At 47.4% G+C, this 63,144-nt stretch overlaps 1 protein-coding gene, 2 long non-coding RNA genes and 1 pseudogene across 3 annotated transcripts; 3 read left to right on the top strand and 1 right to left on the bottom strand.

Annotated features, from left to right (window-relative positions):
* Positions 1 to 9,131: 9,131 nt before the first annotated feature.
* Positions 9,132 to 10,264, top strand: LOC136502688 (uncharacterized). Its single transcript, XR_010770663.1, has 3 exons — positions 9,132 to 9,222; positions 9,874 to 9,956; positions 10,131 to 10,264. It is a non-coding gene; the product is annotated as an uncharacterized lncRNA (long non-coding RNA).
* A 2,663-nt stretch (positions 10,265 to 12,927) lies between these two features.
* On the top strand, positions 12,928 to 15,342 carry LOC136467273 (aspartic proteinase nepenthesin-1-like; annotated as a pseudogene).
* Positions 15,343 to 20,718: 5,376 nt separating this feature from the next.
* LOC136502701 (uncharacterized) lies at positions 20,719 to 21,734 on the bottom strand. The gene has a single exon (XM_066497943.1). It carries the CDS (start codon positions 21,625 to 21,627, stop codon positions 20,992 to 20,994), a length of 636 nt encoding a protein of 211 aa, XP_066354040.1. The 5' UTR covers positions 21,628 to 21,734; the 3' UTR covers positions 20,719 to 20,991.
* Positions 21,735 to 52,109: 30,375 nt separating this feature from the next.
* Positions 52,110 to 53,920, top strand: LOC136502709 (uncharacterized). The gene is made up of 4 exons (XR_010770667.1): positions 52,110 to 52,459; positions 52,549 to 52,578; positions 52,662 to 52,695; positions 52,785 to 53,920. It is a non-coding gene; the product is annotated as an uncharacterized lncRNA (long non-coding RNA).
* The last annotated feature ends 9,224 nt before the right edge of the window (positions 53,921 to 63,144 follow it).

Below are 63,144 nucleotides of genomic sequence, written 5' to 3' on the forward strand. Positions count from 1 at the left end.
ATAAGTTAATAATTATTTTCTTGCCGATGTGGTTTATGGACAGATCTAGGAACTTAGCAAAGTTCTTCATGATAATGTGCTTTGTTGTGAAACTTGTTTATACAAAAGTTGTAGATAATTCATGTATCTATCTGCTGTTAAAATTTGGTGTCATTTGGCTAAGTAGTTTGTGAGTTATGCCTATTTAAAGTTGGGTTTCAGAAATGGCTGCTCTCTGTCATTTGGGGACCAGTTTCTGTAAATGGGTATATTTGACTTAGTTAACTTGAGAATCATGCTAAGATGATTAAAGATGAGTTGTAGAAAATTTCATAAGCTTTCCAAAATGTCTTGTTGCATGGCTATTGGATTTGTATAACTCTAGTTATGATCCAAACATGAACCTGTTGTTTTCCAGTCCAGAAATAGACATATGCTAGTTATGGTTGTTTACTCCATGTGTTGCTAAGTGTGGCTTATGCCCTTATTGATGGTCAAGTTATGATACTTGTGACCTTGTTAAACTTGTGTCATGCTTGATGTGCTTGCTCTCTATAGTTAGTTGTGTGATGTTAGTTAAATAGTAAACCTTGATGACTTAGGTTTTGTTTGAAATTTTGATTGAGTGATGACCTTGGGTCATTAGCATAAGATGATTCTTGGTACTTAAAGTAAGTAGTTGGGTTCATAAAAAAAAGGTTTAGTTAGTTTTGACTTGTAACTGTACCGTGAAGGAAAGTTGTATTCAAGTTAGTTAATCTTTTATGCTTTCACCAATGCACCTCCATGCATCATGTCATACAATCCATCATGCTAAAGCATGCATTATTTATTTACGTGTAGTGCATACGTGAGTGAGAAGGTTCGCGTTGACTAATCTTCGGATGAGTGTCATCATTCTATGGTGCTCGCGTTGATCAAGTGTTGGAGAAGGTTCATCCATCAATGGTGATGCTGTCAAGTCTAACTCCGTAATCTCTCTGTGGAACTAACCTTTTCTGCCGACCAAGGCAAGCCCCGGATGCATTTAAACCCTACCTTGTGTTTTACAAATTGATTTCGCTTTTGCTTTCATATACTGCATTAAGTGATTAGGAGTTAAGTGAAAACCTAATTGATGCATGACCAACCTTGTTTTCCTTATCTACCTTGTTAATCGTTTTAATTCGTATATGGCTAGTTATGCTTAGTCATGCTTAGATAAATAAAGGTCGGGTGATTACCTGTCACCTGCGAGTTTTAAATGGAACTTTGGTTACTTATGTTATCATGTGATATGGGAATTTGGAGTAATAAATCTAGACCGAGCGGACTCGGTGTGTGTGAGCCACAAGACCTAGTAATGTCTTGTGAGCGGGTTCTTTCCGCCTGTGTCGATTAAGGCCTGTACCGTTGTTGAATTGCATGAGGTGAGAATTTGTAGTACTAACCACATACTCCGGTAAGCCTGAACTTGGCGATTCTATTACGAGAATGGCTACTCGCGCACTGGGAGTGGAGAGATGGCGGGGATAGCGTGTACCCACGTGGCCATGGGCTGGAATGGTGGAGTACTGTGTTCTCGGGTGGCGCGGACCCGTTCTTATTTTAGAGGATCTGAGGGTAGGTTGGTATATGTAGGTCGGGGACCTACATATGTCGTGTGGTCTGGAATCCCCAGCTGGGTTTAATCGGTTCGAATCGTCGTTGCTCCTCGGTTATGGAGACTCAACTCACTGTTCATCATCGTAGTAATAAATAACTGGAACTTGAGGATGGTCTGTGAAGGTGTTGGTTATGAAGTTTCATGATCTCATTACGGATCGTGTCAGCTTTGTATATGATCTTATGAAGTTTTAAATGTTGACATAAAGAATTTCGTTAAAGAGCTTTTACGCAAAAGAACTTTGATTATTGCTAAAGCCATACCTTGAATCCCTGAGCCTGCATTCCTAAGTTTTATTAATTTTTATTTCGGTTAAGTCTTGTTGAGTACTTTTGTACTCAGGGTTCGTTGACCCTTGTTGCAGGTGAGCCTCATGAGCAGGTCTGTTTTGGGCCGTGTTGCATGACGGTTGTTTGATCCGATGATGATAAGTAAATTTGTGGCCCTTAGGCAGGGCAGTTTAATTGCGTGTTTTGTATTATGTTATAATGCCACTCCACTACTACGGTTTGGAATATTAATCGAACTTAGTTTATAAGGTTTGAAACTACGGTTTTGTAAATTAAGTTATTGTAAGACTTCCGCTATATTACTCTGATGTATCTATTTGAATAAACTGTTGTAATACTGCAATGACTCTGTAATGGGATCCTGCTCGGAAATCGTGGATGATTCGGGGTTCCCCGAGGACACCCGACAGTCTTCTTAAGTTATCGGGAACATATGCATAGTCGTCAGAGGTCATTGGACAGTGACAAGTGCATGTGGGCCCTATAATTTAGGAGGTTCTGCCACAGTTAGGCAGAATAGTACCGGTACGACTGATGCTGTTCTTGATGTGAATCCTTAGGTATGACCCATCGTGGCTGCGGGTTACATCGGGGCATGCCGGTCTCTTCCTTGGTGTCAGAGTTTTGACCCAGGCCCATACTCTTGGACCTAGAGTGGTTGGCAGTGGTGTGGGACCCCATCGAGCGAGGCGGAGCCTGCACCCGAGAGGTCGAGCGAGACGAAGGCTATAGCCTTGGGGTTGGGTGAGGCGGGGCCTACCCCTAGAGGTTAGGAGAGGCAGAGCCCGTGGCCTTGGGGTCTAACGAGGTGGAGCCCATGGCCTCAAGGTCAGACGAGGTAGAGACCACGGCCCTGGGGTCAGGCGAGACGGAGCCCGCCCCTAGAGGTTGGGCGAGGTAGAGCCTATGACCTTAGGGTCAGACGAGGTGGAACCCTCGGCCTCGGGGTTAGGCGAGGCGGCGCCCTCCTCTAGAGGTTGGGCGAGGCGGAGTTTGCGTGCCTGAGGGTCAGTTGGAGCTGTAGTCATGCTCTTGACTGCTCGGAGGAATCAATGTTGATGGCCATTAGCTCCTTCTCTTCGGGTACCCTTGTATTGGTCCTTGATAGTAGCCCCTGAGCTTACAGAGGAGTAGAAACTCCTTTGGAAGTTTTTCCAAAAGGGAGGACTCTGAGGGCCTTCTTTTGTCACCCACGGCGTGATCCGGGGACGGTGATTCCCTTTCGTCGAGGTTGGACCCTTCGGCAGTATGGCCGTGAGATTTGGTGGGCTTGGAAAGGGTCTTTCCTAATTTCGACCCCTACAGGGGTCTATCGTTCTGCAACCATGTGTTCGGTCTCCGTGCGAGCCTAACTTTCCTCAAGCCCACCGCACATAGCAGGGGTCCAGTCATGGATCGGCTTGTCTTTGCGATTGTCTTCCCTCAAACGTTTTTCTTGATAAAAACAGAGGGGCTGAGCTGTGCCATGATTCTCCTCTATGGACGAATCATGGTGCTTGGTGAGCTGTTAATGGGCTAGTCTGAGTGGGGCCCTGACATCCTGTTCATGGGGATCGGCTTGGGTCAGCTTGGTGACCGACTCTAGATTCTCAACGGCCAATCCATATAGTTCTCGGGTCTGTTCGACCGGCCCCGAGGGCTCTGTGCCTTTCTTCGAGAAAAAAACCATGGATCGTATCTGGTTGAGACTCGAACGTGGGCCAGGATGCCTATGGTGCTCATGTGCCCAGGTTCTGGCCGCTAGCGGGCCCATCCCTTTCTACCCCCTCTTTAAAAGGTGCTCGGAGTGGTTGTCGAACCCATCAGTGGGCCAACCTTCGAACTCCTAGGCCTAGACGGGCTGTAGTAGCGTTTTTAGCTCCATATTTCTCTTACCTTTGATGGGTCATGGCCCGTTCGAAAAGGCAAAATGTCCAGCGAGTTTTCTGAGGGAACGGACAGAGGTTGCATGTGCGTGCGTCACGGCGAGACATGGTGGCAGATCATGGCTAGCGTGGAGATCTAGGCAGGTGGTTGGTTTCCTCACACACGTCGCCCCTATAAAACCAAAAGGATAACCCCCGGGTTCCATACCTTGCATCCTTGCCTCCGCAGCCACAACCTCTGCCGCCAATCGCTTAGGTTTCCTGCCTCCGCATCTCTGCCGCTGTTGAACCCGCATCCATCTGCCCCACCTCCAATGGATTCGTGGTGCCGTTCCGACATCACCTTTCAGCGCATGGAGGGCCTCGTCCATCGTGGTCTTCTCCACTCATGGACCTCGACCGAGGAGTGGCTACTTCCCGACGAGGAGGACTTGCCGTCTCCGCCCGACGGCTTTGTTGTGTCATTCACCCACTTCCACGAGCGTGGGTTCATGACCCCACCCACAGATTTCTTCGAGGGCTGCTGCACTACTATAAGATCAAGCTGTGGTATCTCAATCCCAGCTAGATCTGGCACATGGCGGCGTTTGTCACCCTGTGCGAGGGGTTCCTGGGGATCAGCCCCCACTTCAACTTGTGGAGGTACTTCTTCACCGTCACCCTCTAGAAGAAGAGGGAGAAAAGCGGCAGGCAGGAGCTGCATATGCCAATGGGGTGCACTGGCATCCAACTTTGGAACAACCAGGTCGGCGAGTACCCGTCCATATGGCTCTCGACATCCAATAAGGGGTGGCACTCGCAGTCATTCTACCTCAAGAACGATGTTGCTACCCCTCTGTTGGAGTTCACTGGGTGCCTGATCGAAGAGGCCCCGAAGCCATGGAGGAAGTGGGGTGTCCTAGAGAAGGACAAGATAAAGATCCGAGACCACATCGCCGCCATCCATATCCTGAAGGAGAACAACCTGAAAAGGGTCAGGAGTCATTAGGGCTTACCACACAAGGAGGGTGGCACCGTTGATAATGTGCGTGCTTCCGCTGTATGCGATGGCGCCCGAGGCGTCGTTCGATGGAACAACGCTCGTCAAGGGAACGCTTCCTAACTCTGAGATCGCGCAATGCATCAAGGGGGTGATGGAGCCTTCGCGGGACGACGCAGGTGCCCCCTTGATTTTGTCTACCCGGTGCTGGGGCATCCTCCGTTGCGGCCAGAGCCAGGCTATGTCATCTTCATAAGTTTCCCCTTCACTTACCTTCTCTTCAATTGATTTCCCGACCCCTTGACACTAACTTTGAGAGGGGTGGGACCAGCTGAGGGACCTCATCCTCACAGATCACCTGGCACCATTGAGGATGGCGAATCACGTCGAGGGTGAGTGGCTGAGGAAGGCAAAGGAGGACAAGAGGAGGAAGAAGCAGCAGAAGCTATAGGCACGGGAACGAGGGGTGGATACTAACAGCGATGATGATGACGATGATGGAGACAACGATGAGGTAGCCGATGATATCGAGTGGGATGACCTAGAGAACGAGGATGTGCTGACAGGTGTCGGTTCATCCTTGCAGGTGTCGGGACCCTTCCCGTTTCATGGAGGGGAGGACACGTCAGGGGAGTCAGCGGAGGCGGGCCATACCATCGGCCTACCCCAGGAGCCAACAGAGGCTTTCACAGACTATTGTCGGCTTCTTCTATGGCAGTTGGTGGAAGGGCAATCGCCACTTCACCAGCATCACCGGTCAACGACCCTCCTTGTCCTTCTTACCTTTCCCTCAAAAAAGTCCTAGTCTCAGATTGTTGCAGCAGCCTCATCCTTTGCTGGTGTGTTGGGCCTGATGGATTACGTCGCTATGTTGTCTACAATTCGGTGACTCACAAATGGCATGTACTGTCGCGTAGCATCCATTCTGTTGGTCAGGCTCGCTTAGGTTTTGACCCAACGTCCTTGCACTTCTATGTGATTGAATTTGTTGAGGTGGAGGGTGCGTGCATAGGTGTGGAGATCTACTCATCTAAAACTGTAGTATGGATCTTTAAGGAATCTGAATGGGGCGAGGGTAGCATTGTTCTATGGTCAAAATCGAGAAATGTTTTTCTTAATGGTTTTATGCACATGGTTGAGTACTCTGCGATAGTTGCTGTGGATACGAAGGGAGAGACATGGAGGACAATTCATAAACCATGTGGTGCTGAAATGTCCATCCATCAAGCTCAGGGTCACTTGTGTGTGTGCTGTGCTGATTTTCGTAATAGGTCTTGGCTTTTAGTGTGGAAACTTGAAGTCTATGGTACTGATAACTAGATTTTGAAGCATGTTGTGGACACAGAGGAATTATTTGGACGCATGAATATTAAAGTTGGTTCTGAGCTTTGTGATGAGAAGTACAGAGTGATTACAATTCACCCAGAATGGAATTTTATTTTTCTTATTGAGAAGGGTAGAACATTGATTGCATATGACATGAACCGCAGAAAGGTTCATGTCATCCATGCCCGTGTCATCCGCTTTTGTAGATCAAGAGGGCATTTCCATATGAACATGCCTTACTACCTTCCTTATGTTCCCTTGTTCATGGAGTCTTTAGCAGAGCAGTAAAGGTGCATTTCCTGTATTTCGTCGTCACGATAGTCTTTGTTTAGGTAGGGAGTTGTTTTTATTCTATGTATGTATAGGCCAATTTTGGCTTGTTAACTAAAGAAATGGTGTGTTCAATATTATTAATTCTGCTGCTTTGTTCAGGTTGTGAATCAGAGATGAATAAGAGAGGTTCCATGGTGCATTAGCTACCAATCCGAAGGATGCACTAATTATATTTATTTTGCCTTACAAGCAGGAGTGCCACATATAAGGAGCACAACTATGTCGTTTTGTTATGTAAGTCTGTATAGATCAGTACCTTTAGTATGCTCTATGTACCGCTTGTGTTAGGACATCAGTCGACAAAGATGTTATGGTAGCGTCCATTATTTTTGTAAAAAGTACTCTTATTTGTGAACATGATTTATGTATGTAATGATTATATGTCTGTATGCTTTGTGTTCATCAAGCTATTAAGGGCCTAGCTGAATTAATAACTACTGTGAAACAGGATAAAATTCTATCACCGTCGCTATAGGTATGATGCGGCAGGGGTCAAAAGTATATCACCGCCGAATCCTTTAGTAACCCGACACCGACTTAACGATCATCAAAGGCGGATCGTGGTGCAAGGCGACGGTGACCATGACCTTTGTACTGGCGGATCATACACTGAAGCGACGGTGGTGTTAACCTCTACACAGGCATCTCGGCCGTCGAACAGATAGTGAACCCACACTGCTGACAGTCGGGTCGAAGTACAAGGCGACGGTGCTGGTGACCACTACACAGGCGGTTCATGTGCCCACATGACAGTTTTGATAGCCTCAACATAGTCGGATCATTTGCTAATGCGGCGGTGTTAGTGTACATCCATAGCCGGGTTATGCTCTAATGCGACTGAAGTAAGGACCTAATCACGTACGGATCATAAGTCAATCGACGGTGTTAGTGTACACCACAATCGGTCCCAGATGGCGACGGTGAAGGCTATGACCATCACCGTCGACAGTTTACTACCAAGACCGAAATTGGACTACGATATGGATTATGACACGGCTGTGAAAGGTGCGAGTGTAGTAGTGATAGTCGTATTACTTTAATGAAGTCCAATCACTTGTTTGGATATATATAGATTAGGTTAAGGTTTCAAACGAAGCCCACACGTTTCTATGGAGAAAAATAGAAAGATACAATAGTTTTCTTTAGCATAAGGATACAGAGCCTCCACAAACCTTAGAGCAACTTCAACAATTTGACTAAAATTAGTAGTCAAATTCTATAGTTTAGCCATTTTGTAAAAGTAGAAAACTCCTTAAAAAAGAGGTCTACAAGAGTCGCTATTTGTCATCCTCAGATAGCTAACATCCATAGTTGGCTTTATATAGCCACCGAAAATCAAGGAATAACCATCTTTCTATTTTATAAAGCCATATAGCACATCTATTGAAGCCTATTTTTTTGCTATACAAATTCTAAAATACCAAAATAAGAATAGCCGAGCTGTTGAAGTTGCTTTTAGCTTGGTGCAATTAGCCGATTGGACAGTGGCAAGACTCAGTGCGGGCGTACCACGGGCAACTTTTAGCTTAGTAGGTGACGGTAGTCGGTAGCTACATTGCATTTATGTTGCTAGGATACTAGATCTAGTCTCCCAAAGTTGGAGAGGGCCTCTTTTTTCTCTAGAGATAGAAAAAGGTTGATATTTTACTGTTGAATATGATAACATGCTTATAGAGACTTATAATCTTTACCTTTCGAATCCAAAGTTCAACCTCGAGCACCTGATAACTCCACGCCGCCCATTAACATATAACCGTTGGATATAGTGACAACGCAATACCGTTCGGTGCGGTCGTCGTGGGTCTCGCCCCTTATATACTGCAAGTCCAAATGCTAGTAAATTCTCGCGGTTACATGTTTACCATTATTACGGATGACATCCTGTACTGTGTCATTGACGTGCGAGTAACTAACTGGGGCCATGTTTAGATTGCAACTTTTTGCAACTCGATGAATAGTACCACTTTCGTCTTATTTGGCAAATATTGTCCAATCGTGGACCAACTAGGCTCAAAAGATTCATCTCGTGATTTTCAACTAAACTGTGCAATTAGTTATTTTTTTTACCTACATTTAATGCTCCATGCAAGCGGCTAAAAATTGATGTGATGGAAAGAGAGTGAAAAAACTTGGAATTTGGGGTCATCTAAACAAGGCCTGGTATTTTATATACGACGGATCCTCGTAATAATGCTAAATAGGTAAATATTCCGCCAAGACGGGCGGAAGGAATAAGTACTGCTGCCACCGGCGCACTGCGGTTATCCGGCGATAATACTACCACCAGTTCATCGCTTTCTTCCGGCTAGCCTTCCCGTTGCGCCCTTTGGCAAGTCCCTCCGCCGACGGCGGCCGCACCACCATCGGCCTCATCCCCGACTTCCGTCCATGTCCTGAAAGGGAGCAGCCGCTACCTCCTCCCAGCGCTCACGCTGAAAGGGCCGCCTCCATGCTCTCGTGTGCTGCCGGCCACCATCGACCTCAACGCAGCTATCGATACCTCCATGATGATGCCTTGATTCCTTGAAGGTGTTCGATGAAATGAACACAACGTGTGCGTTTTATTCGCAGTCAAACACACCTGGTAGACATCCTATTCTAGAAGAAGGTAGAGTTGCAGGTGTTTGCTTCAATAGAAATCCTATTCCATTTCGCTTGTTAGATTCACTGGATTGGTGATTAATAATTGCAGAGCATCTCCCCAAACGATCATGTCTTGCCCGTCCATTGGCAACTGGGCGCTTGCAAGATGCGTAGCAGTGAGGGAGGAGGATTTAATCCTGGAGCTGTACGATGAGAACTCAGGTACGTATTGTACATACTAAAATAAATTTTAGCATTTCTTTTATATGTGGTAATGTGTATGCATACCAGTTGTCCGATGAAATGGATAAAGGCGTCAACTCTTCTCTCTCTTATTCACTTTGTCTGATGTCTAATTTTCCATCATAGAGTCTTCGACTACACACTCATCCAAATTATATTTGCAACAATAGATGCTCTGTAATATAAACATTGTCAACTTCTTTCTAAACACTAAACAAAGCTAATAAATAGTTATATCTGTCATTAAAGTAGGCAATTTGATTTCATCCATCACCCATGAATATATCCTTCTACTACCTTCCATTAGTTTTCAGTTCTGTGAGACCTATTGACTATGAAAATTTCTGATATGATGTTTAATGAGCCGTGGCTTCTATGATGCTTACGATGTAGATGGTAGTTAATTCAATTCAACTCCATATACTGTTTTGTGACCCTATGTAAGGCTATCAGATTTCTTGAAATTGCATCCATGTGGGAATATCATGGGTTTACCCTATAGCCGCTCTAAATTTTTTACAAGAACCAACCATCTGTATCAGGCTACTAACTCATCTGCAAGCATTAATATTTAGCATAACTATATTCTGTAAGCACTGATATTACAACAAAATTTGGTTATTTGTGTAGTGTTCTATGCCACCAGGTGATTAATTCACATGTACATCTCAAGAAGATCTGAACAAAGTAAGAAAGCAGATTATCGATCACAGGTACCTACCTGTTCTGGACTCTGAAATATAAAGCATCTTTAGTAATCCACCCATTCATGAATATCGAGCATTCTATCAAAGTTCTATTCTATTAGAAAAAGATATGTCCTTTTGTAGGGTTCAACTAATCCAAAAGTTAGATATGCTAAATATTTCTTCATTGTATCTTTACAGCAGGCCTGTTCGCCCATTCTCATACATCAGGATGTATTCTTTGTTTCCATGCATGCTCTTGAAATCAGGCAGTTATTTGGGAGTGGAACACTGCATTTTGTGAGTGGAAGGATGTTGTTACATTTCATTGATAAATGTCATGCGATTTTTTCCCCTTGGGCGTAGTGTTCTTTCATCTTAGTAGACTGAACCTTTTCACTTTTCAGCTTATATAAAATACCACTGCCATGTTGGGCTATGCTGACAAGGAAACCATAACTATTGTAGAATTGACATACAACATTAACTTGCACAATTTTGTGAGAGCAATGTGTATGAATCCATACTAGTAAACCCGAATCAAATATCATCACACTAATCATCACTTGCTATGATGTGACCATGGTCTCAGTGAGGTTCAAGATGCTATTGTATTCCTCTCTGCTAACGATCACTAAGCTCAACTTCAAAATCATCATAAACCTAATCTTGTAGCTCAACTGCTAAACCTTTTGAAGTAATAACTGATAAGCTGGCTAATTCAAAGGAGGGAGTTTTTCTAGTTACCATACCATTTTTGTTTTATTTTTAGTAAAAAACCAGATAAAACCTCGATAACCGATATCTTCCAGTTTCGCTTTCATCCCTAAAATAGGGAAATCATCTGAGCAGACAATGAACAACCTGACCAGGAAAGATAAATTGGAACCAAATCTGAACAGACGACAATGAACAACCTAAGCTACCTAAAAGAACGGCGGCCTCAAGTTGATACGCAGATCCACCATGCCGCGCACCACAGCCCGTGGGTTCCCGTACTCGTCCCCGGGTGCCGGCAACTCCCAGTCTAGCAGCTTCACCACCTTGCCGAACGGCATCGTCCCTTCCAGCAGCCTTGGGTTGCCCTCCACCACCTCGTTGCGGCGCCTCTTCATCTTCTTCTCCTCCTCCTCCTCGTCATCATCCAGGTCCCCGAGCACCAGCGCGTCGAGCAGCCGAACCCGTGCCCTGCTGATGACGGTGGTGTGGCCCGAGGTGTGCGGTCCCCCACGGGTCACCACCACCATGTTCGTCCTCCTTCGGAAGAGGAAGTCGGCACGCTCCACGAAGATGTCTAGAGATAGGTCCGGCCAGTTCGACGCGACGGGGATCCTGATCCCCAGCTTCCACGTCTTGAAGTCGTCCTTGTCAAACTCGAACGGAAGCGTCTGCCTGGCGACTACCTCGTCGGCGATGGCCACGTAGATGGTGCAGGTCCGTGGCCACGCCGGACCAGCGAAGCCACTCATCTTCGGCCCGGTGAGGCTGACCTCCAGAAAGCCCACGGTTTGAGGGACCTGGTCTTGCTTCACCCCAGCCATGACGTGACTCGTAGCTAGCTAGGTCGGCGCCTCCGCTTCTCGCGTTGATGGCGCCTCTCCTTTGCCTGCTGCTCGGCCTGCGGCGACACTTTGGATCTGTTTTTTATTTTCCCCAGATATGTTTTCCTTTTAAAGGAAGCAGTACCCGGGGACACGGTTAACAAGTTTGTTTTTATTTTCCTCCCATATCTTTTGTTTTTTCAACAAACCTATCTACAAACAAAATCAAATGTCCAGGTCTATCACGAGCAGGGTCGGATCCACGAGGGGGCTCCCGGGGCTGCAGCCCCGGTCGTGGGCCGAATTCCAAGGGGGCAAGTCTTCAGCCCAGCATCCCAAAATCCACATCAACCCTGGTGCCAGCCCCAGCCTTGCCCAGGACGGAGCAGCCGCGGCCGCGGCCGCGCCCGCACCGCACCCGCGAGTCGCGAGTCGCGACCGTGCGTGGCTCGTCCGTGCCCTCCACTCGCGACCACGCCGGCGCGCCGCCCACCTGAACTCGCGTCGTCCGGCCTCCGCCCTTCGCGGCTCCGCGTCCAGCGTCCAGTGCGGCTGTCCCGCCTCCGCCCTCCGCCCTCCGCTCCTCCTCCTCTGGCGCCTGCGCCAGGCCGCCAGGCCATCCCTTGCCGGCTGCCGGCCGTCGCCGTCCAGGAGCCCAGGACTGCTGCCGGGTGCGGGCCTCTGGATCCGCCACTGCATAGCCTCCAACCTGCTTAGCTGCTCCTGCTAGTTGGTGGCCTCCTTGGCTGGTGCTTGCTGGCTTGCTGCACAGTCAGGGCAAAGGCACATAGGCAGAATGCCCTGTTCGCATGAACTTGCAATAAAATAGTGTTTTTCTCTTAAAACAAATCAGTTTCAGCTGATTTATTAGTTGCAGGGTTAGATAGCCATTGTGAGTAAACGAATACCAATTTCTAGGTTTTCATTTCATCATGTGTTTGTTTGATGAATGACTAATAATTGCAATGAAGTTTGCAATACTTAATATCGTTGAAAAATCTTATGAATATCATTCAGTCTGAATGGAGAAATTAAATCAAATAATTAATTTCTGGTTAAAGCCTTCTAGTAAAAAAAATAATAGCCATGCAATTGAGATTTTTAGCAAGATTTCTAGACTTTTAAACGGTATTAAAATTTCTAGCCTGGTATAATTTAACCCCCATCCTGACCCATTTCTGGATCCGTCACTGATCACGAGAAACTCGTCACTGATCACGAGAAACCCTCTCACCCGTGGTCTCCGAAACTGAGGACTCCTCTCCCACAGACCAACAATCTATTCGGCAGCTCGTATTCGGCTTATAAGTCTGGGCTTATCAGCCAACGAACAGGATTTTTCTCTCACAACAAACCAGTCAGCAGTACTTTCAGTCATGGCTTATAAGTCAATCCAGCCAAAACGAAAAGGCTGCTGACGCTCTCGGAAGGTCAGACCCTAACGATGCCGCCGATCGATGCCGCCATCATTGCACGCAGCCCCCTCGCCTGGACTGGCGCTAGCGCACACTCTGTAAAAAAATGAAAAAGATGTTATGCCAAGACCGAAACACAGAGGTTTTAAAATTTTAAGAAGTTGGTTTATGAAGGAACCCTAGTATGGGCTAGCTGAAAATGTTGAAGATGATAGATGTGGTTGTTACTCGAATCTATGCTTCTCCTACTTCCGTTGGCTACAACGACTTAATCATCGTCCGAGTAAAGGATGGATAACGTCAGTAATAAATGGGAGACATGAGTCTGCCATTCTCTCTGTTGTTGACGATGCACGCTTTATCATGTTGTATAAAAAAGGGAAAATTGGTTCTATAACATTCAAACATCACAAGAATCGGAAAATATCATCAAAAGAGCTCTGTCATGTAAAATACCATTCAAAGATGCAAACGTTAACTGAAAGTAGCATTCCATCACGTTCCGTCACCTTCGGAGTTAACAGCGTCTGTCTCAACCTCGTCCCAGGCAGCTCGGAGCTCATTGCAACGACAACGTCTGATTCCAGCTCAAGTTGACCCACGTCGACGCGGGCACGTCCTACACCAAGCTTGAGCTCCTCAGCCGCGCCATTTGACCGGAGCAAGGCCCGCGTGGCCGCGCTGCAGTCCGCCGCCGTGTCGGCGCCACCCGTGGTGGACCCAATCACGGCGGCGCGCGTCCTCGTGACGGCCAGCAGCGGCGAGTACATGGTGGACCTAGCCATCGGCACGCCGCTGCTGTACTACACGGCCATCATGGACACCGGGAGCGACCTCATCTGGACGCAGTGCGCGCCCTGCCTGCTCTGCGCCGACCAGCCCACGCCCTACTTCGACGCGAAGAAGTCCGCCACGTACCAAGCCCTCCCGTGCCGGTCGTCGCGGTGAGCCGCGCTCTCCAGCCCCTCCTGCTTCAAGAAGATGTGCGTGTACCAGTATTACTACGGCGACACCGCGTCCACCGCCGGCGTCCTCGCCAACGAGACGTTCACGTTCGGCGCGGCCAGCTCGACCAAGGTCAGGGCAGCTAACGTCTCCTTCGGGTGTGGCAGTCTCAACGCGGGCGACCTCGCCAACAGCTCCGGCATGGTCGGCTTCGGCCGTGGGCCGCTATCGCTGGTGAGCCAACTCGGGCCGTCCAGGTTCTCCTACTGCCTCACGTCGTACCTCTCGCCGACGCCAAGCAGGCTCTACTTCGGCGTGTTCGCGAACCTCAACAGCACCAACACCAGCTCCGGGTCGCCGGTGCAGTCCACGCCGTTCGTCATCAACCCGGCGCTGCCCATGTACTTCCTGTCGGTCAACGGCATCAGCCTGGGGACCAAGCGCCTGCCCATCGACCCGCTGGTGTTCGCCATCAACGACGACGGCAAGGGCGGGGGACGCAGATTCGGTGACTTTGCTCCTGCAAGTCAAGTCGGTACCGGAGAAAGAGGAGGGCCAGGACACCGTGGAGAAGACGAGGACAACCACTTTAGCAGGGACGTCGGGTTGTTGCCAGAGAAGAAGACGAGCAGCCTTCAGCAACCAAGATGCCGGGCTGCTGCTGATGGAGAGCGAGGCAGGGCGCGCGCCGTGTAGAGGACGCGGACTGCCGCCGGGGGGCGTGCTGAGGTGCATGTCCCGGCAGATCTTGAGGCGGGTCTGCTCTCCATCAGGGACCCCTCCATCAGCCAGTCTATGTGACTGCGTCCACTGTCCGCAACGGCTTCCCCGTCCTGCGTCCTCCGGTCTTCCCTGCCGCCGCTCGCCGCGCCCACCACGGGCGCGCCCCACCGAGCGGGAGGCCAGCCATGGTCGAGCCGGAGAGTCGCGTGCCGCGTGGGATGCCCCGACATGGCCACGCGCGAGAGCCGCCATGGCCCAGGCAGCCGCGCGTCGCCCCCCGTCCTCGCGCGCGGTCGGTGTAGCTTGGGGCTTGCAGACAATGGCGTGCAGCAGCTTGGCGACCTGCGACGTCGCACGGGCGGGACGGCGTCGAGCCGTCGAGGGACGTAGAGCCCGACGAGAGCGCCCAGGTAGGCGTCTAAGAAGGAGACGCCGCTTCCTGCGTCGACGAGTTGGGGCTGCGCGGTGCGCGAGGGAGAGTGCGCGTCGGCGAGCATCACCGGCCTAGGCGGAAAATGCCAAGTCTGGGCTCTCTGCACTGTGTTTTCTCGTTGGAATCACTTAGCGCCATGAGATGTAAAATGGACGGAGGAGATGAACGTGACTTGCTCAAGCAAAGTCACTGAATCTGGATCCACGTGCGGGGTCATCATCGACTCAGGCACGTCCATCACGTGGCTGCAGCAGGACGCCTACGAGGCCGTGCGGCGCGGGCTGGTGTCGGCCATCCCGCTGCCGGCGACGAACGACACGGACATAGGCCTGGACACGTGTTTCCATGGCTCCTGACCGTTTTTGAATTTTGAGTGAAGCACTGAAGCCGAGTCCTCGGACGGACGCAACCAACGGCGTTAACAGCGAAAGTAACAGAGCGCTAGATTGCGGACGGAATGCTCACTTTCGATGGTATTTTACGGCACGATGAACTTTCGGTGGTATTTTCCGATTCTCGTATTCTTTCGGTGCTACGAAACCAATTTTCCCTATAAAAAACGCAATCATGTCCATACTGCATGAGCATATACGAGACTGAGTCCAAGTAAACGCGGTTGGATGGGCCGGACAGCCCTGCCCCTGATACACCCGTTCAAGAAAACAAAGCAATCCCTTGCGTTCTTCCATTCAGATATAGGAGTACCATTTAAAAAAAAAAGTTGACATAGGAGTACCATGGATCGTATAGATGGTACGCATTGCTTGGGAGACGCGTCATTTGTACCAGAAGGTTCGTAGCTGCAGACTGCAGTGCATAGGAGGCACACAACTGCCAGAAAGCAGATACATACTCGGTCCGATTTTTTTTTTTTCTGAATGCAATGTCAGAAGCTCCCTTACTCGGTCGTTTTTTATTAAAACAATAACAGGAGTTTTGCCTTACTTGGTCCAAACTCTCAGTCTCGTTTCCTCACAAGCATATTGAAAAAAGAAAACTCTCATGTCCCGAAAAGCATCTAAAAAAAAAGAAAACTCTCAGTGTCCTCAGGTATCAAGTTATCTATACTGGCGTGAAAATGACATTTATTTCTCAATTTTCAATTGGAAATCTCATGTCGAGCCTAGCTCTGATATTTCTTTGGCAAACATTTTAGTTTAACATTGCGTTAAGTTTCCTGCATATCTGCAAAATTCGGACAGTTAGAGTTTTATTTTAGGGACATTTTAAAAGGACAACTATTATTATTCTTAGTGTCCTACGTGGGTGTGGCATTAGACTATCTCCAACAGCACATACCCAAATTGAAGACTCATTTCATAGTTTGGGTCACGCACGGCAAAAGGGTCACGCACCTAAAACTCGCATTCTCCAAAAGCCGACCCAAAAGCCCATCCCTCTCTCCCCACTCTCTCTCCCCCGCGCCGCCCGTTCCCGTCCCTCTCTACCCCGGCGCTGGCGGCGGCACCCCTCCCTCCCCTCCCTCTCGGATCTGGCGGTCGCGGGCGAGGAGGACCCTGGATCCCCGCTCCCCGCCGACGAGCCATGATCCCCGCGTCGCCATGGTACCTGCCGGCCGCGCCCTGAGGCGGACCTCGCCGCGGCGGAGCCGCCGCACCCCGCTCCTACGGGCCCACCACTACGACGCCAGAGATTTGCATCGGTCTCTCTCGACGACGCAAATTTGCGTTTCGACAAGCCTCGTATACAAAATGGGTGAGGTGTTTGGGTCTTCTGTTGAAGCGTTGTTTTTTTAGGTAAAACACTGTGAATGACATATTTCGTGTTTGGGTCACGGTTTCCTGGTAATACATACTCCCTCCGGTTCTCTAAAGCAAGTCGTTTTGAACATCGACACGGTCTTTAAGAAACGACTTTAACTGCAATTTTTTGCTATAAAATATTTATAAAATATAGTCAATAAATACTTTTATGAAACCACATTTCAAGATGAATCTACTTACATCACTTTCATATTTTCAAACTCAACCCAAAAAAAGTTATTTGTAGTCAAAGTTTAAAATATTTGACTTAAGAAAACTTCAAAACGACTTGTTTTAGAGAACCGGAATCGGCGCCGCCGGAATTACGGTAGATTAATGTAGCGCACTGTAGTATTTCGTTTGTATTTAGTAATAATTGTCTAATCGTTGACTAATTAGGCTCAAAACGTTCGTCTCGCAAAGTACAACCAAACTGTGCAATTAGTTTTTGATTTCGTCAATATTTAGGGCCTGTTTGGCATGGCTCCACTCCAAAACTCCAGCAACTCCAGCAAAAAATTCAGCCAAACACCCCAGCTTCAAAACTTCATAGAGCTGCCAACTCCATGGAGCTATAGTGCAAATGGGGGTGGAGTTTTGGAGCACCTCATTTGCTGCTCCAGAACTCTCTCTTTTGAACTTCCTCGTGGAGTTTGGGTAATTATCCACCAATGCCACTGATTACAGAAAAAAACGGTTCGATTCTATTTTTCCGAGCCCCCGCGCCGTGACTCCCTCCCCGTCCGACTGGATTCGCGAAGGTCTTCGAGCATCTCAGTCGCCCGCTCGCCTAGCTCCGGCCCCCGTTCCCGCCCAACTCCGGCCGCCGTGCCCGCCCAGATCTGGCCGCCGTGCCCGCCGTGCGACTACGCCGGGGCAACCGCATGTTCCAGTCGCGCGACTACACCGGGGCGCTGCGCCAGTATGAGCTGGCGCTCCGCCTCGCCCCACGCGGCCAACCCGACTGCGACGTCTTCCACAACAACCGCGCGGCCGGCCTCCTCCGACGCGCTGGCGCCATGAGCTCGTCCTCGCCGACGCGCTGGCGCTCCTCGCGCTCGACCCTGACCACCGCGACGCCATCGACCTCTCCTACCGACTACGCGCTCGTGTCAACGCGTCCTCGGCTGCCTCCGCTTCCTCGGCAACCGAGCCCACCAGCCGGCCCTCCCCCGCTGCCCTTGGTGCCTCCGCAGTTGTCGCTGGACTTGGCCATTCCCTCCCCGCTCGCCCATTCCCTAAGAAACAACCACCACCACCCCATCCTGCTACTTTGCTGTCCCTTAGGAAGAAAAGAGGAGAATAAGAGAATGACAGGTGGGACCATGAGTTGGGGGCAAGAATGATAATTCACCTTCAAACTCCTCTTTTATGGAGCCGGGGATATCCTCTCAGCCAAACACCTCAGTCAGACAGCTCCAACTCCACCTAGAGCTGGCTTCACCTGGAGTTCTGGAGTGGAGCAGCTCCACCTAGAGTTGGAGCTATGCCAAACAGGGTCTTAGTACTCCATGCATGTACCGCAAGTTTGATGTGACGGAGAATCTTCTTTTTGTATAGTGTCAAAGTTTAGATTTTGATGGGAACGCCTCAGTCTTCACTCCCTCTCATTGTCTCATCCACCATTATTCCAAATTTCCCACACCAAGCTCATCAGCTTCCATCAATCAATTTCATCTGCCGATCAACATATGTCTAATAATCCCTCGCTTCGCTTGTTAGCCCGTGTGTGCGGTTCGTTTCCGCCACGGCCACAGGCCACGGCTGCCTTCTGTGCGAGCTGACCTGAGACAAACGTCGCCGTGGTTGGTTGGCTTGGCACGGGGCATGCCGCAGGTACTTGGTGTTCATGGGCGCGAGCTGGGTGGGGTTCGCGAGCTCCATGGTGATGACGCTGAGCCTGCTGGTGCGGATGCCCGTTGACTCGCGCCACGTGCGGTGGTCCTTCGTGGTGGCCTACTCCAGCCTGGTGCTCACCTTCGTGGTGTCGCAGCCCAGGACGCACCTGTCGCTGGACCTCCTCATCTGGGCCGCCGTCCTCGTCTTCCTCTGGATCATCGTCAGCCTCCACCCGGACCGCCGCGCGCGCGCCATCCAGGTGCTCTGCTGCGGTGCCCGCGACAACTGAAACCTCTTGCTTTGCCTGCTTGTCTACTATCGTCTTCATGTTCGGACAGTGGATTGAAACCAGTATTAGCGCTCCGTAGTTTCGATGTTTATCGGTGATGCGATGTTTCACTGGCTTTTCACAGCAACTAGTGAACTCAATGTGAACTTTATTATAACCATGGCCCTGTTCGCTAATCCATACTTTTCAGTTTGTTTTTTCAGCCGGAACAATGTTTTTCTCTCACAGCAAATTAGTCGGAACAGTGTTTTGGTTTGTTTTTTCAGCGAAGCGAACAGAGCCGATGTGCAGTGAAGTTTGAAATGCAATGTGTGTGAAACCGAAATCTGTACTTGCATGAGTGTAGTACATCCATATATATACAGCTTGGCGTGGTTAGCTTCAAAAATAACATGACAAGAATTCATAGAAATTAAATCAACACAAACATAACCGATGACTAGATTGCTCCATTTAGGTAAAAGTAAACCAGTTCTCAAGCAAATTAGCAAAGGGGCAATTCTTCAATATGGCGACCAGTTGTTTTACAAGCAAGAACAATAAGGATAATACTTTAATTTCACCGGAACTTGCAACTTTTTAGGCAAACTAGCAAATCATAATTACCAACTTAGATATGAAAATGTAGAAGAAAAAATAAAAAAACACGATTAATTATATTTGGCTCTGTTTGGTTCAGCTGTGAATTGGGGAAAATTGTTGTGAATTATGAGCTGTAAAAAAAACTATTATGAGGTATGTGTTGTAGATAAGCTGAAAACTGTTTGGTCGAAACAACTATCAAATAGACCCTCTCTATCTATCTCCCTTGAAACTACTATAAAATATCTCTTTATTTTCACTTATTTGGAGAAGCAAGCCAAAAGTAAGGTCCAAAGTGCCACAAAAATTTTACTATACGAAAGCAGTGGCTTCTGAAAAAGTAACTTTAGTTTCCACTCATTTAGTAAGCATTCTGTTTTTTGGCAGCGCAAACAAACATAGCCTAAGAATAACAATTTATGTTTTGATCCGACCAATAACATGTATTCCCTTCATGCCAGAAAGAATACAGTTTTAGCACAATGTGAAGTTAAGCCATATTAAGGGTCTGATTTGGTTCGCTTCCAAAATTTACTAAGCCAAATATTTGATAAGCCATGATTTTGGCTAGTATTTGGTTTGCTATCAAAACTTGCTGAACTCTCACATTCTATGACATTTTTTTTTGTCCAACTTGTGGCTACCAAATCTTTGGTATGGCAAATTCTGTTGGATAAGATAATGCTGCTGCTATATACTATGTTACTCGCCCCAACCAAAGTGCAGCACGATAATGCGCCAAAATGCAGCCAATAGATGAACCGGCGACTCGTTGACCATATGACTTGTTATGGGGGTATTTGCCAATGATCAATGGATATGCTTGATTGTTGTTTCTCTTTACGCTATGATCTCTTCTTCATTTGTTCAACTTCGATTCATCGAGGGATAACGGTTTTCCGATGTTGCCTAGGACTATAAAGATGTTGGCATAATTGAAACCATTGTTCGTTATATTCCCAAATACTGGCCAGCGGCGGTGTTCCGTCCAGTTGTTGGGCGGGTGCTAAATTGCTAGTGCGGAGTCATCCAGAAAAACCCCAACACATCCGTGCTAATGTGGTATGCAGTTTCTATTATGCAATTAGATATGCACTGTATCAAGTACCTAGTAAAATTAATATATATTTAAAAAAGACGTCTTACAATTTAGAACTTAGAGAGTACCATACAATCGAGCGTCAATTTTGATTCTCCAGCAAATTAAAAAGCACCTTAAGACACGTGGTGCTCGATCAAAGAATAGTAAATCCAGATAATTACTACAAACTCTTCTTTTGTTACATTTACATAGCCACGCCAATTTATGTATATGGAAGCAGTACAACGCTCAAGCAAGGATACAGTTTCGATATATCACAGCAAGGATAGATAGAGTACATCACACCGCTTGCACGTAGAGTTTCTATCACATATCTGAGCTCAGAGGAAAGCCAGTTAATTAAGCAAGCATCGCATCACCAACGAACAAGCAAAAGTTAAGAGAGAGAGGATTGAACGGTGCTGCTGCTGCTGCTGGAAAGAGGTTCCGTTCAGCTGTCCCGGCTGCTGCAGCAGAGCACCTTCATGATGCACGCGCGGTTCTCCTCGCGAACGCTGGTGATGAGCCAGGAGACGAGGAGGACGGCGAGGCAGAGGAGGATGTCCAGCGACAGGTGCGTCCTGGTCTGCGACGCCGCGAAGGTGAGGAGCAGGCTGGCGTAGGCCACCGCGAACGACCACCGCACGTGGCGCGAGGTCACGGCCATCCTCACCAGCAGGCTCAGCGTCAGCACCATGGAGCTCGCGACCCCCAACCAGCTCGCCACTCTGAACACCCAGTACCTTGGCCGGTGCAGGTCGCGCATGATAGGGTCTCCGGCGCGGTACAGCCTGCCGTTGCCGTCCCCCGACGGCGTGTCCTGCGGCCAGTAGCCGCCGGGGACGCTGGAGCCGAGCAGGAAGGCGAGCATCGTGATCAGCGTGGCCCCCACGAGCAGCGCGCTGGGGTCGTGGTCCTCGCAGCTGCTCCTGTCCGGCGCGTGCCCGCCGTGCCGCTGCTGGATCACGGTCACGGGCATGACCTCCGCCGTCGGCGGCGGCGGCGGGTACGCAACAGCGTGGGCGGCGTGGCCCATCTCAAGGCTGCCCGGGGCCGGCAGCGCGTCTGGGTTCACGCGCGGGTACATGGGCACACGGCGATCGACAGAGAGACGGTTTTTGGTCTGTCTGAAGCTAGCGGAGTCTGCTGAGTGGTGAAGGCTTAGATCTCGCTGTTTGGTTTCCAGGGAAGAGAACAGACGATTCAGGGCACATTTATGTGTACACTCTGCCAGTGCTCCCAGCTCCAGGTCAAGTCAATATTTTTTGTCCCCTACCCCATCCACTTTTGCCGCTTGTAGTTTTCTACTCTCTGCTGCACGTCTCGACACGGTGTGAACTGCGAAGGGTGGACGAAATGTTCAACCAACCGCGCACCTCAAGTAATGCTGCAACGTCACGCTACCATTATTGCGGCAAGCTCCCCCACAGCCCGAACTTCTATAATAAGGCCAGGTTTAGTTGGCCCCAAACTCCTGAATTTGACACTATGCAAAAAGAAGATTCCCCGTCACATCAAACTTGCGGTACATGTATGGAGTACTAAATGTTGACGAAATCAAAAACTAATTGCACAGTTTGGTTGTACTTTGCGAGACGAACGTTTTGAGCCTAATTAGTCAACGTTTGGACAATTATTACCAAATAAAAACGAAACAACATTGTAGATACTGTAGCTACAGGAAAAACGCCGGCGCCGATTCGGTGGCCATCTAAACGCGGCCTAAGCTGCTTAATGGGCGTGGCCAGCGACCCGAATGTTCGGACGCTAACCCTCGTTTGGACGGACATCCGGACGCAAACACTTGCCCGTAGGGTTGTTCATCCTGACTGCTGCGCCTCGTCTCCTCCTGTGTGTCCGTCCCAGTGTCGAGCAACCACCTACACGCCTTGCTCCCTCAGTCTCGTATGCGCCAGCGCCGTCCTCACTCTATTGCAAACAGCTACAGAAATGGCAGCAATTTTTCCTCCACATGCACAGTCCCCACGTGAATATGCTCCACTTATGAAAAAATGGAATGGTGTCCGCCCCGCCTGCAACTATTGCGTCTGCATGCAGCTGTGTGCCACATGCCTGTTCATGCGTATGTAGGTGGGGACCGCGCCACATGACTGTTGACGCGCCATACTCTCGTGGGGACCGCTACGCCCGCGTGACCGCATCTGTATGCGCCCGCTTTCTACGCCTGCTAATGTCAATATGAAAGCACTTCTGCAACATACATATGAAACGGGTGAAACGTTTACAAACACACGTTTGCAACATATGTGTATAGCAACTACAACATCCAGATAAACAAACTTGCAACATACGTCTAAAACAGATTAAACATTTTGAACAGATACTTGCGACATATGTTTGAAACATATGCAACATTGTAACATCCAGATGAAACAACAACATAAGTCTGAAACAAGTGAAACATTGGGAACATACACTTGCAACATACATGTATAGCAACTGCAACATATGCAATATCCAGATAAAACACTTGCATCATACGCTTGAAACAGCTGAAACATGTGAAACATACACTTGCAATATACGTGTATATCCATTGCAACATATGCAACACCAGATCTACTTTTGTAACATCCAGATGAAACATATCATATGCAACATATATCTAAAACGCATGAAACATATGTTTGCAACATGCGCTCATCATCCTTGCTGCCTCCCAATGGAGGCTAGTTGACGTGGCGCGAGGCGCGGGCAGGGTGCGCGGCATAAGGCGTGAGGCGGGTCCGGTACGACCATGCGACGCGTGAGGTGCAGGGGCGTGTGACGCGAGGCGGGTCCGTCCAATCCGGACGACGTCCTGGAGCATTAGCGTTGCTTGATGGATGATATCAGTAGGGACCAGCTTATCTCTACTCTATCTAAGAAGGATTTAAAGGTAATCATCAACACTCGTGATTCGGCATTCCTCATCAACCAACAAAAAAAATCCCTACTCCCTGTGACTCTCGAGGGTGAAAATGCTCGTAGGGAAAATTCAGATATATTTGTGCCCGGCCCGGCCAGGCAACAACGCCACTGCCCACGGTGCAGGCTTAGCCCATTGCTTCTCATTTGCTTCTTTTGGTCAGAAACCTAACAGGCCCCTTGTTACGATTTGTGTGGCCCAAGCTGGAAACTCGGCTTGCCAGGAGCTTCTCTATTATCTACTTTCCTAAAGAAAATCATTTTGTGGTTGTATTAAGTTAAACATTTTAAACTTTGACAGTAAAATCTTTTAGGTTGAGTTTCAAAATATGAAAGTGATGTAAGTAGATTTATCTCGCAATATAGTTTTATAAAAGTATATATTGACTCTATTCTATAAATATTTATAGTAAAAAGTAGTGGTTAAAGTTATTTTTTTGAGACTGTGTCCATGTCCGACTTTCTCTGCGGGCACGTAGGAATCATATAGTATACGGTGCGGCTCGATTGGCCATGACCATGAGAATTTGAGATGATGGGACCTTCTGCTGGCCGGAACGCAGCGACGAGGCCTTGTAACGTCTCATCAGTGGGCCTATTGAGATAAATCTTGGGCTGGGCCGACTGTAAAAGCTCGGCCTCGGTCATGTGCGCACAGACTGGCTGCTGACTAGTTGTCTACCACGACGCATGTGACTTGCGCGACTTAGATAAGAGTATGTCCGTAGGTTCCACTGGGTTCACGGATTTTTACTCATGTCTACGACGACGCATGTGACTTACGGCTTAGATGAACGTATTAAGAAATTTACAAATCTTGTTACATAGATAATACAAGGCCCGTTTCATGATCTTTATCATATACTAGCAGGGAACCCCGCGCTTTGCGCGGGTAATAGTAGGGAAAAAAGATTTGTATTTGCGTGCAAAAAAAAGAGGAAAAAAAAACAGGGTGGCACTGTTCCTTAATGGGTAAGGACTGTTCATAGCAACCCGTACTGTTCCAAAAACCGGTTACTGTTTACGAAAACCGTTACTGTTCATCAGGGAAAACGCCGGTAACAGTGTTCTGTGAGAGGAGACGGAGTTTTTGGATTGCACGCTTATTATACTATTGTATAGATATCGTGTAGATGCGTAAGCCACGTGCATCGTGGAGCGTGGGCAATAGTTCATGGCCCTTGTGCAATACACGATTATAGAAAAAAATCTACTTAACCCCTCAACTATTGGTGGCTGGCTACTTCATCCCATCACCTATAAAACTAGACATTCTACTCCTTAAACTATTGAAAACCGTCAAAATAACCCCCTGAGGTGGTTTTGCTAAAGTGGCATATTAAAAAATATATATAATCCCCTAACATATCTATGATTGACTGCATGCCCCCGTCAACTATAAAATATTATATTATAGCCTTTAAAGCATCTAATAATGTTCAAATAATGGTCATGAATCACCACACTGGCATAAGCACGCATGCTTGCACACAGGACCACATCGGCTGCCTCCCTCTTTAAACTCTTTTCAAGCTTGTGCTACTGCCCGATGAGCACCATTGTCGGGTTAATAAACCCGGGGTCTCTAATGGATCCGCTTCCCAGCAAAAGCTCGGCTCAGCATAAGGCATTACAAACGACGCGCAACTCCTGGGTCGATCCAGATATCTAACGATAGGTCGGAAGAGTAATCCAGTCTCCGACCGAAAGGCCTGGCCAAGGAGGGGATGACGCTCGCTTCTGACTCCGACCCGCTTTTTTAACCGGGAATACACCGAACCTCTGCTTACGACGATTCTCCGACCAGCGTGGTCGGAGCCGACTGGGAACGACCAGCTGGGGATGCTCGCTCGGTGAGGACCCAAGAAATCAGGCGGAGCAGATAAGGTAATAAAAGGATCAAGATGCCCAAGAGAGGAGTGAATTGGGCTAATTCTAAATTTCTTTGCAATAATTAAACCATACAGTTAGCCCAACTTCACCCCTTATGCCTAGAAGTGTTTTTAATGTTCTACCGCATAAAAAGTCTTGCAATCTAAGTTTCAATCCTACTCTAGCATGTCAATTCTATAAATGTAAAGACAAGAATTGAATTGCTCAAAGTAAAGAGAGAAGGAGGAATGCGGTGATGTTTTACCGAGGTATCGGAGAGTCGTCACTCCTCACTAATCCTCGTTGAAGCACCCACGCAAGGGTGTAGCTCTCCCTTGATCCGTGCAAAGATCAAGTGCTCTCTATGGGTTGATTCTTTGACACTCCGTCGCGGTGAATCACCCACAATCGCTCACAACTTGAGTTGGGTCATCCACAAGCTCTGCCGGATGATCACTAAGCTCTCAATCACCACTAAGCCGTCTAGGTGATGGCGATCACCAAGAGTAACAAACACGAACTCTCACTTGACCATGACAAGCCTAATGAAAAGAATGGATGCACACTTTGCTACTCTTGCTTTCACTAATGAGGGCTCACTTTTGGATTCTCAAATCTCAATCACCTCACTAGGACCTTGCTCTTCTTGGCACCCTCAAGGGTGTTTCTCAGCTGTTGGAATGAGCAAAAAGTACCCCCTCACATGAATGGAGGAAGTATTTATACACCTATGTTCAAAACAAACCGTTATGTGCCTCTGCGGGGTGACCGGACGCTCCGGTCAAGGTGACCGAACGCTCCGGTCAGTTCTCTCCGAAACCGAGTGTTTAAGTTGTGACCAGACGCTAGACAGCGTTCGGTCAGCACTGACCGGACGCGTCCGGTCATGATTTTCCCCCTCAGAAACCTTACTGGAGTCGACCGGACACTCGCACCCAGCGCCCGGTCACTCACCTCTCAGCGTCCGGTCGCGCCACACAATTTCACCTTGATCAAATGAACTGATCGGACTCAGTGCCAGCGTCCGATCACACCGGAACCAACGTCCGGTCAGTATTTTACCCTCCATTCACTTTCAACTCGCAATCATATGTGAACGTAGTTTGCTCCAATTGATCTAAGGGCTTTTTAGGAGCTACCTAGTGCTAGATTTGATAAATGTGCACCACATCTAACCCACTAGACTCACCTAGGTCAAGCTACCTATCCATACCCCCCTTAATAGTACGGCCAAAGGAAAAACAAAGTCCTAAACTACTCTAAGTGTCTCTTCAACTCCAAACGACACTTAGAACTAGTCCATCCTTAACTTTGTCGTCCATCCTTTGAAAACTGAAACGATTTCCATCGTAGGGGCATGACAACTATGATTGTCCAATCAATCTTTATTACCATGACCTAACTTAATTGTATCTGCAAAACACACATTAGTCATAGTAATAACGTATTGTCATTAATCACTGAAACCCAACTAGAGGCCTAGATGCTTTCAATCTCTTCCTTTTTGGTCATTGATGATAATACCACCTCGAGTATGTGTAAGAGATGAGGTTTTCAACATGCTTGGTTCATATAAGCTTTTGACAATAAGAACAAAAGAGTTAGGCAAGCTTATATGACCTAAGCCAACATGACATACTCAATAGATATGAAGTAAGCATGAGTACAAGTAATAAAGCTCATTTGCATTGGAGTAAAATATGGAAGCAAAGCAAATGAGCACAACACAAGTGATATGATATATAAACAATTCAAAGTAGAGAGCACACATGTCATATATCACATAAATATCACGATCACGTAGACATCACTATCATATAAATATAGTTCAATGCATGAAAGTAAACACATGAATGCATAATAATGTATCACACATAAAAACAAATATAATAGATAAGCTAAACTCTCCCTAGATAAGTCGCTCCCCCTAAGTCTAACATACTCGATCTCTCTCCCCCTTTGGCGTCAAACACCAAAACCTAATGGTCGGTCGGTGGGGCTGCAGTGGATGAGTCGGACGCTGAGGTACGAGGAGCAAGCTAGAACTGTGTGCCATCATCATCTAATCCTAAGCTCTGAGCAATCTAACCCTCTGTAGCTAGAAGCGATGCAAAAGTGGTCTGGGTCGGATCAGGGACTGGTGCGGCCTGAGACTCTGTAGGTATGGTTGTAGCAGGTGGCTCTGATGAAGCAACTGAAGAAGAGAGCGTCTCTGTAGTCCCAATAATAGGTGCAACTGTGGAAGGACCTAGGACATGAAGATATGGCAGAGTAGGTTGCTCTGTCAACTCATTGAAGATAGCACCAAGGCTCCTAGAGACTATAGTATGTGGCACAAGCAGCGAGGAAGTCTGAGCCGATGTGAAGCCCGTCTGAAAAGGTGTGAACTATGAGGCTGGCACTGACGAGGTAAACCACTGGGACACCTGCTCTGTAGGTGAAGCAAACTAAGTAGTAGTCTGTCCCTGACTTTGAAGCCCACTGGACTGTACAACTGGAGTCATAGAAGTGGTGGCAGGCTGACCAAGCTGGGGTGGAGGCTGTGGCAGTGGAGCCCCAATAGCTATCACAACATGCTGCATAAACCTGAGTAACTATTGCTGCATGAGGAGCTACTACTGATGCATGGCCTACTGCTGCTGTTGCTATATAGCCTGCTGCTGCTGCTAGATCACCTACTGATGTCGCTGAAACTCATCCTGCTTGGTTTAAAACCGTGCAAAAGTAGCAACGGTCTCCTGGGCCTGGCGAGCCTAATCCTACCTCATCTGCTCAAGGATAGCAAGTAGAGCAGGGTCTATCTGTGGTGTAGGTGGAGCTAAACTGGAGCTATCAGCCTCATGGTCATGTTGTCGTGGAGGCATCTGAGGAATGTCTTGGTAGTCATCATCAGTACTATCATTAGGGTCACTCTCGACCATCCCCACCCGCTGAGCATCAAGCTACTGCTCCTCTGTAGCTACTATGTCCCTGATGGTATCATCCTGCTGGGCTACAGTCTCTAGCACCTCTGGCGATGGCATGACTGGCTAGGTACACTCGGCCTACTGTGATGGAGCATCTGAGTCATGTTGTAGGCAGGAAACTCTATAGTAACACCACTGTACTCTGCTAGCATCTCAGATGGTCTTATTGTAACTGCTCTATGAATCAAGAATATAATCCAGTGAGCATAGGGCAACTGTCGGTGACCTCTGAACCCTTCTGCAATAGTATCCTCCATCTCTGATGGTAGGATATCCCAAATATTAAATATAGTCTGCTGCATCAAAGAGTTCAGAAGCCACAACTGAATGCGAGTCAATCCCTCACGGTATCCCATCCTCGGAAGCAGTGTCCTCCTCATGATAGCATCAAGCACTCTAGTTATAGGAGTGAGGTCATTAGGTGTCATGCTCGATCCTTCGCCGAATGGCTCTGTGAAGCAATGGCGAACCAAATTTGTCAGAGGCACCATACCACCATGAGGGCGTCTAGGAGGCGTTGTCTGTCCACAGCAAACCTCATGTAGCTGGACTGGCTGCTCCTGAAGCCTGAGAATCTCCCTGACCCTAAAACTCATCAGCCTATAATCTCTGCCTCTGAATGCAAAGTGTATAAATCTGTGCTGCAGGTCAATCCAAAATGTATCATAGAACTCATTGACCCAAGATGGAACATATAAGTCTGTCCGTCCGAGTAAGTCTATCAGCCCTAGCAAGTAAGATAGGTAAGGGCAAATGTGCTCTCTAGCTGCTGCTACAATGGACTCAATGTTGCACACCCTCTGTGATCTGAATGCAGCCCCACTATTAAGATATGTATTATAAAAATCTTCCTATAGAGGTATATAGAAGCCCTCTAATGCACGCTCATCCCGCCTCGGCGGAAACCACTCCTTGAACTGAACAAACATAAGCTACTGCACCTGTTTAGCTATGGCGGCCCTCAAATCTAGATGAGTCACTAGAGGTGGACCCTATGGTCTAGGAGGCGAACGAGAACCCTTCGTTGTGTCTCTGCCCTCGGTGTCACCTGGGTACGGGTACGACTAGAGCGGTGAAGCTATGGTGATGGCTCTGTCTCCTCTGCCTGCTCTCCCTCTTGAGTCTGCTCTGCTGGCTGTGGCTCTTGCTGTGACTCCCACTGAGGCTGACTCTCATCAATAGCGACACGCCATCCTCCAACCATGGTTGTCCTAGCTGGACCACCATGACGATGCTCAACCTCCTGGACAATGGCCCTCTGAGCTAGTGAAAGCTGATCTGCAATGACTACACCACTCCTAGCATCTCCTACCTCTTCACGCTCTATGGCGGCTGCAACTACGGCTGCTCTAGCTGTATCAGCATCTGGATACTTCCACTTCTTTGATGTGAGCTTCTTCATCGCCTTGCCTTTCACGTCAGTAGGCAAGTGAGGCGGACGCCTCGGATCCTCATCACCTAGACCACCACTAGCATTCTTGACACAGGCCATCTAAAATGAACTGCTACCTCTGACAAAGATCAACTGCCAATTGTCCCTTTCGAGGCTTGGCCTCGATCCATACTCGTGAGCTTGGCCCCGAGTTGACTGACAACTGCCAAGATGACCTCAAAACATCGACTCACTACATGTTAGAATAGATCAGATATATGAATAATTACAATATATCTAAAGATACAAAACCCTAAGAAAACAAGTAATAGATACGAAATTGGAATCGAGGGCTTACTACCTGACGAACCAGCGATCCGAAAAGAAGAGGAACAACAATCGAGGAACCACCGGGAGGCACTGTGAAGCTAGGGTTCACAATGCATAGTGGATTGGTAGCACAGTGAGGCAATGGCGCTAGGGCACGGGCACATGCTGGTGAGGTGAGACACGACGGCGCTACGACATGGTGGCAGCGCTGGCATAGGGCATGATGGCAGCGCTGGCGTAGGGCATGACGTGGGTGCGGTAGTACGGCGGTGCGGAAGGCAGTATGGTGGTGTAGGAAATGACGCTGGAGGCACGGGCTCATCGGCTGCTAAGCAGTATGGCTCAAGGAGGATGGCGCGATGACTCGAGATTAGAGCATGGGCAGGAGTGCGGTGGTAATGTTAGTGGCATAGGTCAAAACGCGCACGACGCTGCAGTTATATGTGGCCCCTGACCGAGTTGGATAAGGAAAGAAGAAAAAAGTCCATGATCCAAACGTTTTCTACTGACCGGACGCTCCGGTGGCAACGATCGGACGCTGCCACCTAGAGCCCAGTCGATTCCAGAGAGGTCCAAAACCCCTAGAATCATGACCGGATATGTCCGATCACCACTAACTGGATGCAGCCAGAGTCCGGTCCAACTTGTCTCCTTCGTCTTCGCTCGACTGGACGCTGGAACGCCTTCTAACCGGATGCTGGACAACAGAGTCCGGTCACTCCTTCGTAGCAAGGTTCACCTCCTATGAACTGACTGGACACTGGACTTCAGAGTCTGGTGCAGCGTCCAATTACTCTTTTCTAGCAAATCTTCAAAGTTCCTTCGCGCTGCCTGTTCCCAATCAAGTCCCAACTTCAATAAGATACAAAAAACACCAATTGGGACTGATGTGAGTGACCTCTCTCAAACCCTCAAAATTTTCAAAATATTTTTCCTTAGGCTTTAATTCATTTTAAGAAAATAGACAATAAAAGGGTGATTGAAGAGAAACGACAAAACAACATTCATTCATATGCAGTGTAATACTTGAAAGTAAATCTAGTTGCTTGTCAAGTTTGATCCAAGGTTAAGCTTCTTCACTCGCTTTTCAGCAGTTATCTTAACCATGTTAGACAAGTCCTATATGCATTACCAAATATTAAACACGTTGTATTTTACAATGCAATGCAAGGGACAACACAAGCTCATTTTCTAGTAAAGTTACTAAAATCAAGAACATTGAGCTCATTCCACAATCGATAAAAAGTCGTCTCATCTAGTGGTTTAGTGAAGATATCTGCCAATTGATCATCGGTCTTTACACCTTCTAATGAAATATCATTATTTGCAACATGATCTCTAAGAAAGTGAAAGCGGATATCTATGTGTTTGGTGCGAGAGTGTTGAACCAGATTATTTGCAAGTTTTACCGCACTTTCATTATCGCACAAAAGATGTATTTATTCTAGAACTACACCATAGTCTAGCAAAGTTTGTTTCATATAAAGTATTTGTGCACAACAAGCACCCGTAGCAATGTATTCCGCTTTGGCGGTGGACAAAGCCACACTATTTTATTTCTTGGAGGACCAAGACATAAGTGATCTACCAAGCAAATGGCACCCTCCGGATATGTTTTTTTTATCAACTTTGCAACCGGCATAATCCAAATCAAAATAGCCAACTAATTCAAATATAGCTCCTTTGGGATACCAATGGCCAATGCTTGGTGTGTGCTTAAGATACCTAAGGATTCTTTTAATGGTAATCAAATGAGTTTCCTTAGGATTAGCTTGAAATCTAGCACACATACGCACACTAAATATGATGTCGGTCCTAGATGCGGTTAAATATAACAAGCTATCAATCATAGAGCGGTAGAGAGTTTGATCAATCGTGTTACCTCCCTCATCTAGGTCAAGATGTCTATTAGTTGGCATTGGTGTCTTGATTGGCTTATATTCATCCATCTTGAATCTCTTGAGAAGATCATTTGTATATTTCTCTTGAGAGATGAAAATTCCTTCTCTCATTTGCTTGACTTGAAAACTAAGAAAGAATGTAAGCTCTCTAATCATTGACATCTCGAACTCCTTCGACATCAATTCACCAAACTCTTTGCAAGAATCTTCATTTGATGATCCAAAGATGATATCATCAACATACACTTGATAAATGAAGATATGCCCATCAAGCTTCTTAGTGAATAGTGTGGTGTCGACCTTCCCAATGGTGAAGCCCTTCTCAATGAGGAAGTCCCGAAGGCGCTCATACCAAGTTCTTGGGGCTTGCTTAAGCCCATATAATGCCTTGGACAACCTATAAACATGATTAGGATATCTAGGGTCTTCAAACACAGGAGGTTGATCAACATAGACTAGTTCATTAATAAAGCCATTTAAAATACACTTTTCACATCCATTTGATATAGTTTCATTTTATAATATGATGCATATGCAAGGAGGATACGGATGGCTTCTAGTCTTGCAACCGGTGCAAAGGTCTCTCCAAAATTCAAATCTTCAACTTGAGAGAACCCCTTTGCAACTAGTCTTGCCTTGTTCCTCACAACAACACCTTGATCATCTTGCTTGTTGCGGAACATCCACTTTGTTCTAATGACTCTTGCACCTTATGGCCGCTCTTTAAGAGTCCAAACTTCATTGCGAGTGAAGTTCAACTCTTCAAGCATGGCATTTATCTAATCCAGATCTTGAAGAGCTTCTTCTACCTTAATAGGCTCAAAACAAGAGACAAAAGAGTGATGTTCAATAAACGAAGCAAGCTTTTGAGAGCGAGTCATTACTCCCTTTGATGGACTCCCTATGATGAGATATTATGGATGAGCTTGTAGCAGAGGTGAATTTCTTCTATCAACCACTTGAAGGGGAGGTTGTGGAGTATCAACATCATGTGCTTATGTCACCATTTGCTCATGGGAGACTTGAGTGTCTTCATTTTCTACTCTCCTATCTTTTTCATCATCTTGTGACACACTTGATGAAGAAGGTGAATTTATCACTTGTACATCATCTTCATCATCATTAGGCTTAATGTCTCCAACCAGAATATTCTTCATGGCCTTCCTTAACGGTTTATCACCTACATCATCAAGATTCTCATGTGCTCTTTGGGAGCCATAGATTCATCAAATTCCACATTATATGTTTCTTCAACCAAGCCGGTGGCATGATTAAATACTCTATATGTTTTGGACTTTAATGAATAACCAACAAGAAAACCAATATCACAACGTCTTTGAAACTTCTCTAGGTGTTGCCGCTTTTTATAGATGTAGCATTTGCAACCAAACACCATAAAGAAGGAGACGTCCGGCTTCTTCCCATTGAGCAACTCATAAGGTGTCTTGCCAAGAAATTTTTCAAGGAATAGGCCGTTGGATGCATAGCATGTGGTGTTGATAGCTTTCGCCCATAGAGCTTCGGGAGTGTTGTACTCATCAAGCATTGTTCTTGCTAGTATGATCAATGTCCAGTTCTTTCTCTCAACTACACCATTTTGTTGAGAAATATATGTTGCGTAAACCTCATGCTTGATCCCAACTTCATCACAATAGGCTTCTATATTTGTGTTGTCAAATTCTTTCCCATTATCGCTTCTAATATTCTTGAGCTTCACTTCAAACTCATTTTGTGCTCTCTTGGCAAACTTCTTGAAGCATGATACAACTTTGGATTTGTCATGAAGGAAGAATACCCATGTGTATCTTGAATAGTCATCAACAATTACAAGACAATAAAGATTTTCTCCCAAACTCTTATATGTTGTTGGTCCAAATAAGTCCATATGAAGGAGTTCTAGCACTCTTGTGGTTGATATGAAAGCTTTTGTTGGATGAGTATTTGCAACTTGCTTGCCAACTTGACATGCACTACAAAGCTTGTTCTTCTCAAACTTCACATCCTTCAACCCTCTCACCAAATCATTTTTCATTAGCTTTTTGAGTGAGCTCATCCCAACATGAGCAAGTCTTCTATGCCATAGTCACCCAAGTGTTGTTTTGGTGAATAGGCATGCCTTTAACTTAGCATCTTCAGAGGTGAAATCCACTAAATATAGGTTGTTTTATCTAAATCCTTTGAATATCACTTGATTATCATCCTTCTTAGATACAACAACTTCTTTCTCGGTAAGCATTGGAAGCCAAGATCACACAATTGTCCAACGGATAGCAAGTTAAAGCTCAATGAAGCAACATATAGCACATTTGAGATAGAACGATCATTTGATATTGCCACTTTGCCTAATCCTTTAACCTTGCTCTTTGAATTATCTCCAAATGTGATTCTTTCTTATCCATCTACTTCTTCATCTAGTGAGGTGAACATATGAGAATCATCGGTCATATGTTGTGTGCAACCACTATCAATAACCCAAGGACTTTCACCGGTCTTGTAGTTCACCTACACATGAGAGATCAACCTTTAGGAACCCAAACTTGTTGAGGCCCTTCACCTTCTCAACAAGTGACTTTGCTACCCATATTTTTTTAGACCTATTCTTGTTGGGAGATCCTAAGAACATGACTTTCATCTTTCCACTAGAATCCTTTCTAAGCATGTAGTGAGCATTGAAGGCAAAAGGTCTAGCATGCTTGGGCAAGGGTTGTGGTGGTGGAGTTTGGCACTCATGGACAAAGTGGCCTTCTTGTCCACACTTAAAACACTTCTTTGTCTTTGGCTTTTGTTGTTGTTGTTGAGTTTGAGCCTTCTTCTCTTTATTTGCCATGTACCCAATGCCACTTCTATCCATCTTCATGACGATATTCATTAGTAGCTCACTTTGAAGATGCTTGCCTCTTGTGAACTTGCTCAATCCAATCTTGAGGTGCTCTTTCTCCAACTTGAGCTTTTTGTTCTCTTCCTTGAGTGCATCATTATTTTTCTCTTCCTTGAGCTTCTTATTCTCTTCTTTGAGCTTCTCATTCTCAAGATACAAATCACCATCATGATAAAAAATTTCTAGTACTATAGTGTTGGTGGTTTTGAGCTCTTTAAGATCTTTCTTGAGCTTTTCATTGTCATTCTTGAGCTTGACATACTCATTATAATTATCGATCTCAACCACTTGCTTGCCCTTGCTACTAGAACTTTGCTCAATGCTCTCAATGATCAAATCATCACATGATGTAGCTATATCAATCTTAACAACATCGTTAGTAGTATCATGTGGCTCATTGGATAAAAATTCTTCAGCAATGACAAGATTATCATGATTAATCTTAAGATTGATACATTCATCTTTTAGCATATTATGGCTAGTGATGAGCTCATTGTGTATCCTCTTAAGTTTATCATGTTTATCTTTAAGCTCTTTCTTAGAAAATTTGAGCTCCTTGAGTTTGGATGACATAGCATCATTTGCTTCTCTAAGCTCAACACTAGCCTTTTTGGCTATATCACATTTAGCTAAAAGAGAACCATTCTTAGCTTCTAGCTTGTCATTCTTAGTTCTAGTCTTTCTAATGATCTTGGTATATTGATTTAGCAATTTAACAAGATATCATATGAAGGTGTTTCATATTCATCATCATCACTATCACTATCATCATTATTAGCATGATCATCACCACTACTATCATCATCATTTGATACCTTGCGTTCACCTTTGGCCATAAGGCATAGGTGTGTAGAGGATAATGGAGGTGGTGTCGGTGAAGATGATGAAGAGTCAATCACAATGGCGGTCACCTTCTCATTATCATTATCATCATCGGATGAGCAACTTGATGAATCAATGTCCGTGAGCCAATCACCGACGATGTATGCCTTTCCATTCTTCTTCTTCTTGTGGAAGTCCTTCTTGCCATCTTTCTTCTTGTATGGCTTATTTTTCTTCTTCTCATCTTTATTTTAATTGCTTGAGTCATCTTTCTTGCCCTTGTACTTGTTCTTCTTGGGCTTGGTACATTGATGTGCTAGATGACCAAGTTCTTCATAATTGTAGCAATCCATCTCCGAGATTGGCTTCCTTCTTGTGCTAGTGAAGAACTTCTTTTTCTTGCCATCAAACTTGATGCCACTCTTGTTAAGCTTCTTTAGCATCTTGGTGGTTCTTCTCACCATGAGAGCAAGACTTGCATCATCAATTTCATCATCACTTGAGCTCTCATACTCAAGCCTTGCTTTTCCCTTCTCTTGGCTAGCTTTGAATGCTAAGTCCTTGTCTTTCTTCTTAGTAGAGGATGAACCATCTTGTGGTGTGATGTGCATGTACATCTCATGAGCATTGATCTTTCCCAAGATTTGTGTTGGTGTAGCGGTGGAAAGATTACCTTGACGAAGCACAGTCATAATATGCCCATATTTGTCAATGGAGAGGACACTCAAGATTTTTCTTACAACATCGGATGGTTGCATTTGAGTGAGTCCAAGCCCATTGACTTCCTCTACAAGAACATTCAAGCATGAGTACATTTTATTAGCACTCTCTTTAGAAAGCATTCCAAATGAATTTAGCTTTTTCATGACAAGATGATAGCGTTCTTCACGCTCGCTCTTAGTTCCCTCATGGAGCGCACAAATGTCTGACCATAGTGCATGGGCGTCCTTGTGGTTCCTCACCCGATTAAACACATATTTACAAAGCCCTCTAAATATGGTGTTTCTAGCCTTTGCATTCCATTTTTCGTAATTCATCTCATCGCCTTGTAGGTGTGTGGCATCCCAAGGTTTTGGGAAATCTTGTGAGGCAGCTCTAAGTATTCCAACATCTAGAGGTTCTAAATACGTCTCCATGCAGATTTTCCAATATGGAAAATCATCCCCCTCAAAGATAGGAGGAGGTCCATCCCCGTGAGACATCTTTCTCTAGGGGGTTAAGCTTAAATACGTGAGCACGAGGCTCCAATGCCAATTGAAAGGATTAAGATGCCCAAGAGGGGGGTGAATTGGGCTAATTCTAAATTTCTTTGCAATAATTAAACTCTACGGTTAGCCCAACTTTACCCCTTGTGCCTAGAAAGTGTTTCTAATGTTCTACAACACAAAAAGTCTTGCAACCTAAGTTCCAATCCTACTCTAGTACGACAATTCAATGAATGTAAAGACAAGAATTGAATTGCTCAAAGTAAATGCTCAAAGTAAAGAGAGAAGGAGGAACATGGCGATGTTTTGCTGAGGTATCGGAGAGTCACCGCTCCCCACTAGTCCTTGTTGGAGCACCCACGCAAGGGTATAGCTCCCCCTTGATCTACGCAAGGATCAAATGCTCTCTATGGGTTGATTCTTTGACACTTCGTCGCGGTGAATCACTCACAACCGCTCACAACTTGAGTTAGGTCATCCACAAGCTCCGCCAGATGATCACCAAGCTCCCAATCACCACCAAGCCATCTAGGTGATGGCGATCACCAAGAGTAACAAGCACAATCTCTCACTTGACCACGACAAGCGTAATAAGAAGGATGGATGCACACTTTGCTACTCTTGCTTTCACTAATGAGGGCTCTCTTTTGGATTCTCAAATCTCAATCACCTCACTAGGACCTTGCTCTTCTTGGCACTCTCAAGGGTGTTTCTCAACTATTGGAATGAGCAAAAAGTACCCTAGTTATGGAGGAAGTATTTATACACCCATGTTCAAAATAAACCGTTATGTGCCTCTATAGGGTGACCAGACGCTCTGGTCAAGTTGACCAGATGCTCCGATTAATTCTCCTCGAAACCCAGTGTTTAAGTTATGACCAGACGCTGGACAGCGTCCGGTCAGCACTAACTGGACGCGTTCGGTCATGATTTCCCTCTCTGGAACCTCACTGGAGTCAATCGGACGTGGCACCAAGCATCCGGTCACTTACCTCACAGCATCCGGTCACACCAGACGATTTCACCTTGATCAAATGAACTGACCAGACCCTGTGCCAGCGTTCGGTCACACCGAAACTAGCATTTGGTCAGTATTTGACCCTCCATTCACTTCCAACTCATAATCATATGTGAATGAAGTTTGCTCTAATTGATCTAAGGGCTTTTCAGGAGCTACCTAGTGCTAGATTTGACAAGTGTGCACCATACCTAACCCACTAGACTCACCTAGGTCAAGCTACCCGTCCATACCCCCCTTTATAGTATGACCAAAGAAAAAACAAAGTCCTAAACTACTCTAAGTGTCTCTTCAACTTCAAACAACACTTAGAACTAGTCCATCCTTAACCTTGTCGTCCATCCTTTGAAAACCAAAATGATTTCTATCGTAGGCGCATGATAATCATGATTGCCCAATCAATCTCCATTACCGTGACCTAACTTAATTGCATCTGCAAAACACACGGTAGTCACAGTAATCATGCATTGTCATTAATCACCGAAACCCAACTAGGGATCTAGATGCTTTCAGGTAAGACACTCAAGTCAATCGAAATACCGAGGATTGTACCCTGCACACCTGTAGGACAATACTGTTAGGCCACGCCAGAAGGGTACTTTGTAGACTTCAGGACATGTCATAACATAAACAGTGTTGTAGGCACCAACATTTGTCCTACAGTATAGTAGGCCCTGACATTTGCCATACTAGAAGAACACGATGAAGCATGCCATATGCATCTAGGCGTCAACAGTATTGTGGGCGCCGAGAAACTATCTTGTACCCGATGGCATGGATAATAACATTAGGGAACACTCTCTTTCTCTCTCTCATTCTAAACTTATAAGACCATCCCCTTCACCTATAAAAGGGGATGCGCTCTCTCCCAACAAAGGACGGTCATTCTGACTCTCTCTCTCTCTCTCTCTGCTAGCTTTGGACATTCTGAGCACTCGAATAGCTTCATGGCTCTAGAACTCTAAAGCTACATAGAGCATACGTTCCAATACTTAGCGCACATAGGAGCTCTCGTCACTCTCAACCCTTTAGTCTAGGGTCCGACCGAACCACTAACACCCCCATCTTATTCCCACTAGTTTGTAACCCCACAGCAAACTTCGAGCACCTAGGCTTAGGAATAAAGTCACCGACCGACTCAAACTGGACATAGGGCACATTGCCTAAACCAGTATAAACCCTGTGTCATTGAGTGCTAGGCCACATCCAATCACAATGTATGGTAAAACGACAAATATTTACTTGTTGTTCACTTTTTGCACCGACAGTTGGCACCATCCGTGGGGAAGACGCCGTACGTTCACGCTTTTGGTTATCGGATGGCCCACCTTTCTGCCATCTTCATTGTGACGGGCTCAAGCGATACAACTCGCTTTAGCTCGCTGGAGTTTCTCACACTCCCACCTATTGGGATGTCGGTTCCTCCTGTGTTCGAGCCATCCTAGACCTTCCTCTTCGGAAGCCTAGACTTTGTCGCCGACTAGCTCGGCGTGCTTCACCTTCACGATAAGGCACTTGTCCCAGCACCGGTCGGAGGAGGAGGCACCCTCTGTCAGCTCCAGGACATTCAGCGACCTTAATGGTGAGACACCTGTGCTTCGCTTTGAGCCCACGCTAAGCTCAAACCCCACTGTGAGTAACATACATATTGTTCTTTACTCGCTATTTAATATCTTCTGCTGACTCTCCGAAGGGACCCCATTGTCCCCACCACGACCGCCATGCAACCGGATCCCCTATGGCCTTGCGTCCCCCATGGACGCATACGCGTGGGGCTCCAAAAGATGCTAACACTGCCCCCTCTCACATCCGAATTCATAGGGATGGCGGGCTACGCTACCTCCTCTTTCCATGACCTCATGGATGACGAGGTTGAAAGCAATGGCCCTAGCATCAGCAATGTCATAGCACCTAACCACCCTCTGTCCCAAGAGTACGCTATGGTGGATGCTCCGAGATAGCCACCGGTGGTAGCAGAGTCCCTACAGACTCACACCCCTCTGGACCCTTGTGTGGAGGCCCTCGTGCGTGTGCAGGAGCACAGCGAGGAGCTATGACAAAGGTGATAGAGCCAGGCGCCACCTGTGCTGACACACTCAGTGCAGCATGCTACATCGCGTGCGCGTAACCCGGTGATCGGCGCCTAGGGTCACGCCCGCTAGGTCCAGTGCAACATCATTGACGGGGGGGGGGACAATCCCCCACAGTTCACTCGGACTAGCCAGAACATCACCGCTGCGGTGATGCTTCTACGCGGCCTTCTAGAGCCTGTCGACCCCTAAGAGCAGGCGATCCACTGGAACCTCTAGGCGCTGGGGGAAACTGCCGCCATTCAACGAGTGGAAAGCTATGTGTCGTGACACCGACATGCAGCTTCTCTCCCTACTGAGGGAATGGGGGCTCACCAGTCAAATTGCTCCATCCGATCACCACTATAGTCGCCGACCATGGAACAGGAGGACGCAGCTACACCATGGCCTAACCTGCTGCTCACTCCACACCAATTGCCTATGCATGAACGGCTTGGGCTGAACTAAGATGCTCGTAGCATCATCAACAATCGGTGTCCAGCCTGGCATGATGATGACATCCATCAAGGGGTGGTGATAGCAGGCGGCATGGGACTCGGCTGAACCATCGAGGGGAGCGGGGAAACACACCCTAGCCATGGTTGCCAACCAGACGACTGAGGTCCCAGCCTAGATGGCTTGGGACCATGGGCCTTTGGCCATCGCATCCAGTGAGCGCTGTTCCCACAGTGCTTCTGACCACCTACCAACATCGCCAAATACACCGAGGAAACGAATCCCGGTATATGTCTCAAAGACTTACGGCTTGCCTATCAAGCTAGAGGAGTGGATGATGACCACTTCATCATTCAATACCTCCCCATCTACGTGGGGGAGCATGTTCGAGCATGTCTCGAATTCCTCCCACCTGACAGCATCTGTGACTGGGCGGATCTCAAGAGGATCTTCATCGGGAATTTCTAGGGGACGTATGTCTGCCCTAGGAATTCCTGGGACCTTAAGAGCTGCCAGTAGGAGCCTAATGAGTCCCTGCAGGATTACACCCATAGGTTCTTGAAATGATGCAACTCCCTTCTTGATGTCATTGACGTGGACGTCATCAATGCATTCCTTTCTGAGACAACCTGTGAGTCCTTGATCCATAAACTCGGCTGTTTGAAGCTCCGGACCACCCGTGACCTGCTTGATGTCGCCACGAACCACGTCTCCGATGAGGTGGTGGTTGGAGCGGTCTTTAGTGGATGCTCGGACAAGGGCAAGGCCAAGCGTGAGGACCAAGATGAGGGCCCCTCCATGCAAAGGGGCAAAAAGAATAAGAAGGATTGCCACCGATCGGCCAACTCCGCTTTGGTCGCCGCGGTCGATCATGCAGGCAAGCAGCCTCAGTAGGGCTAGCCTGACCACTTCGACAAGCTCATGGAGAGCCTATGCACCAACCACGCCAACCCCATCAATCACCTCTACAAGAACTACGAACTCCTCAAGCGCTTTTTGTGATAGGCCTACGGACCAAGAGAAGGAAAGGGCAAGGAGGCAGTAGCCAAGAAAGGAGGCACGACGAGCAAGGATGGCAATGGCTTTCCCAATCCTGAGGAATGCTTCATGATCTTTAGAGGATCTGATGCCATCTACTCCAAGCGCCAGCACAAAGTGCGTTATGGAGAGGCATGCGTCGCTAAAACGGTCGTCCCTCCTTCCTTAGCTAGTCAGAATCTCCGATCACTTTTGATCAGAGGGACCATCCTTCCCATATCGCTAGACTGGGTCGCTACCTACTCATCATCGACCCTCCTCACCAAGGTGCTGATGGATGGAGGCAGCGGCCTCAACATCCTCTACGTCGACCACCTCGATGCCATGTGCATCCCCCGGTCGGAGCTCCGCCTAGTGAGCTCTCCCTTCCATGGTGTAATCCTAGGAACACAGGCATACCTGCTCGAGCAGATCGACCTACCCATCACATTTGGTGACCGAGCCAACTTCCGCTCAGAGGTCCTCACCTTCGAGGTGGTGGACTTCCTAGGATCCTACCATGCCATCTTGGAGCGGCCATGCTACGCCAAGTTCTTAGCTATGGCAGAACCTCCTAAGTTATAGGGCCCACATGCACCTGTCACTGTCCGACGACCTTTGACATTTATGCATATGTTTCCATTAACTTAAAAAGACTGTCGGGTGTCCTCGGGGAACCCCGAATCATCCACGATTTCCGAGCAGGATCACGTTACAGAGTCATTGCAGTATTACAACATTTATTCAAATATATGCATCAGAGTAAAAACAGCGGAAGTCTTACAATAACATAATTTACAAAACAGTAGTTTCAAACCTCGCAACTAGGTTCGATGTTTATTACAAAACGAAATAGTGGAGTGGCATTATAATATAATACAAAACACACAAGGAGATTGCCCTGCCCAAGGGCCACACATTTACTTCTCATTGTCATCACAAGGTACAACTGTCATGCAGCATGATCCAAAACAGATCTGCTCATGAGGCTCACCTGCAACAAGGGTCAACGAACCCTGAGTACAAAAGTACTCAACAAGACTTAACCGAAATAAAACTGATAGAACTCAGGAATGCAGGTTCAGGGATTCAAGGTATGGTTTTAGCAATGATCGAAGTTATTTCGCGTAAAAGCTCTTTTAACAAAGTTCTTTATTTCAACAATTTAAACTTCATAAAATCATATACAAAGATGACACGATCCGTAATGAGATCATGAAACTTCATATCCAACACCTTCATCAACCATTCTCAAGTTCTAGTTATTAATACTACGATGATGAACAGTGAGTTGAGTCTCCATAACCGAGGAGCAACGACGATTCGAACCGATTAAACCCAGCTGGGGATTCTAGACTACACGACATATGTAGGTCCCCGACCTACATATACCAACCTACCCTCAGATCCTCTAAAATAAGAACGGGTCCGCGCCACCCGAGAATACAGTACTCCACCATTCCAGCCCATGGCCACGTGGGTACACGCTATTCCCGCCATCTCTCCACTCCCAGTGCGCGAGTAGCCATTCTCGTAATAGAATCGCCAAGTTCAGGCTTACCGGAGTATGTGGTTAGTACTACAAATTCTCATCTCATGCAATTCAACAACGGACGTGCCTTAATCGACATAGGCGGAAAGAACCCGCTCACAAGACCTCCATGTCTTGTGGCTCACACACACCGAGTCCGCCCGGTCTAGATTTATTACTCCACATTCCCATATCACATGCTAACATAATTAACCGATGTTCCATTTAAAACTTGCAGGTGGCAGGTAATCACCCGACTTTCATCGTTCTACGCATAGCTAAGCAAAACTAGGCATATACGAGTTTAAAAACTGGTAATATGGTAAATATGGAATAACAAGGATGGTAATGCACCAATTAGGCTCGTACTTAACTCCTAATCACTTAATGCAGTAACGGAAAGCAAAAGCAAAATTAATTTGTAAAACACAAGGTAGGGTTGTATGCATCCGGGGCTTGCCTTCGTTGACGGAAAAGTCTGGTTCCTGCGATGTCACACAAGTATTCGATCCGACCTCAACAGACGGATTAACCTCCTCAATAGCTTGATTAACTACCACGTGTTCACCTTCGTTCACTACACGTAATAACAATGCCATATTTAACACGATGCGGAATACGAAATATGATGCTCGATGAGGGATGAAAAATTAATAATTTGAATACAACTTTCCTTCGCGGTACAGTTGCAAGTCAAACAAACTAATTCTTTTTCGTAAACACATACATCAACTGCCAAGGATCATTAACAACAAATGACCCAAGGTCATCACTCAATCCAAAATTCCAAACAAAACCTAAATCACTAAAGGTTACTATTTGCTTCTATGAATTAATTATTTAATTCAAAATTATGAAATAAATCAACTTATTCTAATTGAGCCCAAAATTTTAGTACATGTTCATTACATGTTAACTAAGTGGCAAAACAAATTTCATAATTTTTGGATAAATAAATAAGCCTAGAAAAAATCCTGGAAATCCATTTATGAATAAATTGAGCAATTTTTATCACATTTAAAACTTACTGAAAAACACTATTTCATATTTTTATTAAATACTATACATCTCAGAGAAGTCACACAAAAATTTTCATAATTTTTGGAGCTCTAAATAAATCTACACAAAAATAACAAAAACAGACACTATTCATTCAAATCTGAAAATAGAAAAATCTATTTGAACGCTGAGTCACTGACATCGGACCCCACCTGCCATCTTCTACCTCCCGCGTGTTGACTACGACGATGACGGCGCTGACCGGCGCAAACTCACCGACGGTGAGATCACCGGCGACGACCAACGTACCAAAATGATCACCAAGTCTAGGCGCATCAATTTATGGCACTAACGCGACCAATTACGGACTGAACCGAGCACTACGTCGACCATGGCGGCCACGACGGCGCTGCTGCACTACGCCGGCGATGGGAGACCTGTAAAGCTTAAACGGATGGCTCAGGAAGCACCAGCAGCTCACCCCGAACGCGTTGAAGCAAGGAGCGAGGTCGGAGAAGCAACGGAGAGGCGTGACGACGATCACGGTGATCACGGCGGAGCAAAACGTCGTCGGCGATGGTGTACCGGCGACTGCAGTGGTCAAAATAAACAACCAACTATGGAGTAAGCACCACAGTATCAAGACGAAACAGAATCAGCCAAAACCAGGGACGAAGATGCACCGTGGAGCTCTGGCCGCGGCGAATCGCGCTCGGCGGAGGAGTTGCCGGCCGCGAGGAAGAAGACGATGCAACTCGAGTTCCTGACTTAGACTAGCTGAATTGGTGGGTTGGCTGTATGCGCAAGGATACGACAGAGCTGGAGCACGCTTTGCCGAGACGACAACGGCGCTAAGTCGACGGCGAGAGCTCGACGGAGCTGCGGCGGTGGCGACGGGAAAAACAGAGGAAGAAGAAAAACGACGACGACGGCGCCTCGGTTCAAATAACACGACTCAGAAGCTCAAGAAAGCTGCGCTGTGGCCTTCACCGCGCCAGCGCGACGCCAAAGATGGCCACGACCGCGCCTGGAAGCAAACCGAAGATCGCCGGCCATGTAGCTTCGGCGGTGGACACTGTTCATCCAAATTACAGAATTGCCATTCGCCAAAATTCACCAATTACTCTCAAATTTTCATAGCAACTCAAAAATCTCCAAAAACAAAAGTTGTTCAAAATCAAAAGTTCTACAACTTTGCTTTTATATCCATCTTCTAATTCGGTCTAGATTTTGAAATGATCTTTTAAATTCAAATAGGGGATATTTAACGAATTACGCCTTTTTGAATTACTCAAAATTTTTCTAAACAACTTGAAAAACTCCAAAAATAAACTTTGCTTAACTTGCCAAGCTCTACACTTTTGCTTTTGGGATCAACCCCAAAATATGCTTAGATTTTGAAATGGATTTTCAGGGTAGGATTTAAATGCTGAAAATCGGGGTTTTCTCGAAAAATTCAAAAATCCAAACAAACTTTAAATTTAAGTCAAACAATACAATTCAACACATACCACATGAATATAAACTCGTTTTAGTGTATGCATCTCAAAGTTTTCACCAAATGCCAAATGCTTTGCCATGCATATGATGATATGTCAGGTTTTAGTATTTTAAACACCCGAGGTGTTACATTAGCGGTCCCCAACTACACCTACCTCAAGTTGAAGATGCCAGGACCAAACAACATCATCACTGTGGGTAGCACCTTTTTGCATGCCTACATGTGTGACCGCTAGCATTACGAGCTCACCACTACCGTCATCAACTCATCCGAGCTCCCTCAGCTTAGAAATTCATCGACTCTGGCGGTCCTAGACTGCAACAAGCCAACCTCCTCGACTGCCTTCTGCCCAATCAAGGAAACTAAGGCGGTGGGGATCAACCCCACCGACCCAACCAAGACGATATGGATCAGGGCCAAGCTCCCAATCAAATAGGAATGTGAGCTCACTGGCTTTCTATGCGCCAATCATGATGTCTTCGTATGGAAACCTTCTGACATGTTAGGCACGCCGTGGGAGGTCACCGAGCATGCATTACACCTCGTCTTGGGTTCAAAGCTCGCCAAGCAACGACTGCGTCACATTGACGACGAGAGGTGTAGGGCCATAGGCGAGGAGGTCGCCAAACTCCTAGCGGCTGGATTCATCAAGGAGGTATACCACTCTGACTGGCTTGTCAATCATGTTCTTGTTAAAAAGAAGACTGGGAAATAGAGTATGTGCGTTGATTATACTGGCCTCAACAAAGCATATTCGAAGGACCATTTTCCTTTGCCACGCATAGACCAGATAGTCGACTCCACCATAGGATGTGAAATCCTCTCCTTTCTGGATGTCTACTCAGGCTATCACTAGATCATGATGAAAGAGTCCGACCAGCTCGCAATGTCATTCATCACCCTCATATGGTTTGTACTGCTATGTAACCATGCCTTTTGGTCTGAAGAACACTGGCGCCACCTATCAACAGTGCACGCAGCAATGCTTCGCTAACCAAATCGACCCGCTCGACTAGCCTGACCAAGTCGAGTGGCCAAAACCAACAATCGATGTCTATGTTGATGACATAGTGGTCAAAACGGCTCAAGCTTATGACCTGATCATGAACTTGGCCGCAACATTCAAGAACCTCCGAAGGTTAAATATCAAATTGAATCCCGAAAAATATGTTTTTGGGGTTCCAAAGGGGAAGCTACTTGGATACATCGTGTCCAAACATGGTATCAAGGCCAACCCCAAAAATCATGACCATCTCCAACATGGGCCCTATACGTAATGTCAAGGGTGTACAAAGGCTCACCGACTGTTTGGCCACCCTGAGCCAGTTCATCTCCTGGCTAGGCGAGCGGGGGATGCCTCTCTACAAGCTTCTTAAAAAGACAAACATGTTCATCTGGACTGAGGAAGCACAGTAGGCTTTAGAGAGCCTCAAAGCATCACTGACGTTGGTCCCAATCCTTGTCACTCCCGAATGGGGAGAACCTCTCCTTCTCTATGCCATGGCAAGCAACCACATGGTGAGCGCCGCCCTAGTCATCGAAAGGGTGGAGCTGGGACACCACGTTAAGGTCCAACGACCCATATACTTTGTTGGTGAGGTACTCACCAATGGCAAGGTACGGTACCCCTAGGTACAGAAACTTCTATACGCCGTGCTAATGGCGACCTGAAACCTCCAACAGTACTTCACCAAGCACAAAGTCATGGTCGTCACTTCATTCCCGCTGGGAGACATCATCCACAACCGCGACGTCATGGGACAAATCTCCAAGTGGGCACTCGAACTAATGGGCCATGACATCAGGTATATCCCACTCACCACTATTAAGTCTCAGGCTCTCATGGACTTTGTCGCTGAATGGACGGAGGTCCAGCTCCCAACCCTAGACGTCACCCACGAATACTGGACGATGTACTTCGACAGATCGGTGATGGCGCTCGGCTCGGGGGCTGGAGTGGTTCTAATCTCCCTAGATGGGAGCAGGTTCCGCTATGTGATCTGTCTCCACTTTTTGGCCTCAAACAACACCACGGAATACGAGGCCCTCATCAACGGACTACGCATCACCATCAAGCTCGGCGCTACGCGGTTGTACATCTATGGCGACTCAAAGTTGGTCGTTGACCAAGTCATGAAGGAGTCCTCTTGCAAAAGCCCCCTCATGGCAGCATACTGCCAGGAGGTGTGTAAGCTCGAGGACAAATTCTAGGGGATCGAACTACATCATATCCCTCGAAAGCACAACGATGCCACCAATTTTCTCACAAAATTGGCTGCCAAGCGGGTTCCGTCTGTAGATGGGGTCTTCATCAATGACCTTCACATGCTGTCTGCCCGCGTCCTGGAAGGTCCGATCCAGACACACCCCGACACCAACCAAGCACTCGGGGGCTCCGACCTCAGCGCCTCCTTGATGACGTAGCCCGCCGATGTCGCCATGGTAGCACTCGGTCAAGCCGACTAGAGAGCACCCCTACTCACCTATCTCCTCGAGGAGATTCTCCCACTCGAAAGGACTAAAGCATGACGAATCACTCGATGCGCCAAGACATTAGTCGCATTCGGTAACAAACTTTACAAGCGAAGTCCAGTCGCGGCGGCGGGGAAGCTCCAGCGCACCACAAGCCTAGTCGCATTTCGCTCCAGCCGCGGCGGCAACACGCGTCGTGGTGTTAGCGTCAGGACTGGGGTCGGCGGCGGCGAATTTGCGGGTTGTGTTTTTTCGGGTGCGTTGAGCTGGAAGGGTGAGCGCGTAGAAAATAAAGAAAGGTAGAGAGTTTTCTATAAATGTACATTGGATTTAAGGTTAAATAAATGGGTATGGACCTGTCGTGAACAATTTTAAAAGTTTATGGAACCAAAAATACAGTTTCAAAGTTGATGAACCTAAATGACACCCCCACGAAAGTTAATAGACCTTTGGTGTATTTTACTCTTTTTTATTTATTAGAGATTAGTGCCTTGTTCACTTGGCGGATAAGTCATGACTGAAAGTACTGTTAGCTGATTTGTTGTGAGAGAAAAATATTATTCATTGATTGAAAAAGTACGACTTATAAACCAAGCAAACAGGGCGCGGATCAGAAAGTCTCAGACAGGCAGGATGCATTGCAAACTTAATCCGCCACGTAAAATATTGTATTGGGCCTTCTTATCACTCGGGTAAAATTTTAACCCTGTCATATGGAATCTTTGATATTAATTAGAAGTATTAAACATAGGTTAATTATAAAACTAATTACACTGATCAAGGCTAATTTGCAAGATGAATTTATTAAGTCTAATTAGTCCATGATTTAACAATATGGTGCTAAAGTAAAGATTTACTAATTATGGATTAATTAAGCTTAATAAATTTGTCTTGCTAATTTGTCTATTTCTGTACAATTAGTTTTATAATTCTTTCATATTTAATTCTTCTAGCTAGCATCAAATATCCCATGTGACACGACTAAATTTTAGCCCCTCAATCAAACACAAACTCGAAGCGAAATAAGCGTAGCCTGGTGGAGATGGACGTCTCGTGGAGATTGATATTGTATGGGACGCGGAGACCTTGGATTTTGGACGCAGATTTTGGACTTGGTCGTGCACGTGAAAGGAGTTGGACGAAACCCATCCATATTTTTTTTTGTGTAATAACATATATGTACAATGATTATTTAAAAAATATTTTATAATAACTTGTAAATTTTTAATTTATGCACAGAATAAAAGTAAATTTATGAGTTTTTTTACGATTATATAGTAAAACGCATACTCACTCCGATAAATACAATCACGCAAATCCTACCTCTACGAGCATCTTCGAAGACTGAACCGGTAATTCTCAAGATTGATAAAGTCACCAAACACACCGATAAAGTCATGAGTTATTATATAATAACAACTCATGCAATGGTACAATATTTATCTTATAGTCCTAAATTTTAACTCATGAGCTGGTTGTTTTGTGAAACAACGATCTTTTTTTTCTTTCTCTTTTTTATGTTTCCTTTGTATCAGCAAAAAATTATACGGAGTATGATATTGCCAAGACCTAGCAATACACTTGCCCTGACGGCTCCGGAGTCCACAGCCTGTGGACTGAACCAGTGCGTGCGAACAGTGCGCAGGATGCCGTGTGAAACTGTGAGGGCCTGTCGGAGAAAATGAGCAACAGCCAACAGGTGACCTTCCCGATTTTTTTTTATGTTTAACCTTTTTTAAAAAACAAATTTCGAATCCAACACCATTATTTTTTATTTTTAAATCTAACACTTTTTGACCGCATCAAAGTCCGTGGCGTGGCCAAAACACGCTGCCGCGCCACATGCATCGACGCGGCACGATCTGCCACGTCAGACGACGATTTCTATGTGGAAATCCTTGCCGCGCCACGTGGAAATCGCTCTCCGACGTGGCAGATCGTGTCGCGCCGATGCAGGTTGCGCGGCAGCGTGTTTTTGCCGCGCCACATACTTTGCCACGGCCAAAATGTTAGATTTGAAAATAAAAAAAAAGCAACGGTTTTAGATTTGGAATTTGTTTAAAAAAAGGTAAAAAAAATCACCTTCCCCGGGCAACGCCTTTGTTCTGTTTTCCTGCCCAAACAGTGAGGGAAATGATGAAAACGAAGTTGTCAACCGCAACGAAGACAGTTGTGTTATGTAACTTTCGTGTTTGGTGCAGCAGAGAAATTACATTACATTGATTTTATTGACTCTGCTTTTTTCCCCAGCACTAGAAGCCATCTTCTACACGGACTAGTGTTGACAGGCATGGAGTACCTACAGGCTACAGGTCTTCCGTGAACCTATTCCTACCACTTTGCTATCACGTTTCTGTGATTAGGTATCGTTTGATGATACTCAGGCTGTAGTAGTCAGGTGATGGTAAACTACAGACGAAGCATATTATATCGCTTTGGTATCTCGGTGTTGGGTAGTTATGCGGCATCGATCGCCGGGATTTGATGGAATCCAGACAACCATTCCCGGTCCCGGCGGAGTTGAGCAACTGATCAACGTGGACAGCGACAGCGAGCAAACGAAGGCATTTCACCTCCCCCGGTCTGCCTCCGCTCGGGTTCGGTGTGCCGTTTCTTCTATGCGTGGGCAGCGTGGCCACTAACTTTTGGATGTATACTAAACACGATAACAAAGGCAAGCAAAGCAGAGATGCCGTGCTAGCCACTGAGGCTGACGTTTCTACGAAGAACCATACCATGCAACGCGTCGACGGCCAAATCCGGGGAACAACGGGGAGTGGCCTGGTTTGGTAAAAACCTGGAAAAAGATCTCGAGCCGCAGCAGCAGCACATCGATGCTTTATGTGCTTTTGGACCTTAGGTGCCAGGTCGCGCGCCCACTGCCTTCCACTTTTTCCACGAGATCACCAGCCGCCAGCACGCTCCGAGCAGGCGAGCAGCAAGGCTGCACGCACGCCTGAAGTACTGGGCGCTGCACCGCAAAGCCGTTCTCTGATCGCGTGTCGTCGTTTTCTTTTGGTCCGCAAGCCTCACATCGGGCTGGGCGTTTCCTCGGGGCCTCCCTTGGTTACGCCCTCTGCTGCTCTGCCGTCACGCATGTCCCTTTCACCGGGCGGCGGGATCACTCGATGGCAGAGTGACTCCGCCGCTCCAGCGACCCCAAGCAAGGCAGGCAAGTACCACGCGCTTGCGCCCATTGAAAATTGGCTGGATTCGATGCGTGTGAACGAATCGATTCGGTCTGGAAACTCGCGAGAGGCCCCGTCCGGGGGAGGCGCCACCGCGGCAGCCGGCCACCGGGCGGATTGGCCTGCTCTGCCTCTGCTCGAGGACGAGGACCCTGCCGTGTGCTGTTTATTTCTTGCCGTGCCCATCAGCACATTAACACAGGAGAGAAATATGGCGCCTCCTTTTACACTTGAAAAATCTTTATCATTCAGTCAAGTGCGTGTCCCTGTTCGTCTACTTTCTAGCACTACTTGTTTATATCCATTTGTGCAACGAGCCTGTCCCTGCTTTTTTCTCTGGGTGCGGAGTTATTCCGGGTCGCGTTCGCCCCGGGGGCGCCCGTTCCGGTGACCGTGGGCGAGCGAGGGATCAACGTGGGAGATCCAGGAAGGTACGGCTTGTGATTTCGGTAGAGGCTCTGTTCGGCGTGATTTAGTGATTTATTATTGTTGTGCCTGATTTATAGAACTGATTTATTGTAAGAGAAAAACACTGTGAAAAAGTAAGACTGATTCTGTCTTAGAGTCAAAATCACCCATATATCCGTTCAGCGACGAAAATTAGCAGGCCCAGGACAAGGCACTAATACGTTTACTGAAATAGCCAAAAAGCCCCTGCGTCTCTCATGGCCCGCGACACGTACAACCTCCCCAAGAAAAAAATATTGAGACAGCACGTACCGAGAGTTATCGTTTTTGCTGTCGAATCATTTGGCGCAAGCTGCGAACGCAGAGCTTTGCCTTGGTTGGTTGGTAGAGCCCGCCCTAGATGGCGCCTCCCGGACTAAAGGCCAAAACCAATCCTGCAAAACGAAAAGGGCGTGCCGAGCTGACGCCCGTGCTCGCTCGCTTGGTCTGGTAGTGCACCAGTGCTGCACACAGGCCACAGCCGTCCCGTCGCACGGAAGGGATACTTGCCCGGCTCACGGCCTTCACGCACGAAAAAAATAGCCGATATACGTAGCCAGAGTAACGTATCCAAGACGGAGCTTGGAAAGAGCGATACAGGCATCAAACCCAAAGGGCGTGTTTGTTGCCCGCATAAGGGTAAACCAGGCTCCCGAGATGTAGCCTGCTCATGTTTGGTTCCCTGGCCATTCTCTCGAGCCAGGCTCCGCTCGTGTAAAACCTCCCTCCTGGCCTGGCTCGCGAGGAACGCCCAAATCGGTCGTTTTTCTTCAGCCAGGCTCGCTCCGTGCTCCCGCGAGTTTGCGCGCCTGGCGATTCCGTGCGCGGGGAGATGGCGCGAAGATCCTAGGGTTACCTCCCATGTTCCCGCCATTCACCGCCTATATATCTTCCGTCCCGCCGCCTCCCTCTCTTCTTTTTCTTGTCGCTCCCCGTCTGCGCCGCCGGTAAGCTCCACCTCCTCTTCCTCCTCCCCCGGTGTTCTTGATGGATTCGTGGCCTCCTAATGCCTACTCTCTATCTCGATTTGTTGCAGGTGCCGTGGATTTGCGTCCTCTCGAAGCAGGTGAGTTTTTCTCCTTCTCTTTCTCTATTTTTTCTGTGCGATTTGAAACCCTAGGTCACCATTGTTTGTTGATCTCGCTGCAGGCACACCAGATCTGATTTCTTGGCTGTTATTGCGGTATGGATCTTTGTTCTTAGGTCTCAATTTTTTTCTTGTTTTTTTCAAGTAAAAATCCTATTTTGTGTATGCTAATCCTCTTTTCTTAGCTTGTATGCTTGCAGATCTGAACTCCCTCACCTGCTGGGTTGGGCTTTTGCTGGTGTTGCCTGTTGACGTGGGTATTTTGTATATCTACTCCCCCTCTCGCCTCCCCCCTAATCTGTACCGTGCGATAGTGAGTCCTGCGTTCTTGGATTCGGATGCATGTCCTACTTTGTGAGATTATGAGCAAGTATATGAAGTTGCCATTTTGTCTGAGCTATTGTCCAAGTCTGTGATGATTCCTTTTGTCCTGAGCTATTACCTTAGTCTACGATGATGCCTTTTTCTAAGCTATTGCCATAGTTTGTGATGATGAAAGTCTTATTTTTAGCATGTTCTAGTATATGATGAATCTTTGATCTGAGCTTTTGTCCAAGTCCATGATGATGACATTGTCATTCTGAGCATTTGTCCTTAAATTCCATTGCTAATGAGTCCATTGCCAATGATGTGAACCTTGTGGTTCTGAACTTCATATGGGCACCAGCCTGTGTCTGTGATTTACACAATTTCATTCTGAGCACTTGCTTTATTGCCTGTGATGTTTGTTTTCTTATATCTGAGCACATGTCCATTGCCTGTGATGCTTTATGACTGAACTGAGCACTTGTCCATTGCCTGTGATGTTTTTGAATTGATCTGAGCACATGTTCATTGCCTGTGATGTTTTTTGATTGATCTGAGCACATGCCCATTGCCTGTGATGTTATTCTGATTAATCTGAGCACATGTCCATTGTCTGTGATGTTTTTTTGATTGATCTGAGAACATGTTCAGCTATGGCTTGGTATGTTGTTCATGTTGGGAAGGACCCTGGGGTCTACTCCAGCTGGGCCGAAGCACATGCTCAAGTAGATGGTTTCAAGGGAAACTGCTACAAAAAAATACAAAACAAGAAATGAAGCTTTGCTAGCTTTCTATGGTGATTAACCTGAAAATCCACCTCTCCTCCAACCTGTCAGTGCACCTCTACTAGAAAATGATGAAAATGACAACTTTCGTTTGTGCCACAGTTCATTTATACTTGTAATAGCAGTAGTTATTGCCTTGCTAGTAGGTTTTTTCATTTGGAAATTAATGTAATATCTGATGTTAACTAGTGGGTGGTAATGTTACCACTACATGCAAGAGGTGACTAGAACTTATTGTATGCAGCCAACCAAACAATGATCCATGCATGGGCTTTTTAAATCTGTAAACACATGTATGTAACCAAACACTGTCTCAGCCTAGCCTGGTTCCACAGATGCATGCAACCAAACAACCCTTGTTGCATGCATCTGGCCTGGGCAAATGCAGCCTGGCTGCCTGGAGCTGGCCTGGTTGGGCTGGGAAGGGTACCAAACACGTCCAAAATAAGTAGAGGGCATCCAAACCCAAAATAAATAGCAGGAGACCTAAAATTAGTCTCCAACAGATTATCTATACGAAGCCCTATTTTGGGTAGTCTGAGAGGCACAATCCAAATATAAATATCCTTTCATCTGAAAATTCATTTGTAGAAATAATTCTCTTTTTATCTTATTATTGTTAGAGAAGATGTCGAACGAATCCTTTAGCCGTAACGCTATCCAAAAGTTAAATAAGTCTTGTACTCGCCGATCTTTCGATATTTTGTACCGGTACCAGTTCTGGCTAAGACTGAGCTATGCGGCGGGCTGAGGCGCTGGGCAGCTAATGCTAGATCTGCCTACTATGTATTGTGGGACAGCAGTAGCTTGTAGCCCTGTGCTCTTGTTTTTTTTTCTTTCTATAAAGGCTCGTGTGGGGGTATTAACCCCTATACCCTTACGGCTAGGCTTGGGCCGGCCCAGATTAGAGGGTTCGGTCCACCAAAAGACGACGCACGGCCCGGCCAACCTGTTCGGAGTCCCGCGCAAGGAGTCAAGACAGATTTGACGATCAAGCAAGATCCTGGTCGGTTAGAATAGGAACTCTTATCTGGCCATCTATGGCAATTGTAACTGGCTAGGATTAGTTTCCAGATCCATAACCCTGCCCCCCGGACTATATAAGGCGGGTAGGGGACCCCTCTAAAAAACATCTCTCATTGACATACAGCAATTCAATCAGACGCAGGACGTAGGTATTACGCCTTCTTGGCGGCCGAACCTGGATAAAACCTCGTGTCTGTCTTGCGTCACCATCTTGTTTGTGGCTTGCGCATCTGTCAGCCGACAATCTACTACCTTGGACATACCCCTAGGTAGACTACCGACCATATTTCGTCGACAGTGGCGCGCCAGGTAGGGGGTGTGCGTACTGCTCTCCAAGCAAACAAGATGGTCATCATCTCTGGCTCCATAGCAACGCCGAACGGCCTCACGTTCACCATCGGCCAGATCACCTGGACCACCGGCTTCGACGACTTCATCGCCATGACTACGGAGGAGGCGCGGATTCAATATGCGTCGACCACTGCTTCACCTGCATCGGCTACGGCTCCGACCAGCTTGGATACGGCTCCGACCACGGTGGATACAGCTCCGACCACAATGGATCTAGCTCCGACCACGGTACATCTGGCTCCGACCACACCTGCATCATCTTCAGCCACGCCGACAACCTGTCGTCCGCTTCCCCGCTACAAAGGGAAGCAGATCAACAACACCGATCTACTCGACTCCATCGATCGGGTCGGCACCAAACTCGCTGAAACCCTAGCTCTGGTAAGTGCAATTCAAAGTCAACCTAATGAGCAGGTAACCGCTCCCCACAATAGATCTATCCGACCAGCTCGGGCCAGCCGTCCTGCATGACTTGGTACAGATCTCGTGGTCATATCTACTCCTGAAGGGCGCTCCGCTCGTCGTCGACCAGCCTCCACGACGGGCCTCCGGCTCTCCGAGTACGAAGCCTCGATGGAGAACTACCAGGCCCAGCCCTACGGCCTGCGAAACGTTGCCTCCAACTACGCGTATAATATACAACGCTACTCGGATCTATGTTTTGTACATCGACCTCGGCCGAGGCCATGCAACTTCGTCAACATAATCCGGATTGAGGATTATCAAGAAGGATCCATCCACACGGTCCAAGAGGGTGACTCCAGCTCCTCGTCTGGCATCACATCTAATGCCTCCATCCACACCGAGCTCCAGCATCACGACGATGATGGCGTCAAATACGATCTGGATATACCAGACCACGCTCCGGGGTTCCCACAATTCCTGTCTTTCCCACCAAGGCGAGGGGATTTGATCAATGTTGTCAGCAATAACGAACCACTAGCAGTTGGTGAAACAGAACAAGAAAGGACTGCACGCGAAGCACGCAATATTGACCGGTTTAATCGCTGACAAATCGAAGCCGAAGTAGAAGAGGAGGCACGACGCATAAGGGTCCAGCCATGCGACCTCAATAATGCTTTCGATAGGGTGGGGGACAAACAGGTCTTCAGGACCCCAAGCGCCAACATAGCCGTTGCTATGGCGACGATGCAACGGCTACCCAATACCTCGGAAACCCAAGCAGTTCACGATGAAATACAAGCCTATCTGACGGCTGCTATGGCTCAGACCGCAAAGATTGTAAATCAAGCCCGGGCTCCATCCGTCTCAGTCGAGTCCAGCCACAGCCGCTAGTACTCAAGTCGCTCACAGCCACCCAACCAACGTGGCTCGCACAACAACGACCCATCAGACAACCGTCAAGGCAGAAACGGCGGCCACGATGGTGGTCGGGATGACAACCGCCGTCGGGAGGACAACCGCCGCGACATTCGGGACAATAACCGCCGAGACAACCGCGACAATCGCCGTGATAACCACGGTCGCAGGGCTAATCTAGATGGCAACCGAGATCGCCACGATGGCAATAACGATCTCTGCCATTACCTCGGAGGACGTGATCTGCGCGCTCGCATCAACCAGAGAGCCAACGATCATGCATCCCACAAAAGCTATCGCCGTATGGAATATGACACTGCCCATGGCCTGCCGGGTTTGAAGTAGTTTACTCCACACCTTCGCCAAGTCATATGGCCCAAGAACTTCAAGCTCGAGAAACTTTAGAAGTACGACGGCAAGGAGAACCCCGAATTATGGGTCATGCTCTACGAAACTGCGTGCAGATCAGCCATGGCTGACGAGCACATCACGTCTAACTACTTCCCAGTCATTGTTGGCCACGCAGGTCACCAATGGCTGGTCAGCTTGCCGGCGAACTACTTTGATTCTTGGCAAGAGCTCAAGCAAGCCTTCATCGACAACTTCATTGCTACTTGCGAGCAACTCGGCAATAAATCTGATCTGCAACGAATTCAAGATCGAAAAGATGAGCCACTGCGCGAGTATGTCCAGCGTTTCTCGGAGATGTGCATCAAGGTCCCATCAATCTCCGACAACAAGGCAATCGGGGCTTTCATCACTGGCCTCTGCTTCCACGACGCCCTAAGGGACAAGCTCCTACGCAAGAGGCCTGAATCGGTCACAGCGCTCCTAGCCACCGCTAAGAAATATGCGGATGCCGACGATGCTAAAAAGATAATTATCAAAGAAGCAGCAAGGGTTCCACGCTCCGACCACCCCCACACCACGACGACTACCACGGCAACCGTGGTCGGAACGACAATTTTGACCACCGCAACCAGCGCAACGACTCCCGCGACCACCGCGACCAATGTAATCAGCGGTGTAACCGCCATGACAATTACAGGGGCAAGCGTGCTCGGGAAGATGACGGCGAGGTCAACACCGTTAAAAAAGGTGGCAGACGTCGTAACTATGAAGACGACTACGCCAAAGCATTGAAAGGGCCCTGCCAGCTCCATCCCAAGTCAAACCATATCATGGAGAATTGTCGTGTTCTCAAGTCTATCTACACGCGTCAACAGGCTCTGGATACATCCGACAAGCCTAACGACGTAGGGGAACAGCGCAACGAGGACAACGATGATGAAGACGCAGATCCCCATCACAAGTACGTCAAGCCAACCAATCATGTGCACACCATCATCGGAGGCAAAGTGTCCATCGAGACCAAACGAGAATGCAAGTTGCTCGCCCGCGCTTGCTTGAACGTAGCCAACACCGATAACCTCCTCACCGATCCACGGCTCCCTCCGTGGTCTCACCGCGAGATCTCCTTCAGCAGAAAGGACCAATGGGCCACAATACCTAAGCCAGGACGTTTTCCCCTGGTCCTCAATCCTTGTATCAACAAGGTTCAGTTCGACAGAGTGCTGATCGATGGTGGCAGCTCCATCGATATACTGTTCAAGAACAGTCTACCCGCCCCGAAGATAACCCAGGCAGATCTCAAGCCATATGAGGCATAGTTCTGGGGTGTTCTCCCTGGACAGAGCTCTACACCTCTCGGGCAGATCACGCTACCTGTGCAATTTGGGACCCCGGACCACTTCCGCACCGACTACGTCAACTTCATGGTCGCTGACTTCGACGGCACCTACCATGCTATTCTTGGTCGACCGTCGCTCACCAAGTTCATGGCCATACCTCATTACAGGTATCTGGTGCTCAAGATGCCTACCGAGAAAGGAGTTCTAACCCTTAGGGGCAACGTATACGCAGCTTATACTTGTGAGGACGACAGCTTCAAAATAGCAGAAGCTCACGACCTCTCTATTTGCATGGCCGAGACCATGCTCGACGCTAAGAAGACCTCGGCCGACCACCTAGAGATCCCAGAGCTCGAGGCTACACGCAAGAACATCAAGTCCAAGGAGCACAAGGTGATCCAGTTGGTCGACGGCGATCCCAGCAAAACTGCCCTTATCGGGGCCAGCCTGGATCCCAAATAGGAAGACGCGCTCGTTAGGTTCTTGAGGAGCAACATAGATGTGTTCGCATGGAAACCTGCTGACATGCCCGGTGTACCTCAGAACTTGATCGAGCACTCCTTGAATGTCAATGGCAAGGCCAAACCTATTAAGCAGAAGCTACGATGGTTCGTTCGCGACAAAAAGGAGGCGATTAGGGTAGAAGTTACACGGCTTTTGGCAGCCAGATTTATCAAATAAGTGTATCATCCGGAGTGGTTAGCCAACCTGGTTCTTGTATGCAAAAAGAATAATGAATGGAGAATGTGCATTGATTACACTGATCTTAACAAACACAGCCCTAAGGACCCCTTCGGCTTACCTCGCATAGACGAGGTCGTAGATTCAACCGCCGGTTGCGAGCTGCTTTCCTTTCTTGATTGCTACTCTGGTTATCACCAGATCGCTCTAAAAAAGGATGACCAGATCAAGACATCTTTTATTATGCCTTTCGGCGCCTACTGCTACACGACCATGTCGTTTGGGCTCAAGAATGCCGGGGCTACCTACCAACGCGCTATACATGCCTGCCTCAAAGAAGAGATAAAAGACGACCTCGTCGAGGCTTATGTTGATGATATAGTTGTCAAAACCAAGGAAGCACATACCCTTGTTGACAACCGGGAACGCACCTTTGCGGCCCTTAACACATTCCAGTGGAAATTAAACCCAAAGAAGTGCATCTTCGGTGTTCCTTCTGGCATACTACTTGGCAACGTCGTCAGTCACGATAGCATATGCCCTAACCCAGAGAAAGTCAAAGCTGTCTTGGACATGAAGCCGCCCAAAAAGGTGAAGGATGTTCAGAAGCTTACCGGATGCATGGCCGCCCTCAGCCGTTTCATATCAAGATTAGGCGAAAAAGGATTATCGTTCTTTAAACTGCTCAAAGCATCCAAAAAGTTTGAGTGGTCGGAGGAAGCAGACGCTACCTTCACACAGCTGAAACAATACCTTACGTCACGTCCGATCCTCACTGCTCCCAGAGAAGATGAAACACTCCTGCTTTACATTGCGGCTACTAATCGAGTGGTCTCCACGGCCATGGTGGTCGAGCGCGACAAGCCCGGCCATGTCTACAAGGTACAGCGACCAATCTATTTTATCAGTGAGGTACTCAATGAGTCCAAGACCAGGTACCCACAGATTCAAAAGTTGATCTACGCCATACTGATAACATCCCAAAAGTTGAAACATTACTTCGACGGATATCATGTGGTGGTCATGACTAAGTACCCTCTGCGAGACATCATTAGCAACAAGGATGCGAACGGGCGCATCGTCAAATGGGCAATGGAGCTATGCCCCTTCTCCTTGGAATTTACAAGCCATACTACAATCAAGTCTCAGGCACTCGTCGATTTCATCGTCGAGTGGACAGACTTAAGCACGCCCACCTCTTAGGGGTCCAACGAGTATTGGAAGATGTACTTCAATGGCTCTCTCAATATCGATGGCACAGGACCAGGAGTCCTTTTCGTGTCACCATCCAAGGAGCAGCTCCGGTACGTCCTCAGGATTTATTTCCCAACATCTAATAATGCCGCCGAGTACGAAGCATGCCTACATGGTTTGCGCATTGTGGTTGAGCTCGGTGTTAAACGTCTCTATGTCTATGGAGACTCGGCTCTGGTCATCAACCAACTCAACAAGGACTAGGACACGACCAGCAAAAAGATGGACGCATACTGCAAATCGATCAGAAAGCTAGAAGGCAGGTTCTATGGCATCGAGTACACACACGTGATCCGGGACAAAAATCAAGCAGCGGATGCGCTGTCAAAGTTAGGATCATCCCGAGCCAAAGTCCCACATGGTGTATTTGTCCAAGACCTGCTCACGCCTTCGATCGAAGAGGAAGATCCCACGGTCGACAAGCCCCCAAACAAGCAATTGGTGGCTATGGTTCCGGCGTCGAGCACCACCGAGCCACCTCTGACCACTCATGAGCCCGACTAGAGAATACCTTTCATCAAGTACCTAACAGATGGCAGTGGTTACATTGATAGAACAGAAAACGAGCGCCTAATGCATCGCAGTAAGCAGTATCTGCTCGTCGATGGAAAGCTATGGTGCAAGAACGTAAAGGAGGAAATCTTGATGAAGTGTATAACCCAGGAAGATGGCGGGCATCTCCTAGATCAAATCCACTCTAGCTCCTGTGGCAACCACGCAGCCTCAAGAACGTTGGTCGGCAAGGCTTTCCGAGCAGGGTTCTATTGGCCTTCAGCGGTAGCCGATGCAGAAAAGCTAGTCCACCACTGTGAGGGTTGTCAGTTCTTCGCCAAGCGAATCCACGTACTAGCACATGAGATCCAGACAATACCAGCCTCTTGGCCCTTCGCATGATGGGGACTGGATATGATCGGGCCCTTCAAACCGGCTCCTGGGAAATTTACATGTGTCTTTGTGTTGATCGACAAATTTTCTAAGTGGATAGAATACATGCCTCTAGTACAGGCATCCTCAGAAAAGGCTGTTACGTTCCTCGACCAGGTCATCCACCATTTCGGCATACCCAACAGTATCATTACTGATCTGGGTACTCAGTTCACCGGGAACGCTTTTTGGGACTTCTGCGATGAAAGGAGCATAGTAGTAAAATACGTCTCGGTGGCGCACCCCAGAGCTAATGGACAGGTCGAGTGGGCAAACGGAATGATTTTGGATGCTTTGAAGAAGAGGATGTATAGAGAAAATGACAAAGCTCCTGGAAGATGGCTCAAAGAGTTACCAGCCGTGGTCTGGGGCCTCAGAACTCAGCCCAGTCGTAACACCAGCGTCTCACCATACTTTATGGTTTACGGCGCTGAGGCAGTCCTCCCCGCAGATATAGCTTTTAGATCAGCACGGGTCGAGAACTTCGACGAAGGCAGGGTCAACGAAGTGCGGGAGCTAGAAGTGAATAGTGTAGAAGAGAAGCGGCTTGATTCTTGTGTACGTACAGCCAAATACCTTGCTGTTTTGCGCAGGTACTACAACAAGAATGTTAAAGAGCGGTTCTTCGTGGTCGAGGACCTGGTCCTGAAGTGGAAGACAAATCAGGCTGGTGTCCATAAACTCGCAACTCCATGGGAAGGGCCCTTCATGATCAAGGAGGTCACACGACCAACGTCTTACAGGTTAGCTCACCTGGACGGTACGGACATACCCAATTCATGGCACATCGACAAGCTTAGGCGTTTCTATGCTTAACTACTAAGATATGTACTCCTCTTGTACTTTCGATTTCATTCAATAAAGCTATTATGATTTCTCCGACCACTCTAATGTGTCACTTCGAATTTTACGGTTATTTTAACTTAGCCAGTCAAAGCCGACCACCATTCCTTCTAGGGTTTTCGGAGCAGGCCCTGTCTCCGATTCCTCCCAACGCGTGCATGGGATCCGCTCTCTACGCTACGGGTGATCGGCAGGTCCCCCCTGGTTTGACTTGTTCGCGTCTACGTGTGCACAGGTCACGCACCTCACACTCCGACCACATGGCAAATCTGGGCCGTACAAACCTTTCAGGATGACGTGTTAAGTAAAATGGTACAACTAAACAGAACATTTACATGTTCTCACTTAGTTACACCAACATGAGTTTCAAGCTTAAATACGTTTTATACAAAGCAAACAAGCTTATGATGATATACAGTTACGTTATTACAAGCTTGCTTGAAGAGGCCCAAGTTTACAATAACACAACTATGTCCTTCTTCTACAGCTCTAGCCTATTCTATTGGCTGGTCGAGGCACGTGGCACCCGCTGCTCGCTGCTCCCGACATCCTGCTCGAGTCTCGGGGACTCTTGTACCATAGGTTTCGCCGATTGGCTCGCAATTGATGGCCTTTCTAGCTGACTTGTTGATGGCGTACCCTGTACAGGTACTGTCCCACCTCCACACAGGTTAATGTCACTAATTATCTTTGAAGATAGGTCCAGCTGGGTCATCCGAAGCTCCTCGGCCTTGTCTGGATCTACCTCCTTCGGGTACCTAGCCTCCAGGCGCTTGAGATCGATCAGGGGGTAGTGGGCGCGCACCATGCATAGCACATGTGCGCCTGTGTACTCACCCGCTTCCTTCACGAACTCTTGGAACCATCCCCATGCCTTTCAGCATCTCTCGACCAGTCCGAGCTGCGGCGTCCTTGGCACTTCTTCTATAAGCGCTGGGTCGATAAGGTCGAGGATGGGCAAAATGTCAGTTGCCACCTCCTGGCACCGGTTCTTCCATGTGTCCCGATCCTCGGTGATCTCTAGGCATCGCGCCTTCCAGCCGTCATGATCTTTCATCATGGCTTCCAGATGTTTCTTGGCATTAACTTTTAAAACTACAAACCGCACAATACATTAAAATGTCACGCCACGACAAGATAAGGTGGGCAACAGAATGAGCAAGGTGGTCTAGAACACTTACTTTTCAGTTCCTCCTTCATCTTAGTTGTGCGGTCCCGGAGTTGCAACTGGTCGTGCGCCAGTTTCTCGTTGTCCTCCTTCAGGCGACCACACTCTGCGGCCATACGGCTATTCTCCTCTTGGAGACGGACTACTTCGGCTTCTAAGCCTGCACTACAGCTGTTACTACCAACAATGCAACAAC

The sequence above is a fragment of the Miscanthus floridulus genome, chromosome 1 (genome assembly GCF_019320115.1).
Source record: "Miscanthus floridulus cultivar M001 chromosome 1, ASM1932011v1, whole genome shotgun sequence".
Classification (NCBI taxonomy): Eukaryota; Viridiplantae; Streptophyta; class Magnoliopsida; order Poales; family Poaceae; genus Miscanthus; species Miscanthus floridulus.

What these genes read in the sequence shown, in the direction of transcription:
- LOC136502701 (XM_066497943.1), bottom strand. Translation starts at nt 21,627, where the DNA reads ATGTACCCGCGCGTGAACCCAGACGCGCTGCCGGCCCCGGGCAGCCTT.